We start from the raw sequence: 72089 nt of genomic DNA on the forward strand, positions 1-72089 counted from the left end.
AAACGCGTAGGGCCAGCAGTTATCTGCTCCCAACATTGCTATTTTTTATCTATTTTTTATGTATCACGTGATTTTATAATTCTAATTTTGTTCATCGCAAATTTTTTTTCAATAAACCATCATTGGTTGTATTTCACCATGCGAAGCGTATTTTATGCTTTATTCCCCTTATGGTGAACCTTTGCGGAACATCTGGCATCAAGTTTGATCGCAGCGTTTGGCACAGAAATCCCACTCACCTTTCCTATCTGTAGACCACGAGGAACCCTGAGAGGCAACATATCGGGTCGGTGTACTGGGGTGAGTGGCTGGAGCCTCCCCCATAAGCTCGCCAAGACACACTACTATAAGGTGGATGTGTCCAACTCATCTGGTAAGGGTACCTATTTCTTCTACTCGTTTACAATTCAGTTCCAAGAGTCGCTAAGGGCGGAGAACTTGGTAGGATAATTCACCCTGAATGTCATCTGCAGACTTGTAACTCAGCCTGAGACGCACCAGAGTGAATAATCTTTGGGACTGTTCCCAAACACTTCATGAACTTTTGTATTCACTCGTTCATATTGTTATTTATACACATCACTTATTTCTTTCACCTATTCAAATAGGTGCCTTTTAGCGCAGGATTTATTGTATTTATGTTATGTGGACTTGGTTTGTTTGTATGCTAGCAGCTGGACTGTGTTCCTCACAGAATATATTATAGTTTTTTCACTTTTCTTTTCACTAATTTGTTTGAATTAGCGCGGTGTTTTTTCTTTTTTGTAGCCATAAAATATACCTTGCTAATTACCCGGCAATGTTTTCCCGTGTTAGACAACTGTTACACACCTGGGACTCTTACCATATTTAATTTCTGGGCAGGGTTCAGGCAGTTAAGATGTCGATCCTCCCTAAACTTTTATTTCTATTCAGATCCCTACCCAACTATATTTCCCGCCTGACCCTAGAATCCTTACAAAGTGATATTAATAAGTTCATCTGGCACAACAAAAAGCCCCGTTTAGGCAAGCATATGGTATACAGGAGCAGAGACAGGGGGGTCTGGGTCTGCCAAACATCTGGTTATATTACCTTTCAGCCAGATTCCTCCAACTAGCCCAATGGCACTATTCCCCGAGGACAGTACCCTGGTTGCGCTTTGAGCGCTCCTCGGTGGCCCCCTATTACCTCCCCGGCCTTCTTTGGAATAAATCCTTACATATAAGAGAGATCTCGGCCCTGAACTCAGTTGTGAGTCAGTCACTTCGCCTGTGGTCCCTGTACGGTGGGAAATTCTCACTTCGTCCCCCCAACCCGAAGATGGCCTCATTTATCGGGAATCCTGAGTTCCCGGCTGCCCTCCATGATCACAATGGTTTTGCATTATGGACTAGGGGGGATCTGATCACCTACGGTTCCCTGCATGTCAGGGGGACTTTTCGGTCTTTCGGATCTCTCCGGTCCTCCCACGCCCTGCCTAATTCAGAATTTTTTCGCTACCTGCAAATTATACATTTTTATAATACCTACTTCCCAAAAGCCACCTGGGGGGCAGACACCTTTTTTGAGAGACTCTGTGGCCCAGAATCTAGAGATAGGGGCGGTATCTCCATTATATATTTATCCCTTGCAGACGTGGGCCTCTCGGAGAAATCTGCGGCCATACTTAAGTGGGAGCTGGAGACTGGAGAGGAGGTCTCCCCGGAGGAGTGGACTCGAGGCGGTGAAGGAAACGGTGATGAAGCTACATATCAGGTGGTATTACACCCCTGCGAAAATACATACCTTCTTCCCCATCGTTTCTGGATCTTGTTTTCGGGGTTGCCCTGACTCAGGTACTCATCTCCATATATTTTGGAGCTGCCCGGCTCTCAGGACCCTCTGGCAGAAAGTACAGGATAGGGTATCAGGGATCATTGGCACTCCTATCACGCTTACCTTCCAAATGTGCCTCTTCTTTGCTGATATCCCAGGTTCTACCCCCCCTGAACAAAAGCTTTCCCATACCCTCTTTAGTGCAGTACACTGGTCGATTGCCTTATTCTGGTGATCGCCTACGGTTGCATGGGATCAGGTGCTTAAGAGGATGACTGCAATACAGTTAATGGAGAGGATTTCCCATACAATTTTGGACACCATGCAGGTATACGACCTTAAGTGGAAGTCTTGGACCCCCTGAGGCCCTGGGCCTTTGGGCTGGGACAGTCTGGGAGTCTGCTCGCCCCTAAACGGGGTACCGACCTAGTTCGAGGATCTTTTAGTCCCGTACCTTTTGGAGCACTTATTTAGATATTACAGTTTAGTTTATGTTTTGTGCTATTTTTCTTGTCTTTCTTAGGTTTTCAATGGCATATCCATACTTATTCTTATTTGGCGTTACAGTCGCTACTCCAGTGCTTGGTATAGTGGGGGATGCTCTGACCCTGATTGATTCCTTGCTTTCCATACCCCCACGAGCGATGACGAATAGGTTGGGTGGCAGGTACTTTTCAGACAATCTTCTGTTATGCACTAGAAAGCCTGTTACTCCATTAACGCAATCAATGTACTGTTGTCACTCTGTTTATTGTGATATGATGCTCATGTTCAGGAGCAATCAGTCGCTTAATGTATGTGCCTATTTTTTTCTTTCTGTCTCAATAAAAGTTCGTATTAAAAAAAAAACTGTCTTTTGTGGTTTTTACTTTTTTACATCGAGACGGAGCTTGTTTTTTTTTTTATATATATATTTTCTGGGTCTCTCAGAGCCATGATTGAAGATGGATGGAAATCGCATCAATGGGTAGGGGTACAATGTACCCGATACCCATTCACATAAGGGAGGCAGGATCTGGGGCCCCCCTTGTTAAAGGGGGCTTCAAGATTATGATAAGCCCCCCACCCACAGACCTCCAACCACTGGGCAAGGGTTGTGGGGATAAGGCCCTTGTCCCCATCAACATGAAGACAAGGTGCTTTGGGGGGGACCTGGTATGGTTCGGGGGGGGGGGGTGCTCCCTCGCCCCCGTATCCTGTCCTCCAGGCTGCATGATAAGGGTCTGGTATGGATTTTGGGGGACCCCATGCCAATTTTGTTATATTCTGGCATGGAGTTCCCCTTAATATCCATACCAGACCCAAAGGGCCTGGTATGGACGGGGGGGGGGGGGGCATGATGTTTTTTCCCTTGATTTTTATCTATATTGCTGGGAACCAGCAATACATTACAGCCACAAGCAAGTCTAAATTACATTTTTCCTTTAGAAATGTAATTTTGCGGCGGGACAGTAAAACACTTTACAGGCAGACAAAGGCACAATATTTAAAGAAATATTTAATTTTTATTGTTTCATTTTAAGCATTCTTAAAATCACTGCTCCTTAAAAAACGATAGTTTTTAAAACTTTTTTTTGCATTGATACATGTCCCCTGGGGCAGTACCTGGGTCCCCTTACACATTTTATGGCAATAACTTGCATATAAGCCTTTAAAATTAGCACTTTTGATTTTTCATGTTCGTGTCCCATAGACTTTAATGGTGTTTGCATATTCGCACTATGTTCTTGTGCAAACCAAACTGGGGGGGTGTTCGGCTCATCCCTAGTTGAGAACACACTATAGGCAGCCCACAGAAGCACATGGAAAACATAAATTCTCTCTAAAACAGTGTCTTGAAATTTAAACATACCCAAAACTCAGGCACCCACAGTGCTTGTCACCGAGGCAACACGCTGCCCACAATTACATACTGGCACAAATTATGCTGCTATAGCACAACCCCTGTGCTGATGGAAACATTGGACAGGGTATCATGCAGTACTGTAATGCTATGAAATTACTAGTGGTGTTCTCTCTCTTTATTACCAGTAAAAAGCCTTGCCAGAAACTTACTGGGTGAGCTGAGAATGACGCTGCAAGCAGTAAATGACAACAATAAATATAACAAATATTTCCACAATTCAGAATGAGACTAGTGGCCAGTGGGTGAATACGCAAAACAAAATGTTGAAGTTCTCTACTTTCCAGGAAAGGTATTTGTAATCCATAGGACAAAGGTATCCCAACAGCAGATAGAGAAGGAATGGTGTGTTCCCCTTTAAATGACACTCCACCAACTGCAGTAGTGTCTCAGCAAGTGTGTGCAAAGTTTCCACACATACAAGGATGATCGGAGGCGGCTCACCAAATCCAATGTCCAGTAGATGTACACAAAGATAGATTATGACCTTTGATGGTGGTTCTTGCAGGCTTGATGGAGGTCGATGGGATGTGAAACTGCCCTGATTGAATGAGGACAGATGAAAAGTAGACTGCAGTGCCCCTCTGGCACAATGGAAGTGTCAGTTAATTTTGCCCTGCCAGCACCCCACTTCTTCACACTCCTCTATCGCCACTTGTGTCTCCCCTGGGGCTCTGTCCTCTGATCCTTCTGCACTGTCCTTTCTGTCCCCTCACCACATTAGTGTTTCCTGTTTTTCAGGCTTCTGGGCATTATAAAACTGTCACTACAGATTCGGCCATTAAAAGTCTCCCCCCACATCAAGAGGGGATTAACATAGAACTATAGGCAAAACGTTTTTTTTTTTCATTTTTGGATAGCGTAAGTGAGGGCTATTTTTTTTGTCATCTGTGTCACACTGGGGAGATTTACCTTTACTTCCTGTCCTATTGCCAATACAGGAAGTGGGAGGAAATCCCTGCAAATTAAGGGAATTCCTAGGGGTCCCCAAGTCACCAGAACTAGTGTCTCCATTAGAAGAGTTACCCTCTAATACATTTCTAAAATGTGGGATTTTAATTGCCTTTCACTTTCAGGCAATAATGACAAATAGAGAAGATGAACCTCCCTAATGGGGACAAAGACAGCAATAAAAACGAATAGGTGTTCTAATCCATCTCAACGCTATCCAAGATGAAAAAAATATGATTGGTCTTTAATTATAGTCCAAGCAGTCAGTGATGTTCCTCCTTTCTTCCCTGCAGCCTGTCAATTACTGGCAGGGAGGGAGAAATGAGCTGCAGCAAGACTGCAATGCATGGGCTGAGTGGCTTTAAAGTGGTAGTAAAGTCTATATAGTTTATTTTTTATTTTTTTTACATTAGTCTCCCGGCAGCTGTAACCTATAATTTACTAGTATGCACTGCATACTAATACGTTATGACAGACTTACCTACAAACGCAGCCCTCCAGTGCTGCACTGTCACCACTCTACCTTGTTCCCTGCAGCTTCCATCTTCACCTTGTCTTTCTCCCAGCCACTTCATAGGCTGTGGGCCTGGGACAACGCCACTCGTGCAAATGCGCACAGGAGTCACATCACAGCTGCACACAGCGGGCTGTAAATGTGGTCTAAGCTTCACATGTGCAAGTGCATGTGTAAACCCCACATCTCACCTCTAAGCTGGGAAGCCTGAAATAAAAAAAAATTAACGATCTCGGCTTCACAGCTGAGACGCCGCCATTCGTTTGTATGCAGAGGCTGCGCGTGATGTCATAACATTGCGCCTGGCCTCTGAATGATCATAGAGACTCTGGAGACCATCTGGTCCACTGGAAATCTCTATGACCATCTGGGGCCGGCGGATCCTATCTAGCGGTGAGTCGGTAGAAACACGGGAGGCCCCCCTCCCACCACCCGTAAGAACGATCAAGCGGCGGAACAGCCACTATGATCACAGGCACTAAAAGATGATATCTGAATGATGTCTGTAGCTGCAGGCATCATTCAGATACACCCCCGCAAAGTCAAGAATGTCTCTGGACGTACCTTGGGCGGGAAGTGGTTAAGGAAACATAGTAGTAAAAAACACTATTTGGGTTTAACCAAATGTAGCCAGGTACTGGACTAGAGCAATATGGAGATGGAGACTGCCTTTTACTATTCTACTAAGATATTGATGTTATGCTGCACCATCCTCCTCCAGCCAGCAGAGCTAAAGCCAAGCAAGCCCATAGACTTATATATAGAGCGCTGAGCATCCTCGGATCACTCTCTGCTTCACACTGCTGATCACTAGAGGCTTTCGGGGAGAGCCAGAGGGGACCCCCTCTTCTACAGTGAGAGGTCATTGCAGCATCCCAGGAACTGGTGAGAGGCCTATTCAGCCATTGCTGGTACTGCTAGCATTGACTAGGCCACTGAGAGCAGGACACCAAGAATACCTACTCCATACTGCACTCATACAGCACTTATTCCAAACCTAGACTGCACCTACATCAACCCTATAGTGCATTATGCAGAACCTTTACCACATCTAAACCACATCTACTTTGCATTTATACCGTGACTATACTTTACCTATCCTGCAGCTACTGTATACAGCATGCAGGTTAACCGGGACTGCTGTTAAAGCAGAACTACACTGCATCCACAAAACAAAACCACAACCCAATCAATTTGTTTGTAATATTCAAAGAAAACTCACAAATCCATCCATAACTCCATTTTTTTTGCTGGAATCCATCTGCCCATAGCTCAAGCATGGAGGCAGGAGCATGCGCTTAGCTGAGAAAACCCCTCCTCCCCTCCTGAAGACTCCTGGGATGCATGACATCTTTTGCCTAGGCCTGGAAACAAGAAAGTAGCTGAAAAAAAAATTATTATAATATACTTTCCTTTTTTCCAATGCTAGCAGTTTAAGGATTTAAAATCAATGTTTCACTTTAGGTGCACTGACGCTCTTAGGATCGCTTCACATATGAGCCGCATGCGGCTCACAGCAGGGGTCCAGTGAGTGCTGGTTCAATATTTCAGGTCCGATTTCAGCCCAAATTTTGGGCTGAATTCGGACCTGAAATGGACCAAAATATGTACAGGGCTCCTGTGCAAATTCGCACTGGAGCCACATTGGAGATCTGTGAACCGGCTCCATAGAGAGCCTGTCCAAATCTTCTGTTATTGCGAATTGGATGCAGTGATCCCACATCCAATTCACAATGGTGTGAACCCAGCCTTAAGGGGGTCCAACAATAGCTGGAAGAAGAACAAGTCAAAGGACTGCCCCTACCATCTTAATTATTCTGCAAGCCCCCTTTCTTCCCCTGCCCCCTCCATTCCCGTCTATCTCTTTTGGACGGTGCATACCCAGTTGGTCTAGGATTAGCATTGCCGCCATTAATGCACCCTGGCAGTATAGTTCCAACACTCTGTAGATGAAACTTTACTACTGCTCACTGCTGAACTTGATGTGGCCTTGCTACTGTTTATGCTGATCTGGATGCCAAATGTCATCTTATGCCTAGTCATTACTGTTAATCACTTTGTAATCTAAATTGTGTTATTACCATTGTTATTACCATTGTTGATCCATTTTATACTTGCCTAGTAGTTACCAACCATGTTGGGTGACAATATATTCATTTTGCCTTTCTGTTTTCTTTGATATAGCACTACTATTGGGAACTAAGTATTACTTCCAGTGAATTCCTATGATACTGTATGTTTGTACATTCAACCTGGTGTGTCAGAGGGGCCGAGGTTCTTGAAAAGGTTGAGGCAAAGAACAGGCGGCCCATCCTATTCAGCAGCTCCTACGGAGGGTAGCACTACACAAACATTTTTGCATATTATTAATACTTCATGGTCCACATAACTGGGGCATGGCAGTAGTGTGTCCTTTGCCAACAGTCTTTATGCTACCAATAGTCATTCTCTCTGATCTCAGAGTAGGGAATATTATAAAGGTTCAAGCACCAGGACTGATTATTTATTTCATGTATTTTCTGAAGAGAGCTATCGATTTTGAACATTAATTTTAACTACAGAGTTAATTTACAGTGGACTTCTAGGCAAAATAGTAAATATATAGTTTAATTGTCTTCCTGAAAAGGAATTTGTCATTTTGGCCTGTTTTTCTACATAACCCTCTGCTAGTTAGAGAGTAGAGATGAGCTTTATGTTCGAGTCGAACATGAGTTCGACTCGAACATTGGCTGTTCGTCAGTTCGCCGAACAGCGAACAATTTTGGGGGTTCGTGGCAAATTCGAAAGCCACAAAACACCCTATAAAAGTCTATGGGAGAAATCAAAAGTGCTAATTTTAAAGGCTTACTGTACATGCATGGTATTTTCTTAAAAAGTGTTTGGGGACCTGGGTCCTTCCCTAGGGGACATGTATCAATGCAAAAAAAAGTTTTAAAAAAGTTAGTTTTTTCGGGAGCAGTGATTTTAATAATGCTTAAAGAGGAAGTAAACCCTGATGAGTTTATTCCTCTTTCATTCCCTGCAAAGGCAAAGCATAATGGACTACTATGCATCGCATAGTAGCCCATTATGTGTCACTTACCTGACACAGGAGCCAGCGATGTCACCGCTGTCCCCTGTAGTCCATCTTGTTGGTGGGGTCGCGCAGCTCCGCCGCTGTCATTCGGCGAACCCGCGATGACGTCACTCCCGCGCATGCGCACGGGAGTCGACACGCGCGGCAGTTCCATTCTTGGAAATGCTGCGCTCAGTGCGCCTGCGCGCCGCTGTCTACGGCGCATGCGCCGTAGACAGCGGTGCCCGTTTTCGGGCAAATATCTCCTAAACCATATAGGTTTAGGAGATATTGCTTGGACCTACAGGTAAGCCTTAATCTAGGCTTACATGTAGGTCAAAGTGGTTTGTAAGGGTTTACAACCACTTTAACCACTTCAGTTCCGGACCAATAAACACCTTAAGGACCAGAGGTCTTTTTGCAATTTCGCACTGCGCTGCTTTAACTGGTAATTGCGCGGTCATGCAATATTGCACCCAAACGAAATTTGCGTCCTTTTCTTCCCACAAATAGAGCTTTCTTTTGATGGTATTTGATTGCCTCTGCGATTTTTTTTTTTTGCGATATAAATGAAAAAAGAGCGAAAATTTTGAAAAAAAAAGATATTTTCTTCTTTTTGTTATAAGAAAAATCGAATAAACTAAATTTTAGTCATACATTGAGGGCAATTTATTCAGCCACATGTCTTTAGTAAAAAAAATGTCAATAAGCGTATATTTTTTGGTTTGCGCAAAAGTTATAGCGTCTACAAACTAGAGTACATTTTCTGGAATTTACACAGCTTTTAATTTATGACTGCCGATCTCATTTCTTGAGGTGCTAAAATGGCAGGGCAGTACAAATCCCCCCCAAATGACCCCATTTTGGAAAGTAGACACCCCAAGGAAATTGCTGATGGGTATGTTGAGCCCATTGAATATTTATTTTTTTTGTCCTAAGGGATTGAATAATGACAAAAAAAAAAAAAAAAATTTTTTTTACAAAAAGTTGTCACTAAATGATATATTGCTCACACATGCCATGGTTATATGTGAAATGACACCCCAAAATACATTCTGCTGCTTCTCCCGAGTACGGGGATACCACATGTGTGGGACTTTTTGGGAGTCTAGTCGCGCACGGCACCCCGAAAACCAATCACCACCTTCAGGATTTCTAAGGGTGCAAATTTTTGATTTAACTCCTCACTACCTATCACAGTTTCGAAGGCCATAAAATGCCAAAATAGCACAAAACCCCCCCAAATGACCCCATTTTGGAAAGTAGACACCCCAAGCTATTTACTGAGAGGCATGTTGAGTCCATGGAATATTTTATATTTTGCCAAAAGTTGCGGGAATATTACAAACTTTTTTTTTTTTGCACAAAGTTGTCACTAAATGATATATTGCTCACACATGCTATGGGCAGAAGTCAAATTACACCCCAAAATAAATTCTGCTGCTTCTCCCGAGTACGGGGATACCACATGTGGGGGACTTTTTGGGAGCCTAGTTAACTAGCTACCTAGCGACACTAGCGACACTGATGCAGCGTTCAGAAAAATTATCGCTTAGTGACACTGGCAAAAGGGGGTGAAAGGGTTAACTAGCGGAAATCAGGGGGTTAAAACCATTATTGGGTAGTATATCGGGGTACCTAGCGCTATAAAAACCTGGCGGTGAACCTAAAAAAATAACTAGCTACCTAGCGACTGTAGCGACACTAATGCAGCGATCAGAAAAACGATCGCTTAGTGACACTGGCAAAAGGGGGTGAAAGGGTTAACTAGCGGCAATCAGGGGGTTAAAAACATTATTGGGTAGTATATCGGGGTACCTAGCGATATAAAAACCTGGCGGTGAACCTAAAAAAATAACTAGCTACCTAGCGACACATGCAGCGATCAGAAAAATGATCGCTTAGTGACACTGGCAAAAGGGGGTGAAAGGGTTAACTAGCGGCAATCAGGGGGTTAAAAACATTATTGGGTAGTATATCGGGGTACCTAGCGCTATAAAAACCTGGCGGTGAACCTAAAAAAATAACTAGCTACCTAGCGACTGTAGCGACACTAATGCAGCGATCAGAAAAACGATCGCTTAGTGACACTGGCAAAAGGGGGTGAAAGGGTTAACTAGCGGCAATCAGGGGGTTAAAAACATTATTGGGTAGTATATCGGGGTACCTAGCGATATAAAAACCTGGCGGTGAACCTAAAAAAATAACTAGCTACCTAGCGACACTAGCGACACATGCAGCGATCAGAAAAATGATCGCTTAGTGACACTGGCAAAAGGGGGTGAAAGGGTTAACTCTAGGGGCAATCAGGGGGTTAAATCTTTATTGGGGGGTGATAGGGGGCTACCCTGGACCTAACACTAACTGTCCTGACAGTTTTTACTGTCACAACTGACACTGAATGCATTGATCAGTAAAGAAATGATCAATGCAATCAGTGACACTGTGACTGGGGGGGGAGGGGGGGCGGGGGGGGGATCGGGGGGCGATCGGGGGGGGGATCGGGGGGGGTTTGTGTGCCTGTGTGTACCTACATGTCAGTGTAGTGTTCGTGCAGACTTACTTTTACTCTTCTCCTCGTAGTCCGGTCAAAAAGACCGCCCCGAGGAGAATGACATCACTTCCTCCTTCCTGTGTAAACAATACACAGGGGAGGAAGCTTCTCATTGGCCAGGAGCGATCCAGAGGGGGTGGCCGAAAACGAACGGCCATCCCCTCATCACGGATCGCTGCTGGACCGAATCGGACCGCCGTATCCAGCGGGAGGGGGTCCGATGGGACCCCCCACCCGCTGGAAGGCAATCACGTAGATGTACGTGATTCTGCCTGCCTGTGCCATTGTGCTGACGTACAATGGCAATACGGCGGTCCTGAAGTGGTTAAAGTGAAACATTAAAAGTGTAATATTCCTTTAAATTTCGTATCTGGGGGGTGTCTATAGTATGCCTGTAAAGGAGCGCATGTTTCCTGTGTTTAGAACAGTCTGACAGCAAAATTACATTTCTAAAGGAAAAAAAGTTTCATTTAAAACTACTTGCGGCTATAATGAATTGTCGGTCCGACAATACACATAACAGTTCATTCAGAAAAAGAGCATGGAATTTCCCCACAGGGGAACCCCGAACCAAAATTGAAAAAAAAATGCATGGGGATCCCCCTAAATTTCATACCAGGCCCTTCAGGTCTGATATGGATATTAAGGAGAACTCCGCACCAAAATAAAAAAAATATGTGGCCCCCCCCCCTCAAAATCCATAGCAGACCCTTAAAGTTTGGTATGGATTTTAAAGGGAACCCATGCCAAAAAAAAAAAAATGGTGTGGGGTCCCCCCAAAAATCCATACCAGACCCTTATCTGAGCGCGCAACCTGGCAGGCCACAGGAAAAGAGGGGGATGAGAGAGCGCGCCCGCCTCTTGAACTGTACCAGGCCACATGCCCTTAAGATTGGGAGGGTGCTTTGGGGTAGCGGCCCACCCCAAAACACCTTGTCCCCATGTTGATGGGGAGAAGGGCCTCATCCCCACAACTCTTGCCATTGGTTGTGGGGGTCTGCGGGTGGGGGGCTTATCAGAATCTGGAAGCCCCCTTTAAAAAGGGGACTACCAGATCCCGCCCCCCCGTGTGAATTGGTAATGAGGTATAAATGTTTCCCTATCATTTCACAAAAAAAGTGTCAAAAGGGTTAAAAAACGCAAGAGATGGTTTTTAACAAGTCCTTTATTAATTTCTTCTTCTTTCCGCTTCTTTCTTCTGGTCTTGCTTTTCTGTTCTTTTTCTCCATCTTCTTCATTTGCTTCTTCCTCCGCTCTTCTTGTCCTGCATCTTGCTCTGGCTTCTTCTCCACTCCGTCCGCACGATCCGCCTCAGGGGGAGTCTTCCGCCGTGTGACGCTTCTGTTCTTCTGACACTTGTTATATAACAGAGGGCGGGGCCACCCTTGGACTCTGTCCCCCTTTGAGGCACGGGGACTTCCCTATGGTTTTCCCCGTGATCACCCCGTTTATGTAAAGAAGAAGAAGAACACAGAAGGAAGGCCAGAAGAAAGTAGATGGAAGAAGAAGTGGAAAAAAGAAGAAATTAATAAAGGACTTGTCAAAAACCGTCTCTTTTTTGTGAAATGGTAGGGGTACATTTGTACATTGTACATTTGTACCCCATAGGTTTTTACCTCCTTATGGCTGTGGTTGTTGCTTACTGTGTTCATGTGGGGACCCGAAGAGAGCACTTGCTAGTGCCCCCAAAGGCTGGTTACAGCTGCCATTTACTGCAAGGCAGGCGCTCCGGACTCCACCAGTTTAGTAACCTGTCACTTCTCTCCTAGTGACATTAATTCATATATTATATTGAATACTAGGAAACTTAACTTTGGTACATAATCTGTGCTTAATCTTCTCCCAAGGCTTCACTCTATCCTCTGTGACTTCTGGTCAGTAGGCAGCCCTGTGCCATGAGTTGGACCTAATATTGGGGTTGCGACCACTAGGGAAGGAGCCTGAGAACACAAGCTCCTTCACTACCAGGGTAGTGGTGGTGAGGTGAGGAGGTGGAAATCTGCCTGAACAACATGAAAGAGATCAAAGATCACCAGGGTTAGTGTTAGTAAGGTAGACGTTGGTGTAAGTAGGTTGGTGGATGGTGTCAGTAGGGCAGTGGAAGATGTCAGTAGAGCAGTGGATGCTGTCAGTAGAGAAGCCAACGGTGTCAGTAGAGCAGTGGACAGTGTCAGTAGAGCAGTGGACGCGACAGTAGAGCAGTGGATAGTGTCAATGGGAAAGTAGATGTTCTCAGTAGAGCAGTGGAAGGTGTCAGTAGGGCAGAGGATGGTGTTAGTAGAGCAGAGCATGTGTCAGCAGGGCAGCGGATGTTGTGTCAGTAGGACAGGGGATGTGTCAGTAAGGGAAGCGGATGTGTCAGTAGGGCAGTAGATGTGTCAGGAGGTGTCTGGTGAGGGAGTGCTAACGTGGGCACCTGGGACAATTGCCTTGCATCTCTTGTGGGGGGGGGGAGCTGGCGGCTGGCATCTCTTTGACTTGTGGGGGGGGGAAGAGGCCATGTGCCAGGGGGTGATTTGGTAGGGGAGAGGACTTGCGTAGGAGGGGGGATTGGCGGAGTAAGACTTCAAATCCCCCCTTCCAGCACAAGTCCTCTACCTCCCAAAGCACCCCCTAGCACATGCACATGTCCTCTTACCCTCTCCCTAAAATCACTCATGGCAGCATATAACTGTTACCATTACCACCTTCCCAGTCATCAAGTTCCCCTTCTTTGGAAGGCTGCATTAAACCTTTTACAGACCTCAAATCAGAGAGCAGTGTGGATGCAGATCACACCTCCTCTCCAGCTTCTTCTCCTGTCCTGTTCACAAGAAATTTCAAAATGGAAGAGAAGGCAGCTTCAGTGTGCTCCGCACTGTGGGCTCATGCTTCTACAGGCAGCTGGCAGAGAGAGAAATGCCGGGTGAAGGAATAGAATGATGTGGCGGTGTTTTGAACCCCGGGCAGTTGCGGTGGGTTTCCCCTGGATAGCACACCTGCACCCATGTTAGGCGGGTTAGTGGAGCCAAGCGTTGAAACTTGTTATGGCATGGGTTCCAGGATGTGTGGATTACCTGCATTTTCCTCCTGCAACAGTGGAATGTCGGTGGTAGAGGAGGAGAAGCCAGCACCCAGCTGCTGCAGGAGAAATATACAGGTAATGGACTCTAGTGAATGCCACCTTTAATGTTACAAGGAGGTCGCATGGGCCCCCTGGAGCCCCGGGCAGGGTCACCATAGTGACCCCTGCGACCCCTGATGCTACACCCATGCACTCAACACTAGTAATATAGGCATCAGCAGATGCCAATATAGTCTCCTCCAAAAAGCTTTTATTGCATGTTAGACATTTGTAGTACATCTTCTTTAACTTGTCTTTTCCACTAATAAGCCTTGTTCTTGTGATACGCTATGCATGCATGCACCACTAAGATTGTCCTCAAGTAACTTTAGAACAGGCCAAGTTAAATAACAATAAAAATTCCTTCACTGGAGTTGTTTACAGAACAAATGAAGAGTTAACAAAGATGTCTTCAACACACATTCCTGTACATATTCTTCTAAGTTCCACTTTTGTTAGTCCTCTTGTGCCCCTGCTTGCCCCTTGAGATAGTCATACCTTAACCACTTTCAGACCGGACCATTTTGCTGGTCAATGACCAGAGGTCTTTTTACAATTTGGCACTGCGCTGCTTTAACTGGTAATTGCGCGGTCATGCAATGTTGTACCCAAACAAAATTTGCGTCCTTTTCTTCCCACAAATAGAGCTTTCTTTTGATGGTATTTGATTGCCTCTGCGATTTTTATTTTTTGCGATATAAACGCAAAAAGACCGCAAATTTTGAAAAAAAAATGATATTTTCTACTTTTTGTTATTAGAAAAATCCAATAAACTCAATTTTAGTCATACATTTAGGCCAAAATGTATTCAGCCACATGTCTTTGGTAAAAAAAAAGTCAATAACTGTATATTTATTGGTTTGCGCAAAAGTTGTCACATCTACAAACTAAGGCCGCGTGCACACGGGCGGACTGTTCGCCCAACTTAGTCCGCTGAACAGTGTTTCAGCGGACAATCCGCTCGTGTGTGGGCTTCAGCGGACAGTTTCAGCGGAATTTCCGTAAGACAGTCCGTCCAAACTTGGTTTCAGCGGACAGTCCGCTCGTGTGTAGGCACGTTGGACGGACTAAGTATGACGCATGCCCAGAAAGGATTTACAGGGCGGACAGGGCGGAAGCGCTCGGTCTTGTAAAACTAGTGTTCGTATTGAAGCTAGCATATTCGTCATGCTGCTAATTTTGTGGTTTTTTAATATAGCCCGTTCTTTTCTTCTTCGTAATGCAAGAAAAGTGAAGTAGCTTTGCTGCTTATATTCACACAGAGTTATACCACATGTTTTTATTCATCCTCATCCTATGATTAATCTTCCAATTATAGAAAAAATATATTCAAAATTATTTTTTTTAAAAACCCCCCCAAAAAAAAAAAAAAAATATATATATATATATATATATATAGATAGATAGATAGATAGATAGATAGATAGATAGATAGATAGATAGATAGATAGATATCTAGATAGATATCTAAAAAAATAAATAAAATAAAAACCCCCCCAAAAAAATATATATATATATATATATATATATTTATATATATATATATATAAATATATATATATATATATATATATATATATATATATATATATATATATATATATATATATATATATATTTATGAAAAAATATATAGAATTTATCTATTACTATATATTTTTGGAACTACTATTGTCATTTTTTTTTTTTTTTCTTTTTGTGGGGGGGGGGGGGGGTTGAAACAAGATGGACTTGCATTTTTTTTGGCCAAGCAGGACTATGCAAGTAGAGATAGATAGATAGATAGATAGATACCCAAACCAGCATTTTAGCTTACACATGATTGCATGTTCAAAATCAGCAGAGCTTCCCCTCATTTCAAATGTTAAGCCTCAAATTTACAGTGACTGCACTTCCAAGTGCACTTGCAGTGCTTTAAAAATTGCACTTGAAGTTAGCATATTTACTTACATGAGTCTTTTGACATGTATCTGCCTACTCACAAATAAACTTTGTTTTTTAAGCCAAAATAAAAAATAAAAAAAACAAAAAACAAAAAAAAAACATACAATATTTTTTGAAATAATACATTTTTATTTTTCCTCAGAACAAAACTAAATCAAGAGGGAGGCAACACTGGAGACAATTTTGACGTTTGTGAAGCCTTTTGTCCCCCAGGCACACATCAAGTGAGTGGCCACCAAAATTCCGAACCTGTGTAGCATGTAAATAGGGAGCACAACCAGGTCCTAGAATCCCAAAGACCAGGAACAGCAGCAGATGAGATCTATGTCCCCAGACTGTGGTACTACAACAGCCTGCGTCTTCTTTCAGAGCAGACTGAAGCCAGGCAGTCACTTGCGACTCTTCCGTCTAGCCTTCCCTCCACGCGTCGCTGGAGGCTGTGCCTCTGGTGGTGGACTTGTGGTAGGAGGAGGAGGAGGAGGAGGAGGAGGAGCAGTAGGGTCTGCGTTATAAAGCTTGGTGGTCGGTGTGAGCTCATCCTTCAGACCCCGTTGGATGGCATCAAAAAATATTGCTTCACACAAGTTGCGCTGTGGTTTTTCCATTTCGAGTAGCTTACTAGCCAGATAAGTGCCATAGGCCTCCTCAGGATTGGGGGGTTTGGTCAGAACTTGGGTGGCTTGGCGTATAAGTGCCAAGGACTCCTCCTCTGTACGGGTCATCCTCCTGGGCCTTTTGCTGGCTAGGCGGAGGGGAGGGACCTGGCTTTCGGTCCGACTCCTGCTGGGCCCAGCTAGCTCCTGTGTGTGGCTGGTCCCGGCCTCCTCCTCCATACCACTGGTCCCGGCCTCCTCCTGGGTGAGCTCATCCTGTGTAAAAAACAAAGAAATCAATAACTAAAATATGTCTATATTTTGAAATCATCAATCACTAACAATTTTACAGTTCTCACTTGCAAATACATTTGTCTTGAAATACAAAAGGCTATCATTTTGACACCATCATTTTTCCATCAGTTCACCAAGATTTGAGCCACATTTGTGTAAACTGCTGTATCCTTCTATCTAATTTAATTTGTGATGAAATCCTAGATTTGGAAGCAATTCAAACATTGAACTTTACATCATTAATATTTGAGCAATCCAAACTTTAGAAACTAAAATATACCTGGCTCCAGCTGGGCGCATCAACTTCGTCCAGCAAGGAAGGGTCTGGATCTTCCAGGGATGGCTCACCTGAGGTGGAGGGAAGGGTGGAGGGAAGGGTAGACGGAAGAGTAGAAAGTGACTGCCTGGCTTCTGACGTGTCATCCAGAAAACGCAGCCTGTCATAATACCACAGCCTAGGTACATAGACCTGACTTGCTGCTGATCCTGATGTTTGGGACTCTAGGATCTTTCTGCGCTCCCGCCTATACACGCTACGCAGGTTCTTAATTTTGGCGTTCACAAAGTCAGTGTCTGCTTGGGGGAGTCGGGTTTTCACAAACGTCAAAACTGTCTCCAGTGTCTTCTTCCGGGCAGCACGGCTAGAATATTGTGGGTGTTTTGAATCCCAAAGACTACTGTGCGACTCAATTAAATCAAGAAATGTGGAGAGGAAGGCCTCCTCCTTAAAGGGGTCTGGGGTATACTTTTGCATTTTCTGTTTATGTTGTTTTCTGAAAAATAAAAAAACAAAAAAATAAAGTAAATAAATACTAAAAAAAAAGAAAAAAAAGTCAGACCAAATGCACACTATTTATATTGTGACAATGTAGGCGAGTCACACACTACCACACACGCTACCCCCCCCACACACACACTACCCCCCACACACACACTACCCCCCACACACACAAACACTACCCCCCCCACACACACACACACACACACACACACACACACACACACACACACACACACACACACACACACACACACTACACACACTACCCCCCCATATACACACACACACACACACACACACACTACCCCTCCCACACACACAAACACTACCCCCCCCCACACACACACACACACACACTACCCCCCCATACACACACACACACACACACACTACCCCCCCCCCCCCCACACACACACACACACACACACACACTACCCCCCATACACACACACACACACACACACACACACACACACTACCCCTCCCACACACACAAACACTCCCCCCCACACACACACACACACTACACACACTACCCCCCCATATACACACACACACACACACACACACACTACCCCCCCCCTATACACCCACCCCCACCCCCACATTACCACACAAAACACCAACCCCACTCAACCACCAACCCACATAAAAATCAATTAAACATCAATAAGATTCAATTTCAATATACACATTCCTAACGCAGGCTTAAAATTAAACTAAAATAAAACGATAACTATCTTACCGTCGCGTGTAGCACTCGCTGCTTCCGTTCGGACAAGCGTACGGCCTCGCGGTAATGCTTTATATACAGCACATGCGTTCAGGCTCCGCCTGCGTCGCCCGCCCCTGACGTTCCTTGTGACCGTATTTCCCCGCCCCTTTTACCCTCGTTCCACTGTGGGTGAATGATAGGTGAAAATGGCGGACACAAATTCAATGAGCAGCGTGAGCAGCGCGGAGGAAAGCCATGGACCCCATGCTTCCGGAGCAAGGAGGAGATATAAGGCCACCAATATGGCCTTTGAAGAGATGGTGGAGATGGTGGCTATATTAAGAAGGGAGGACTATGATGGGGAACATGGCCCGTACCCCAAACCCAATGTCCGGAAAAGCGGGATCTTGGATAAGGTCGTCACAACGTTGCATAACAAATTTGGGGTACGAAGAGGCAAGGACCAGCTCCAGAAACGATGGTCCGACATCAAGTCCAGGGAGCCGGAGCAATATCATCGCATCAAAAAGGCCCTGAAAAAAAGTGAGTAAACTCCGCGTTTATCGTGACTGTCGGACATAATCGTTCGTATAGGTATTATATGTAAATCTGGCGGATTTGTTCGTAATCGTTCGTGTAGGTATTGTATGTAAATCTGACGGATTTGATCGTAATCGTTCGTGTAGGTATTGTATGTAAATCTGGCGGATTTGATCGTTCGTGTAGTTAATAGTTCATGTAATGAGCGCATATGGTTGTTCGTATATGTGGGCGTAAATAGCATGAATTTGTATATGGTGTAAATTTATCTGGTGTTGGATTAGATTTTAATTAGTTATTAATTTTTTTGTATTGTTCATGATAAACTGAATTGTCACACTCAGTTTCTAGGATATAAATTTTGAATAAAGTTTCATAAATTTATTCAGTGCAATGTAGACTCAATAAAAAAAATGAGATAGATAGATAGATAGATAGATAGATAGATAGATAGATAGATAGATAGATAGATAGATAGATAAAATGCTGGTTCAACATCTGGACTGGGAAACATTTAGTGTAGTTTGGGACATCATAGAACATTTTTTGACATAATCACACACAGGTACTCCAGGGGATGATTCGAGTGTGTCCGTCTGTGAAACTTGGACAAAAGATATAAAGTATCACAGTTTGGTTAAAGGCTAGGTTCACATTGCTGCAATGTACGAGATCAAATGTGATTTGCACCGCACTGCAGTGCAAATCACATGTGATCTCTGTGTGATGTGATTTCAGCCATACATATAGTATGGCTGAATTTGCATCGCATCCGGCCCAAACTTGTACATGGCCCTTTTTTTAGTCCACAGCCGAATCGGATCACATGGGTGTTCACACCATGTGGTCCGATTCCTGTCCGAGTTTAAAGATTGCACTGTGATATGAGAACTAATTTGGAGGTGTCAATAAAACTTTACACTGATACTCCCAGAAGGTCACATAGGGCAGTGCGAACTGCGCATGTGATGCGTGAAACCACAGTAGATTTGCAGCGTTCGCACATCGCAGCAGTCTGAACACAGCCTAACTAAAAAAATGTCATTTTAATGATGTATTAAACTAGGAGCTTGTAATAACCAGCTAATAATTGTACACCACTTCAAACCAATGTTTCATATTCAAATTTCTGAACTCAAATATCACTATGCTTAAAAGTATCCTTTTTTTTTTTCATTCTCATAGGGGAACAAAGACTCAGACAAGAGGCGGAGCAGCCCAGGACCCCCCGACCTCGCCAGCCTGATTGGGCAGTTAGCCCCAGCCCCGTGACGGTATTGGAGCTGCCCAGCCCAGTGTCCGAGAGGGAGCAGCCAAGCTCCGTATCCTCCGCTGGACCAAGCTCCATAGCTCCGCTGGATCAGCCGAGCCCAGGGCTAGATGTGGAGGAGGAAGAGCAGGTGGAGATACACACCCCACAAAGTGAGTGTCTGACAACCCAGCTTAAGGTAAACAATTAATGGCTGTATATTTTAAACAATTTTTTATCTACACATGTTTTTAGGTGATGATCTGGTTGTGGTAGGACAAGCCGCGGAGCCATTTACCTCTGACAGTGCCCAGAGACTGATTGGTGACATCATGGCCTGGAATGGGCAGATTGATCGTATGGAGAACCAAATTATCAACATACAAAGAGAACTGATCACTATGAGGCAGGGAATGAAGAACATGATCAATGTTTTAGGGAGAATCTAAGCCCCTTTTCCGTAAAACCCAATCGATCATGTTCTTCATTCCCTTGGCAAAACGTTTTTAATGTTTTTACAACATAGTTTTTAGAGGCCAAATTTTGAAGATGCAACATGTGCTATGTGCCATCAGAGGATCGCAATGGACGCATTTGGTGTTTGCAAACCCTTCCTCATTCTAGTATGTGAGAGGAAGGGATTGCACACACCAAACACATCCATTGATCACTCATGATGGTACATAGCACATGTTGACATTACCAATTTTTGGTGTGCATCTTCAAAATTTGGCTTTACCCCTTGTTTTATGTAAATAGTTAAAAATATGCTTTTATTTTTATTTTTTGTGATAATTGTATTTTAGATATAGATATATCTATATATTTCTATGTTTACAAAAAAAAAAACAAAAAACAAAAAACAAAAAAAAAAACACAAAAAGAAAAATATCTAAAAAAGAGGCACTGGTTGGAATGTGCACTATTAAAAAATCAAAAAAAAGATGTGTGTGTGTGTGTGTCTACTTCTTTCAATACTCAATACCAGTTTGGGAAGTCATTTTGTGTTTTCTGTCACAAAGGGCCTTATTTCCTATTGTCAAAAACCACTTTGCTATACAAATGCACTAGGACAGGAATATGCAATAAGTGGAAATCCAGCTGTTGCAGAACTACAAGTCCCATGAAGCATAGCAAGACTGACAGCCACAAGCATGAGACCCAGAGGCATGATTGACTTGTAGTTTTGCACCAGCTGGAGGTTGGCCAATTGCATATCCCTGAATTAGGACAATGTAGGAGACAAGCAACGTGAAAAGCAAACAAGAACCAAACTTAAAAATTTGAACAGACAATACATATTTCAAGAAAAATACATTTTTATTGCTCAGCTGGCATTGGAATAGCCCCCCTACCATTAAAATAGCTGACATAGCGGTCACGCACCTCACGTGCTGTTTGGGGGGCTAAGCCAGGAAGGGCATGATCCAGCCCTGTCAGTTCTGGAAATATTAGTCCGGCCTCAGGCCCAATAGGCTGCAGGTATTGGTTACCTGAAAATTTATGTAGAAAATTGTGCAGAATGCAGCAGCACAGAATCACATAGTTCAGTTTATATTCTGCAAGGTTGATCACTGTCAGTAACAGACGGAACCGGCTGGCCATAATGCCAAAGGCACTCTCCACAAGCCTTCTTGCTCTGGCCAGCCGGTAATTAAAAACCCTCCTCTCCGGGGTGAGGGTCCTTTGGGGGAAGGGTTTCATAAGATGTTCACTCAGACCGAACGCTTCATCAGCCAGAAACACAAACGGTAGACCCTCCACATTCTCGGCATCTGGTGGCAAGTCCAGGCCACCAGTGATAAGACGGTGGCAGAACTCGGTCTGCCTAAAGACTCCTCCGTCAGACATCCGGCCGTTCTTCCCCACATCCACATAAAGAAAGTCACATTGTGCCGACACCACCGCCATTAGCACCACACTATGGAACCCCTTATAATTCCAATAGTAGGACCCCGAATGGGGTGGGGGCACAATCCTCACATGTTTCCCGTCAATCGCCCCTCCGCAGTTGGGAAAGTCCCAACGGGCAGCGAATTGGGAAGCCACAGTCTGCCATTCCTGTGGCGTGGAAGGACACTGGGGAGTCAAACACAGGAAAAAAAAAATTAGTCATTAAATAAAAACAATTCATAACAAATAAAACTCAAAAACATTTTGGAACAACAGTTAAACAGAAATATTGCAAATTTGTTTTCTGCAAAAAAAAATAAAAAAAAATAGGCGGACCAATTCACAGATTAATCAGCCCTCTGATGGACCAGGGGACATAAATTAGGTGGGTAAGTGGGGTGGGGGGACTAATTAATGAGTATCCAACACCTGCAAGCAATTTGATTGGGGTGGGGGGACTAATTAATGAGTATCCAACACCTGCAAGCAATTTGATTGGGGTGGGGGGACTAATTAATGAGTATCCAACACCTGCAAGCAATTTGATTGGGATGGGGGGACTAATTAATGAGTATCCAACACCTGCAAGCAATTTGAGTGGGGTGGGGGGGACTAATTAATGAGTATCCAACACCTGCAACCAATTTGAGTGGGGGGACTAATTAATGAGTTGACAATCCATATATATCAATCCATATATATCTATATATCTATATATCTATATCTATATCTATCTATCTATATCTATATCTATATCTATCTATCTATATCTATATCTATCTCTATATCTATCTATCTATCTATCTATCTATCTATCTATCTATCTATCTATCTATCTATCTATCTATATCTATATCTATATCTATCTATATCTATCTATCTATATCTCTCTATCTATCTATCTATCTATCTATCTATCTATCTATCTATCTATCTATCTATCTATCTATCTATCTATCTATCTATCTATCTATCTATATCTATATCTATATCTATATCTATCTATCTATCTATCTATCTATCTATCTATCTACACACACTCCTTCTGCTGACGTGTGTACGTGTGTACGCGGCCTAAGGTACGTTTTCTGGAATTTACGCAGCTTTTAGTTTACGACTGCCTATCTCATTTCTTGAGGTGCTAAAATAGCAGGGCAGTACAAAACCCCCCCAAATGACCCCATTTTGGAAAGTAGACCCCCTAAGGAAATTGATAAGTGGCATGTTGAGCCCATTGAATATTTTATTTTTTTGCCTCAAGCGATTGAATAATGACAAAAAAAAAAATTTTTTTTTTTTTTTTACACAAAGTTGTCACTAAATGATATATTGCTCACACATGCTATGGGCATATGTGAAATGACACCCCAAAATAAATTCTTCTGCTTCTCCTGAGTACGGGGATACCACATATGTGGGACTTTTTGGGAGCCTAGCCGCGTACGGGGCCCCGAAAACCAAGCACCGCCTTCAGGCTTTCTAAGGGCGTAAATTTTTGATTTCACTTCTCACTACCTATTACAGTTTTGAAGGCCATAAAATGCCAAGATGGCACAAAACCCCCACAAATGACCCCATTTTAGAAAGTAGACACCCCAAGCTATTTGCTGAGAGGCATGTTGAGTCCATGGAATATTTTATATTTTGCCACAAGTTGCGGGAAAATTACAAACTTTAATTTTTTTTTATTTTTTTTTCACAAAGTTGTCACTAAATGATATATTGCTCACACATGCCATGGGCATATGTGAAATGACACCCCAAAATAAATTCTGCTGCTTCTCCTGAGTACGAGGATACCACATGTGTGGGATTTTTTGGGAGCCTAGCCGCGTACGGGGCCCCGAAAGCCAAGAACCGCCTTCAGGTTTTCTAAGGGCGTAAATATTTGACTTCACTCCTCACTACCTATTACAGTTTTGAAGGCCATAAAATGCCAAGATGGCACAAAACCCCCACAAATGACCCCATTTTTGAAAGTAGACACCCCAAGATATTTGCTGAGAGGCATGTTGAGTCCATGGAATATTTTATATTTTGCCACAAGTTGCGGGAAAATTACAAACTTTTTTATTTTATTAATTTTTTTCACAAAGTTGTCACTAAATGATATATTGCTCACGCATGCCATGGGCATATGTGAAATGACACCCCAAAATCAATTCTGCTGCTTCTCCTGAGAACGGGGATACCACATATGTGGGACTTTTTTGGAGCCTAGCCGCGTACGGGGCCCCGAAAACCAAGCACCGCCTTCAGGCTTTCTAAGGGCGTTACAGTTTTGAAGGCCATAAAATGCCAAGATGGCACAAACCCCCCCAAATGACCCCATTTTGGAAAGTAGACACCCCTAAATTTAGGGGTACACTAGTGAGACTAGGTAATAAATGGCGGGTGCCCTGAAACTATAAAAAAATAACTAACCAACCAGCGTCACCTGTAACAGTTATATGGTGATCACTGGTGAAAGGGTTAACTAGGGGGCAATCAGGGGGCTTTATGCGGTAGTATATGGGGGTCCCTGGCGCTATAAAAAGCTGCGGCAAACCTAAATACCTACCTGCCTAACTAGCGTCACCTGTGACACTAATACAGCGATCAGAAAAACGATCGCTTATTAGGCTGGGTTCACACTGGAGCGATGCAGGAACGCCACAAATCCGCGGCGGGTTCCCGCATCGCATGCCTCCCGGCGGCAGTTCACACTGCCCTATGCGAACTGCTGGGAGTGTCAGTGAAATGTTAATGACACCCCAGATCAGTTCGCATATCGCAGTGCGATCTGCAAACTCGGATCGCATGGTGTGAACACCCATGCGATCCGATTCTGCTGCGGACCAAAAAAAGGGTCCCGTGCGAGTTTGCGGCGGGTGCGGCGGTTGCGACACGAATTCAGCCATACTATCTGTATGGCTGAACTCGAATCGCACAGAGATCGGATGTGATTTGCACTGCAGTGCGGTGCGAATCACATCCGTTCTCATAAACCGCTGCAATGTGAACCCAGCCTTAGTGACACTGGCGACGGGGGGTGATCACGGGGTTAAACCTTTATTGGGGGGGTTAGGGGGGTACCTTAGAACTAAAGGGGGCTAACCCTAACTGCCCTAACAGTTATTACAGTCACAAATGACACCCCCTGGGTGATCAGGGGGTTAAACCTTTATTAGGTAATAAATGGCGGGTGCCCTGAAACTATAAAAAAATAACTAACCAACCAGCGTCACCTGTAACAGTTATATGGTGATCACTGGTGAAAGGGTTAACTAGGGGGCAATCAGGGGGCTTTATGCGGTAGTATATGGGGGTCCCTGGCGCTATAAAAAGTTGCGGCGAACCTAAATACCTACCTTTATTGGGGGGGTTAGGGGGGTACATTAGAACTAAAGGGGGCTAACCCTAACTGCCCTAACAGTTATTACAGTCACAAATGACACCAATGCAAAAAAAAAAAAAAAATGCAATTGGTGTCACTGTGACTGGGGGGGCAGGGGTAATTGGGGGGGTGATCGGGGGGTGAAGGGGGGGTGTGAGTGTGCCTGGCATGTTCTACTGTGTAGTGTCGTGTTGGTGCAACTCACCGATCCTCTCTCCTCGGTGCCGGAACGAAAAATACCGACACGGAGGAGAGATAACATCACTTCCTCTCCTGTGTTTACATTACAGGAGAGGAAGTGATGTCACGCAGCATTTCTATTCGTCGGGAGCGATCGCGAGGGGGTGGCCATGAATGAATGGCCGCCCCCTCATCCCGGATCGCTCCCGAACGAATACCGACCGCCGCAGGCACCGGGGGGGGCCCGATCGGGCCCCCCACCCGCGGGAAGGCAAGGACGTATATATACGCCCATATGCCTGCCCGTGCCATTCTGTCGACGTATATCGTCGTGCGGCGGTCGGCAAGTGGTTAAACAACTGAGAAAGTCCTAATGCCGCGTACACATGACCGGACTTTTTGACAGCAAAGGTCCGACGGAACGAGTCCGTCGGACAATTCGATCGTGTATGGCCCCATCGGACCTTTGCTTGCCAAAAATCTGGCGGACTTTAGAAATAGAACATGTTTTAAATTTTTCCACCGGAACACCGCCGGACTGAGAAATCCATTCGTGTATATGCTATTCCAAAGGACAAAAACCGACGCTAGGGCAGCTATTGGCTACTGGCTATGAACTTCCTTATTCTAGTCCGGTCGTACGTCATCACATTTGAATCCGTCTGACTTTGGTGTGATTGTGTGTGGCCAAGTCCGTTCATTCGGAAAGTCCGTCGGAACTCCACCGAAAGTCAGTCGGAAAGACCGTCGGACCAAGTCCCTCGAAAAGTCCAGTGTGTGTATGCGGCATTAGAGTTCTTGAGTAAAGCATGAGCCAATACCTCTGGAACCCCGGCGGGACTCTTACAAAGGGTAGGTAAGTAGTTGATCACATCCTTAGCAGCATGCTCCTCCTTAGATGGGGAGACCTGGAACTGAACCTCCGACCATCTTACTCACTCTGGCGCCCCCCACCAGAGGTGGCCCCCCTTTTTATGTGTTTGCCCCAATGGAGGGTGGTACTTTCCCAAAAAACCCAGGAAGACCTTGGTTAGCAGAGTTAACCGTTACCCCAACTGAATACCACCTCAGCAGGGCAAACACAATTAAACAGTGCTACATTATAACACAAACATCTAATAAAATACATAAACTACAAAACAGTAAAGCATTTTTAACCATAATAAATATTTAACATCCACCTGCTTACATGGCCACTCCAAGCAGTTGAATAGGACTAGGTTGGTAACCTTTCAGTGACATATACATATGTTGCAGTAGAGGAGCCGTAGAGGCTCAAAACAAACACATTTGATTTACTAAAGGCAAATTGATGGTTCCCTTTGCACATTGCAAGGGAATTTTCCCCAGAGCTTGGTGAATGAGATGAAGCTCTGCTGACTTCCATTTTCCAATCATGTGCAAGAGAAAATGCTGTGCATTTAGTAAATCAACCCAAAGCCTTCAGCATCAGCTACATTGACTCCAGACTAGCTGATGCTACACATTCCTCCTATAACTGGCCCTTTAAAAAAAGAAGGGGGGGAAGGAAACAGCAGGAACCTCTGGGCTTGGCGGTAATTGGATTATTTAAAACACATACTTTCAGCATGATAATTCTTAAACTGGGAAGACATGGTTCATTTTTATTCGTTTGATTCCCCCATCCACACAAGCGGGATGGGTGGAGGAATCTTGGTCTGGTGGGGACTTCTTTTTAACACAAAATGTCTTTCTGGTCTGGAGCTAAATGAAATGGCTATGGATGTAAAACATAATTTTAACCTGCTCCACTCTATCTTCTAAGCAAAATGCATCTAATAGTTTTGGGTGGTGGTCTTTAAATCTTCCCTGGACTGCATTTGAATGAGTCATTCCAGATGGTTGCACAAATTATTTTTTGTTTAGCCTAGCACTAATATGAAATCAGACAGCAACATTTACCTGTTCTGGTACTGCAGCCCTTGTTTCTGCCAGAGGCATTATTAGGTGTTTTTTTGAATAATGGTAGTTGTTTATTTGCAATGGATGTTCCTATGTACAAAACTAAACATTGATATCTTATTATCAATATTATTATCATTTTTATGAAGTTGAACATATTACATGGGTGTTTGCAGCATACCATAGGACACATTTAAACAGCAGTGTGCAGTGGTTTTGTATATTTTTTTATTTCTTTATAATGGACAAGAATAAAAAAATAATAATAATTTAGTAAGGTATATACAGTTGATGGTCTGCAAGTTTAACATGCCCACACTTGAAGCCCCACCACTGCGCCAAAAAAAATTGAAAAATTAGAGAATTTGTTAAAGCTGCCACTTTAATCAAACTAAACACTGTATTTACCCTCTACCTTAAAGTAAATAGTGGCACTGGTGTCAAAGTGCTTGATTTACTTTGAACTATGCGAGTGCAATATTTGAAGATTAGAAAAGTAATTGCCCCCTCCCATGCTGAATCATGAATGAACTGTGATTAACCACAATTTTTTGGAAAGCTGAGTTAAATTTCACTTGCCACACCCAGGCCTGATTACTACCAGACCGGTTGAATCAAGAAATCACATAAATAGAAGCTGTCTGGCAAAATGAAGCACGCTAACAGATCGCAAAAAGTCACACATCATGCCACAATCTAAAAAAAATCAAGAACAAATTAGAAACAAATTAATCTACATGTATCGGTCTAGGAAGGGTTTCAAAGCCATTTCTAAGGCTTTGGAACTATAGTGAGCAACAGAACAACATCTAAAGAACTGCAGGCCTCACTTGCCTCAGGTAAGATCAGCGTTCATGATTCAACAATAAGAAAGAGACTGCGCAAAAATGGCATCCATGGGAGAGTTCCAAGGTCAAAGCCACTGCTGACCAAAAAGAACACAAAGGCTCATCTCACGTTTACAAAAAAAAATCTTGATTATCCCCAAGACTTTTAGGCAAATATTCTGTGGACTGATGAGACAAAAATTTTACTTTTTGGAAGGTGTGCATTCCGTTACATCTGGCATAAAACGAATACAGCATTTCATAACAAGAACATCATACCAACAGTCAGACATGGTGGTGGTAACGTGATGGTCTATTGCTGCTTTGTAGCTTCAGGACCTGGACGACTTACCATAATTGATGGAACCATGAATTCTGAGCTCTACCAGAAAATCCTAAAGGAGAATGTCAGGCCATCAGTTCATGACCTCAAGCTCAAGTGAACTTGGGTTATGCAGCAGGACAATGATTCGAAACACAACAGCAAGTCCACCTCCAAATAATTCAAACAAAGCAAAATGTAGGTTTTGGAGTGGTCTAGTCAAAGCCCAGACTTAAATCCAATTGAAAAAATGGATGGCCTCACATGAGGACAATAGAAAATTATTAGATTCAATAGTTATACATCATGCACCATCATCCAAAATAACATGGAATAAATGTTGGGAACTCTGGTCCCCGGCCAGAGGTACCAAAGAGAAAAGGGAGCTAGCGGACTATTGCGGTGCAGATTACAATATGTAAATACAGTTCGAAAGGCAATGTAAAATATTAAATCAGTTTATTGAAATATAAAATCACAAAACTATACAAACAATCAAATGCTAGTAAAGGAAATGGTGCATTTAGACTAGTTTCGCTTTGCAGCTTCTTCAGGAAATATATACATCTAAAAAATATATAACATAATTAGATATACTGTACATATAGAAAAAATATATAATGCAATGGGGAGGAAAGGTAGAAGATAAGGGGAACAGTGAAATGACATGATAAATGGGTAAATAACATCAGGGTCTTATCCTAAAACTCAAGCCACCAAAGTAACTCATGCACCGAGCGGGGTTTCCATCGGTGGCTGGGGGCTATATTAACCCAGAAACAGGCCCGTATCTGTATAAGGTTATATAGATTTATATAAAATGTGCACCTGTCCACAGAGATAAGGAAACGATTTATAGTAAAATTCACCTGGGTCAGATAATGACTGGTGAAAGTGAAGAAATGAAGGGGAAAAGTGAAGTGCACCAAAACGGGAAGTGATAAAATATCAAGTGGATAAAGACCACGAATTGTGTGAGAGACTAGGAGGTCATTTAAAACATGCACAGCAACCAAGTGTGAGGATAGGGGGAATGGTGTAAACACTAATCAAGAGAGTGCCAATAGAGACAAAAAGAAATATGAACCACATAGAAATCTAAACCCAGTGAGACCAGAAACCAGATTGATAAGGATAAACAGTATAGGTATAATGATCCGTTCAGCACAGGTATGATAATACAGTGATGGACTTTTTATGACCGGAGAGAGGCCGTGAAGCCACCCCACAAATAGAGGATATGGTTTCAGCCATGACAGCCTGGCAGATATACAGGATGGAACGTACATCAGGAAGAAAGATACTATGGAATAGCGTGGTAGCCTCTGTAAAGGTAATATTTGATACAATGACCAAAAGTAAAACTGTAAATAAATAAATAGTCACAGATGTGGTCACATTAAGCCCATAGTCTGCACATGCTGACTTAGGCCGCGTACACACGGGCGGACTGTTCGCCCAACCTTGTCCGCTGAACAGTGTTTGGGCGGACAGTCCGCTCGTGTGTGGGCTTTCAGCGGACAGTTTCAGCGGACAGTTGGACGGACAAAGTCTTTCGGAAATTCCGAAAAACTGTCCGCTGAAACTGTGTTTGAGCGAACAGTCCGCCCGTGTGTGGGCCTGTCCGCTGTACTTTCGAAATGAGCGGACTGTTCCCGCTCGGAAAGTCCGCCCATTTCGAGCGCGTGTACAGGTAGGCGGGGCCCGCGAAGGAGACATCGCGGGCTCCGCCGCCTGGAATGGGCTTAAAGGGGAACCCCAACGCCGAAAAAAATCGGCGTGGGGGTTCCCCCAAAGTCCACACCAGACCCTTGTCCGAGCACGCTACCCGGCCGGCCAGGAAAGGGGGGCGAGCGAGCGCGCCCCCCCTCCTGAGCCGTACCAGGCCGCGTGCCCTCAACATGGGGGGGTGCCTTGGGGAAGGGGGGGCCGCGCGGCCCCCCCACCCCAAAGCACCTTGTCCCCATGTTGATGAGGACAAGGGCCTCTTCCCGACAACCCTGGCCGTTGGTTGTCGGGGTCTGCGGGCGGGGGGCTTATCGGAATCCGGGAGCCCCCTTTAAGAAGGGGGCCCCCGGATACCGGCCCCCCACCCTATGTGAATGAGTATGGGGTACAATGTACCCCTACCCATTCACCTGTGAAATAAAGTACAAAAAAAAACACAACACAGGGAAAAAATATTTTATTGCACAGCTCCGGGGGGTCTTCCGTCTTCGGGGGTCTTCTCGCCGGACTCCTCCGCTATCTGTGTGTAGCTCTTTTACTAGCGGAGGAGTCCGGCTTTCTTCCTCCCCGCCGCCGGCCTCTTCTCCCGACTTCGGGGGTCTTGTCCCCCTCTTCGGTTCTTCTGCCGGGCCACCGCGCCTTCTTGTAGCTCTTTTACAGGCGGTGGCCCGGTCTTCTGTCGCCGCTGCCTTCCGTTCTTCTGTCGCCGCCTTCGGTTCTTCTGCCGGGCCACCGCGCCTTCTTGTAGCTCTTTTACAGGCGGTGGCCCGGTCTTCTGTCGCCGCTGTCGTCGCCGCCGCCGCCGCCTTCCGTTCTTGTTCTTCTTCTTGTTCTTCTTCTTCTTCTCCTGGAGATGTTGACTCGACGAGCTCTCCGGCCGGAATGCCAGGGCCGCGCTGTGCGGTCACTTATATAGTGACAATGGGGCGGTGTCACATGGTATATGTCACATGGGTTGGTCACATGGGTTGATGTCACATGGGGACTATGACATCGTAAGGGGGCGGGGTCACCATGTGACCAACCCATGTGACATATACCATGTGACACCGCCCCATTGTCACTATATAAGTGACCGCACAGCGCGGCTCTGGCATTCCGGCCGGAGAGCTCGTCAGAAGAACCGAAGAGGGGGACAAGACCCCCGAAGTCGGGAGAAGAGGCCGGCGGCGGGGAGGAAGAAAGCCGGACTCCTCCGCTAGTAAAAGAGCTACACACAGATAGCGGAGGAGTCCGGCGAGAAGACCCCCGAAGACGGAAGACCCCCGGAGCTGTGCAATAAAATATTTTTTCCCTGTGTTGTGTTTTTTTTTGTACTTTATTTCACAGGTGAATGGGTAGGGGTACATTGTACCCCATACTCATTCACATAGGGTGGGGGGCCGGTATCCGGGGGCCCCCTTCTTAAAGGGGGCTCCCGGATTCCGATAAGCCCCCCGCCCGCAGACCCCGACAACCAACGGCCAGGGTTGTCGGGAAGAGGCCCTTGTCCTCATCAACATGGGGACAAGGTGCTTTGGGGTGGGGGGGCCGCGCGGCCCCCCCTTCCCCAAGGCACCCCCCCATGTTGAGGGCACGCGGCCTGGTACGGCTCAGGAGGGGGGGCGCGCTCGCTCGCCCCCCTTTCCTGGCCGGCCGGGTAGCGTGCTCGGACAAGGGTCTGGTGTGGACTTTGGGGGAACCCCCACGCCGATTTTTTTCGGCGTTGGGGTTCCCCTTTAAGCCCATTCCAGGCGGCGGAGCCCGCGACGTCTCCTTCGCGGGCCCCGCCTACCTGTACACGCGCTCGAAATGGGCGGATTTGCCTCCGCCTTACGTGGGCGAGTCCGTTCATTTCAAAAGTTGAGCGGACTGTTTGGCAAACAGTTCGTTGAAACAGTCCGCTCGTGTGTGGGCAAGTCCGCTCATGCAAATTTTGAGCGGACTGTTTGCCGAAACTGTTTGACGAACAAGGTTGGGCAAACAGTCCGCGCGTGTGTACGCGGCCTTACAAATTTCGGCAGGCATGTCGAGTCTCCTCCGGATCAGAATGGCCTGTCTGGATAGCGGGAAAGACCACTATAAATACAGCCCAACCCCCCGTTCATTGTTCCCCTTATATTCTACCAATCCTCTGATACATCCTCCCCATTACATTATATATTTTTTCTATATGTATATCTAATTATGTTATATATTTTTTAGATGTATGTATTTCCTGAAGAAGCTGCAAAGTGAAACTAGTTGAAATACACAATTTCCTTTACTAGCCTTTGATTGTTTGTATAGTTTTGTGATTTTATATTTCAATAAACTGATTGAATATTTTACATTGCCTTTCAAACTGTATTTACATATTGTAATCTGCACCGCAATAGTCCGCTAGCTCTCCTTCCTCTTTGGTACCTCTAGCCGGGGATCAGAGTTCCCAACATTAAATCCAATTGAGATGCTGTATAATGACCTTACAAGGGCCATTCATGCTGGAAAACCCTCAAATGTGGCTGAATTAAAACAATTCTGCAAAGAAGAGTGGGCCAAAATTGCTCCACAGCAATGTGAAAGACTCATTGCCAGTTTTTGCAAATGCTTGATTGCAGTTGTTGCCACCAAGGGTGGCACAACCAGTTACTAGGTTTAGGGGGTAATTACTTTTTCACATAAAGCCAGATAGGTTTTTACAGCCTTTTTGCCTTAATAAATTAACCATCATTTAAAAACTGCATTTTGTATTTACTTATCTTTGTGTAATAAAAATTTTTTTGATGATCTGAGTCATTTATGTGTGACAAATATGCAAAGAAATAAAACATCAGAAAGGGGGCAAATACTTTTTCACAGCATTGTATGTAAAATTTAATTTTTTTTTGCATGTCTTGCAGAGCTTGCTTGTCAGCATGTTGTAAAAAGTTCCCATAGTTCAGCACACACAAAAATGTGACTCTTCTCTTATTGCTTGGTTCAGGTCAAAATTTAAATTAGACAAAGCAAGCCAAACGTCATGTTGCCTCTGCTGTGATGTCTCTTTGATACGTGCTTTGGAAATTATTTTATTAATGTAATAAATGTTTATTTGTGAACCAAAATTACATATGCATAGGTATAACTTACAAAACAAATAAAACCTTAATTTAAAAACTTTTAAACTCAAAATCTTAGTTAAGTAGAAACTAGAAAGCAGTGAATTTAACTAGAATTAGTAGCAAAGAAAGTGTAAGCTGTTGTTCCCTCTAGACTTGACATCATTTCCCTGAGTGGTAGAAACTAGAAAGTAGAATTTGTTTAACTTTTACAAAAATGAAAAAGTTAAAGTAGTAAAGAAGATGTAAGCTGTTGTTCCCTCTAGACTTGACGTTATATTACCTGAGTAGTATAAATCTTATTTATAGTTATACTAAGTGTTCAAAAAATGCATTCTTTATACCATGAGCTACAATTCATGACAGATTCTGTTTTGAACTAATGGAATGGAATCAAAATACTTATTATATAGTACGATTCTGAATTGGGCATTGGAAAGTAGGTAAGATAAAAAACAACGGTATCCTTTCTTTTCATTATACCATCTTCAATGGTAAAAAAATTTATGTATTTCTCTTTTACCTGTTTCAGTATAACATGACCCATTATTCATTATATAAGCATGAGGTTAACAATGTATTATAAGTAAAGGAAAAGTGCACTTTAAAACAAAGTGCATGTATTCTTTTAGCCCTTTTCCCCTGGCCTAACTAAACAAACCCCCCCTTCCCCTTCCACAAATGCATACTTACCTTGTTCTGATGGCCAACATTCCATTGTTTGTTTATACCCACTGTCCTTACCATGCATGCACAGTACAGCCTCTTGGACTTCAATAGGATCATCTCCAGTCTTGGGACACAGCACCGTAGAAGTCCAAGGGGCACTAATGTGCAGGTGTTGACAGGACAGTGAAAACTTTTGGGGCTAGAAGTAAGCAAACAGCTGAACTGTAACTATGTATCTGGGGAGTGATAGAGTGGGAAGGGTCAGGTCAAGTCAGGCAAAGGGGCAAAGGGATAAATGCCTTTATTTTAAATGTCCTTGGCATGTAAATTCTGACTTTTTTCATCAAATGAAAACATTTTGCTAGTTTCTGTACATGCGTGGAAATCTTTAATTTAAATGTATGAGTATGGATCCTATGGCTGATATATGTGTTGTAAGCTTTCTGGGTTCTTGAACTCCTATTAAGAAAAATGTATTTCCACCAATGCATTTATGTTTAAATATAATAAATCCAATGTCAAATAAATAAACTTCACTTTTTATTTAATGGACACTTCCCCCCTGAATGTGTGGATAATTGGTAAAGACAACCTTAGATCAACCAATGCATAAGGTATGTCGGGTAAGCTCCCCCAGATTATAAACTGCAGAGATCAGTGGGCAGTTGATTTCTATATTTCAACCCATTACAATGTAATTTTTCTGTGGTGATCCTTTGCAGTAACTTCTGATACATATATTGTGATAGATTCTCATATGCCTATGTCAGATTCATTAACCTGCACAACCATGGACTCCATATATAAACTGTCTAAAGGGAACACAAGTACATACTGTACCTCTGAACTATTACGTTCTTGCTCACAAGGTGTATCTTCTAGAGCAGTTAAAATGGTCAATGAAGACACTAAATTGGCAATCAGTTAAGCACTTGATGCAGCTTGGGATCTACCTTCTACTAAGCAGATGCTACTTGATTGGAGTCATTGGCATTAAATGCTGAAGAGGCGGAATTAGCTGGACAGCCCTGCTGATTGTATCTTGTAATGTGGGTCGGATGAGGCCAGAATTAACTGTTGCTTGTGATTGATTTTCTTTTAAAGCCATACATAGGTGAAAAAAATATATGGGATCTGTTTCACCTGGTATCCAGAAGTGCCCCCAGCAAGCCTGGAATGTGACAGTGAAGATGAAGTCAAAATGTGGAAAAAAAAACATGAGACATCATCCCAGCATGATTCTTAAAGAATGAATACCCCTTGTTGGTGATATAAAGGGACTCTGACATACTAAAATATTTTAGTTTTTTTTTAAGTTTGGTAGACAACAGAAAGTGAGCCTCAAACACAGGGGAAGAGTGTTTGGCTCTATGTTGGATTTTTGCAGAATAATTAATCTGGATAACACTTTTATGTGTGGATTGCTACAAAGATTGCTTGCTGTGGAAAGTGACCACATATCATGACATTACTGTATACAATGTTATTTTGCACTGTAACATATAGGAGAATGCATTTTTATTGATGTGTTATTTAACACAAGAATAGTTATAGAGAGTTAAACCTTATTATAAATCATTTTTAAAAACCACAACAAAATAGTTGAATTCCACTCAGTATATCTCATTTTAATATAGATATCATGGATTTGGATCGCCCAAAGGCTTTTTTTTAGAATTCTCCCAGAGATGTTAGACATCTCCTCAACAGTATTAGTACATTTTTATGAAATATGCATGGATTATGGATTACTAGGTATAAATATCTTCCTTTCTTTTTTTTTTTTTTTTAAAAAGGTACAAAGAAAGTGCACTGAAAAAGAATGTAACACTTGCTGATGGATTTCTCTTCCAAGGCCTAGTGTCCATACCAGCATACCAACCATGGGTCTTTATGATAATCTCTCTTGCTTACATTATGACTGTGGCTGCAAATTCCATGGTTATATCTGTTGTCTTCTTTGATTCCTGTCTTCACACTCCTATGTATTTCTTTTTGGTCAACCTCGCTATAATTGAGTTATTGTATACTACAGCAATCACGCCAAATACTTTAAACAATGTGCTAAAGGAAGCCAAAGGAATCTCATTTGTGGGCTGTTTTGTTCAAATGTTTACATTTATAACTTTAGGGGGCTCAGAATGCATTCTGCTTGGTATGATGGCATATGATAGATATGTCGCTATATGCCAACCTTTATTGTATACTGTAATCATGAACAAGTCCCTTTGCATCTATATGGCAATTACCTGCTGGACTGTTGGGTTAATATCTTCATTAGTGAACACTGCTCTTACTGCTGCATTACCCTATTGCCGTGACCACCTTATTAGACATTATTTCTGTGAGATTCCACCGCTTTTGAAGCTATCTTGCAAGAACACGCATATTAATGAATTAGTGGTCTTTCTTTTTGGTGGCAGTGTGATACTGGGCTCCCTTCTTCTAACTCTTATCTCATACATCTTTGTTATTCGTGCAGTAATCAAGATCCCTAGTGCCAGTGGAAAGAAAAAGGCTTTCTCCACATGTACTTCTCATCTCCTCGTGGTCAGCATGTTCTTTGGGACAGCTATCTTAACATATCTCCGTCCATCTTCACAGTCATTCTATAATAAGGATCACATATTTTCTCTGGCATATACTGTAGTCACTCCACTTATCAATCCTTTATTATACAGTTTTAGGAATAAAGATGTTCAGAGGGCACTATGGAAGACCTTACAGCGGTGGAAGGCAATCACTTATAGAGGTGCCAGGTTTTCTTAGCTGCTATTATACAGCAGTGGCCAAAAGTTTTGAGAATGACACAAATATTTTTTTTCACGTCAAGTCTGCTGCTTTAGTGTTTTTAGATGTTTTTTTTGTCAGATGTTACTATGATATACTGAAGTATAATTATAAGCATTTCATAAGTGTCAAAGACATTTTTTTTGACAATTACCCTAAGTTTATGCAAAGGGGCAATTTGCAATGTTGACCCTTCTTTTTTAAAGTGGTTGTAAACCCTCTGGGACCACTTTTACTTACAGGTAAGTCTAGATTAAGGCTTACCTGTAGGTGCAACAAATATCTCCTAAACCTACACGGTTTAGGAGATATTGGCAAAAGACTGACGATGTCTATAGCGCATGCGCCGTAGACAGTGGCGTGCAGGCGCACTGAGCATGCCGCTGCTAACGGTGATCATGCATGCGCCGGAGTGACATCATCGCGGCTCCAGCCAGTCACAGCGCCGGAGCCACGATACCCGGAAATCACTCTGGAATAGATGGAGGAGAAGAATGAGGGTCACTTTGGGGGCTTCCATCTCGGGTAAGTTATTCATAATGAGCTAGTATGCTATGCATACTAGCTCATTATGCCTTTGCTTTACAGGGTGTGTTTTTTTTTCCTGCCTTTACTTCCGCTTTAATGCCGCGTACACACGATTGGAATTCTCGTCGGAAAAAGCTCTGATGGTTTTCCCGACGGAATTCGGACAGAATTCGGCTCAAGCTGTCTTGCCTACACACGGTCACATCAAATTCCGATCGTATATAACACGGTGAAGTACAACATGTACGACGGGACTAGAAAAAGTAAGTTCAATAGCCAGTAGCCAATAGCTTCTGTCTCGTAGTTGAATCTGAGCATGCGTGATTTTTGGTGTGTCGGAATTGCATACACATGATCGTAATTTCTGATAGAAAGTTTTTCCGCCTGGAAAATTGAGAACATGCTATCAATTTTTGGCTGGCGGAAATTCGGACAGCTAAATTCCGATGGAGCATACACGCAGTCGCATTTTCCGATGAAAAGCTCTCATTGGTCTTTTTCTGGCCGGAATTTCCGATCGTGTGTACACGGCATAAGACCTTTAAAAATGCTGTCAATTAACTTCTGAGACTGACGGAAGCCCATTCTTTCATAATAAATGCTTGGAGTTTGTCAGAATTTGTGTTTTTTTTCATTCACCCGCCTCTTGAGGACTGACCACAAGTTCTTAATGAGATTAAGGTCTGGGGAGTTTCCTGGCCGTGGACTCAAAATTTTGATGTTTTCTCCAAGCCACTTAGTTATCACTTTTGCCTTATGACAAGGTACTCCATCATGTTGGAAAAGGTATTGTTCGTCACCATACTGTTCTTGGATGGTTGGGAGAAGTTTCTCTCAGAGGATGTTTTTGTACCATTCTTCATTCATGGCTGTGCTCTTAGTTGTGAGTGAGCCCACTCCCTTGGCTGAGAAGCAGCCCTGCACATGAATGGTCTCATGGTGCTTTACTGTTGGGATGACACAGGACTGATTGTAGCGCTCAACTTTTCTTCTCTGGACAAGGTTTTTTTCTGGATGCCCCAAACAATCAGAAAGGGGATTCATCAAAGAAAATCACTTTACCACAGTCCACAGCAGTCCAATCTGTACCTTTTGCAGGATATCAGTCTGTACCTGATGCTTTTCTTGGAGAGAAGTGGCTTCTTAGGCCGCGTACACACGGGCGGACTGTCTGGCCAACTAAGTCCGTCAGACAATCCGAAAGACAGTCCGTCCTACTTTTGAATGAACGGACTTGACCACACACGACGAACAGACAGTCCGCTGAAAGCTTGCGCGATGACGTGTACAGCACGTACGACGGGACTAGAAATACGACGTCGAATACACTGCAATGCAACCTTCGGCCATGTAAATCCTTTCTGAGCATGCGCCATACTTAGTCCGTCCAACTTGCCTACTCACGAGCGGACTGTCCGCTGAAACCAAAGTTGGACGGACAATATTACGGAAATTCCGAAAGACTTAGTCCGCCAGACTGTCCACTGAAAAAGTCCGCTGAAGCCCACACACGAGCGGATTGTCCGCTGAAACACGTTTCGGCGGACCAAGTCCGTCAGACAGTCCGCCCGTGTGTACGCGGCCTTAGCTGAACTTCTTGACACCAGCCCATCCTCCAAAATTTGTCGCCTCATTATGCATGCAGATGCACTCACACCTGCCTGCTGCCATTCCTGAGCAAGCTGTGCACTGGTGGTGCCCCGATCCCACAACTGAATCAACTGTAACTTGCTGGACTTTCTTGGGTGCCCAGAGGCCTTCTTCACATATGCAGTGGAAATGGTTTTTTATGGGATTAAGGTCATTTTCATGGCAAAGAGGGACTTTGCAATTAATTTGGTCACTCTTCATAGCATTCTGGAGTATATGCAAATTACCATCAGTAAAATTGAGGCAGCAGACTTTGTGTATATTTGTGTCATTTTCAAAACTTTTGACCCCAGCTTTATATAAAAAGATAGCATATAATGGATTTTGTTCTGGAGGAAACTTAAACTAAAATCCAGATGCACAGTCAACACACTGCTCACACAATGTCAGAGCGCTGATCCAGGAAATTAAAAAGAGACCAGCAGTGAGTGGTACATGCAATGTGCAATGTCAATCAGTTGCACGCTGCATGTGCCACTCATGTTTGCCCCTTCTCCTAATTTTTTTGACATGTAACACTAAAAAAACTGAATGCAATTAAAAAAAACTAAAAAAATTATGGATATAAAGTCTAAACTATAAAAACACAGAAAGAAGCACCAGACCAAAATCAGATGAACGAATTTCCTATCTGTAAAGCTGTTCCAGTACAACCTGTACCATGTTTTATAAGGGACATATACTGTATGTAGGGATGGCCTTGCGGTTTGCCCGGCGGTTGGTTCGCGACGAATTTTGCGTGTTCGCGATTCGCCAAGCCGGAGGACTTTTGTCGCTGTTCGCGCGGCGGACATATGCGTTTACATTGTGAAAGAACTTTGACCCATGATGACACATCCATCATGGGGTACAGGACAGCCAATTGAGACATTTCAGCACATGGACAATTGGACATTCCCCCTACCTTATAAATAGACCTGATCTGGCAGCCATTTTACATTCTGTCTTTTGTCAGTGTAGGGAGAGGTTGCTGTGTGGAGCAGGGACAGACTGTAGTGACACAAATCACTAGCTATTAGGTCCACAAAAGTCCTTTTAAGGACTGGTATAGGTGTACAGTATATAGGGTTCTGGTGCACTGCTGCTGACTGCTGTGCTGCTGATTGATGAATGCACTGCTGACCGATTCTGCAGCTGTCTTTTGTCAGTGTAGGGAAAGGACGCTGTGTGGAGCAGGTACAGTCAGTTTAATCACTAGCTATTACTATTAGGTCCACAAAGGTCCTTTTAAAGACTGGTATAGGTGTACAGTATATTGGGTTGTACACGTATAATATACTTTCTTTCAAATATAGAAAGCCTATTATACTTGACTGCTGAGCTGAGTGCTGACTGATTCTGCAGCTGTCTTTTATCAGTGTAGGGACTGAGGGACAGTCTGCAAATCACTAGCTACTAGGCTCACAAAGGTCCTTTTAAGGACTGGTATAGGTGTACAGTATATAGGGTTGTACACGTATAATATACTTTCTTTCAAATATAGAAAGCCTATTATACTTGCCTGTGATTTGAGTGCTGACTGATTCTGCAGCTGTCTTTTATCAGTGTAGGGACTGAGGGACAGTCTGCAAATCACTAGCTACTAGGTCAACAAAGGTCCTTTTAAGGACAGGTATAGGTGTACAGTATATAGGGTTGTACAAATATAATATACTTTCTTTCAAATATAGAAAGCCTATTATACTTGACTGCTGAGCTGAGTGCTGACCGATACTGCAGCTGTCTTTTATCAGTATAGGGACTGAGGGACAGTCTGCAAATCACTAGCTACTAGGTCCACAAAGGTCCTTTTAAGGACTGGTATAGGTGTACAGTATATAGGGTTGTACGCGTATAATATACTTTATTTCAAATATAGAAAGCCTATTATACTTGACTACTGAGCTGAGTGCTGACCGATTCTGCAGCTGTCTATTTTTTTTTTTAAAAATGTTTATTCAGATTTTCACTCATAAACATGTACATGTCATATATAGGAAACAAAAGGTAACAGATCAAGCATAAGTATATCTCTGCATTATGTTATCATGCCAACAAACAGATAGTGCTTACAGGAGCGGAAGCAACGTTTAACCTCACATATGGCTAGAGCTATATCAGAGGCTAGTCATGGTGGTGTTATCACTACTCAGGGGGGTTGCTCTCTGGTTGCCCTGCTGGGCACCCTCAGGACACCCAAAGAGTTTGTAAGGTCTCTTTTAAGATACCAGTCTGTGTACCGAAATGGCTGCATATTTGTATGTATTTCTTCCTGAGAAAAGACATGTTCCATAAATTTGCGCCATCTCGAGAAGAAGCGTGTGGTGGAGTTGAAGCTCAAGAGGATGGTATCCAACCTTTCAAGGTAAAAAAGAGTAGTCAGGGCCTTTTTCACAGCCTGTAACGTAGGTGGTGGGACTTTGATCCAGTGTGTCAAAATAGTTCTCCGTGCCACCAGTAGGCAAAAATGTACCCATTGAGGAATACAAACAGTGTTATCCCTAAGGGGTGCTAGAGTAGGTGGAGTGTATCCAAACAGACATAGTAGGCGGTCTCTGGGTAGCTCAAGGTTAGCAACATCATGGATAAACTGTAGTACTGAGTCCCAGAACTTTGTAACATGTGGGCATTCCCACAAGCGGTGTAAGAGCGTGGGGCGTGTTGTTGAGCACCAAGTGCAACGTTCTTGTTCGGGATCAGCACGATTGATACGGAAGGGATAATAAGCTCTGTGTAGAATCTTGAATTGAGTTTCCCTCCTTGTTTCAGAGAAGGTGATTTGGTGAACACGTTTGTGGCCCTCCAATATCTTAACGGGAAGGTCGAGGTCATCACATATGTCTGCCCACTTTTGAAATGGTTGAAGATGGTATTTGTCGATTGGTGGGAGATCAGATAGATATAAATGGTGGAAATAGAGTAGTCCCCACTGTGCAATATCGTATCTATAAAAGATTTTTGAAAGGGGTCCGTAGTAAGACCATGGCAGTTCTTCAGATAGCTGAGTAATAGGTGGTAGTAGAAGAAATAGGTCGCTGGTAGAGAAAATTCTCTAGCCAGCACCTGAAAAGGCTTAGGTTTACCCGAACTGCGTCGGTAGATGTCTTGTACCTTGGTGAGACCTTTCGCCGACCAACAGGTAAACACTCCATGCATTATAGTTGGGAGGAACATGGGATTAGCTTGGATAGGCAAATAGCGGGAGATATTAGAAGGCAACCCTAGCAGTCTCCGGGTTTCCCTCCAGGCTACTATCGTGTCTCTGATAAGTAGATTCGATTTAAGATGTATAGATAACTTGTTTGGGTTTGAGTGGAGGATAGCTGATAGGGCAAACGGCGCAGCAGCCGCAGCTTCTAGAAGATGGTTTGAGTACCTGGACTTGCCTGATAACCAATCAAGGCCTTGCCTAAGTAAGCATGCTAAGTTATAGAAACGTATATTGGGCAAGCTCGCTCCCCCCTCCTCCTTATTATTATACAACTTATTCAAAGCAATCCGTGGTTTTTTCCCAGCCCACAAAAATTTTGTCAGTGCAGTATGAATCAATTTGACATTGGAGTGTTTAATCAGAAGGGGAATAGTTTTTTTTTTTTTTTGTGATTGCACGGATATGACACAAATGACACAAAATGTGGATTGATTTAATAGGACTCCCTTGAAGGGGAGAAGTAGGATGGGGAAGTAGAGTGAATAGAGAGGAGGGTGAAGGTTTATTCGGTTTTGGAGGGTGAAGGGGAGGGGATGGGGGAGGGGAGGGGAGGGGGAGATTGTGTTTTGTTTTTTTTTCCTGTTTTTTATTTTTTTAGTAGAGTGATCTAATAGGACTTCTTACAAATGGAGAAGTGGGTATGGTAGGTTAAAGGGATTGGGAGGAGGGTGGGATGGTAAAATGGAAGTGTGAGATAATGTGTGCACTCTGATATACACGGTTTTGGATTTATGTTAGGGGATGTGGTAGGGGGAGGGGATGGGAAAGGAAATTATAAGTATCCTTATGGTTTATATATATATATATATATATATATTTTTTTTTTTTTTTGTTTTTTTTGTTTTTTTTGTTTTTTTTTTGATTGCATGGATATGACACAAATGACACAAAATGTGGATTGATTTAATAGGACTCCCTTAGGGGGGAGAGGTGGGATGGGGAAGTAGAGTGAATAAAGAGGGGGGGTGAAGGTTTACTCGGTTTTGGAGGGGGAAGGGGAGGGGAGGGGGAGATTGTGTTTTGTTTTTTGTTTTTTTGTGTCCCCCGCACATCTTCCCCTTCTGCCCTCCCTTTCCTGTTGATAGCGGGGGGGGGGGGGGGGTTGAGGGGAGAGTAATTTATTTAAGGAAAAGAAGAGAGGGGTAGCAGTAGAAATGATGAGGGGGAGGAGGGAGAGAAGGGAGAGAAGATGGGAAAGAGAAAGAGAAAGGGAAAATAAATAAAGGTGAAGAATAGAGATAATATGTGAAAAGTAAAGGATTAAGTAAAGATAATGATAAACATCATGTCTATGTTAACAAGAAAAAGATGAATGTGGTAGAAAAATAATTATTGTTAGTGTGGAGAACGCTGGTTGTGGGCGCGGTTCACTTGCTCCTCTTTTGCTCACTAACACCCCCATATTAAACGCCTCTCCTCCAGGTGGAGGAAAAGTCGGAGGCGTTGGGTTTTATTTATTTATTTATTTTTTCTTGGGGGACAGCTCCGGATATAGTATCTGTCTCTCATTTATCTGAAAGAAGGGGTTGTTTTGGGGCGTGGATTGGGTTTTATTTTTATATATTTATTTATTTTTCGTCTCCTCTCTTTTTCCCTCCCCCCCCCCCCCCCCGAACTGACAATAAAAATGACTAAAATAAGTTTTACATCATACAATGTTAAGGGACTAAACACCCCAGAGAAACGTACACGATTAATAATGGAGTTGAAAAGATTTAAATCTCAAATAGTTTTCTTACAGGAAACTCATTTTAAAAAGGATAGGATCCCTTGGAGTAAAGGTCACTATTTCCCCTGGGTATATCATAGCACCTCACAGAACTCGAAATCCTGTGGGGTATCTATTTTAATAGCAAGACAGACACCATGGAAGGAACAAGGGGTATACATGGATGAGGAAGGTCGCCTCCTGATAGTAAAAGGTACATTGGGCTGCCAAAAAGTGACATTGGTAAATATATATCTGCCAAATGAAAACCAAGTAACCTCTCTAGAAATCTATTTACAGATTATTCAACAACATAAAGAGGGAATACTAGTGTTAGGAGGCGACCTAAATATGGCTTTGGATCCAATAAAAGACACATCAAAAGGCTCGTCTCATCTATCTTATGTCAAATTAAGGAAAGTAAACAGAATGATGCAAGAATTGCAGCTGATCGACAACTGGAGGGCTGTTCACACACAGAGCAGAGATTATACTTTTTTCTCGGCAAAATATAAATCTTACTCTAGAATTGACTATATTTTAATCTCCCAGAATGTGATTACATCCCTAGTGGAAGCCTCAATTGGCCTATTTACACTATCAGATCACGCCCCGACGAGTTGTGTGATTGAATTAGGGGAAGCTGAACCAAGGGAATGGCAATGGAAGTTAAATGAAACATTACTAAAGGATAATGAATATAAGGTAAAATTAGAACAAGAACTGGATGTTTTTTTTGCAACAAATAAAGTAGGAGAAACAACACCTTTTTGTATATGGGAAGCACATAAATGTGTCATGAGAGGAATATTTATATCCATGGGAGCACATAGAAAACGCAGAATGAATGAAACGATTGATAACTTGCTTAAAGAGATTAGGGAACTAGAAACAGTACATAAAAAATCACAAGCACAATCAGCAGAACAGAAATTAGATGGTCTGCGTGAAAAATTAAATCTCCAATTAATAGATAAAGCGAAAGCAAAGCTAACTCGAGGGAAACGGAGATTCTATGAATTTGGGAATAAACCAGGGAGACTGTTGGCAAACGCCCTCAGAGAAAGCACAACTAGGAATTCAATTACACAAATTAAGACACAGAGAGATGAAATGGTTAATACATCGGAGAAAATCGCTCAGGTATTCAAAGAATACTATGAGAAGCTATATCAGTTGGAAAAGAAGTTTACTTTGGCAGAGGAGTTAAAAAAAGGAGAGATCGCTAGAGAATATATTGAAAGGACAGAAATGCCAAAAATAACAGAGGAAATTGCCAGAGAAATAGATGTACCAATCACTCTAGAGGAAGTTGCAAAAGCATTAAAAATATTGAAATTAGGTAAATCACCAGGTCCAGATGGATTTACTTTGTCATATTATAGAATGTTCGCGGAGAAACTGGCTCCGAGATTCGTGGAAGCCTATAATTCAATACGGGAAGGGAAGCAAATTCCAACAGAAACGTTACTGGCGCATATAACAGTAATACCGAAAGAAGGAAAGGATCCCTCTCAGTGTCCCAGCTACCGACCTATTTCGTTGTTGAATGTGGACCTTAAATTGTTCACAAAAATATTAGCCATGAGATTGATAAATTTGATACCGGAACTAATACACCCAGATCAAGTGGGATTCGTCCCAGGGAGAGAAGGAAGAGAAAATACGCAACGAGTGGTGAACACAATTTACCTGGTACAAAAATTGCATAAGTCAATGGTGATAGTATCTGCGGATGCAGAAAAAGCGTTTGATCGGGTGGATTGGATATTCTTAAAAGCAGTACTACAACATATAGGCCTGGGGGAGGGGATGCTGAGATGGATCCTAAACTTATATTCAAAACCAAGTGCTAGGGTGAAAGTGAATGACAGATTATCAGAGCCATTCTCCATTTTAAATGGAACACGCCAGGGATGTCCCCTCTCACCCCTGATATTCATTTTGACAATAGAACCTTTTTTAAGGAAAATACGTGCCAATGTGGATATCAGGGGGGTAAAAATAAAAAATGAAGATCAGAAGTTGGCAGCTTATGCAGATGATTTGATCTTTTTTGTAACGTCCCCAATTACATCTCTCCCATCTTTACTAATGGAGCTACGAGAATATGGGAAAATATCCAACTTTAGAATAAACTATGGAAAATCGGAGGCAATGGGAGTAGAGATGGATTCGCCTCAGTTGCAAGCAGTGTCCACGCAATTTGATTTTAGATGGACGAATTCATATATAAGTTACTTAGGAACAAAAATGTCAAAAAATCTAAATGAACTGTTCGAACTTAACTATATCCCACTGGTAAGACAGATCAAAAGTGATCTTCAAAAATGGGACAAAGAGATTTTTACATGGTTCGGGAGAACCAATATTATTAAGATGAATGTGATGCCCAGACTGTTATACATAATTCAAACTATACCAATTAAGATCCCTTCAAGTTTGTTTAAGGATCTTAGATCAAGATTTATGAAGTTCATCTGGGCTGGGAAACCAGCAAGAGTACGTCGAGATATTTTAGTACTCCCCAAAGGAAAAGGAGGGATAGGACTTCCAGATCCAATAAAATACCAGGAGGCTTCACACTTAACTAGAGTAGTGGAATGGTGTAGGCTTAAAAACGAAAAACCGTGGATACAGACAGAACAAGCAGCGACAGATATCCCATTGGAAGGATTAGTGTGGATTCCAGATACAGAAATACCAATGGGATTGAGAAAACATCCAATACTAGGGGAGACATTACGAATAACTAAAAGAGTATTCAGGAAAACATCTATTTCAAGAATTCCCAGTCCGCTCCTTCCTATCCTTGGTACCCCAGCATTTCTACCGGGAATGACAGATCCAAAGTTTAAAACAATACAAGATAGAGGTATGAGTAGAATTTGTCATTTCTCGGTAGGCAATCGGTTAATGACTAAAAAAGATATTGAAAAAGGAATGACATTAGGACTAGACCCTTTCAGAATGAGGCAATTAGAAGCCTTTATTAGATCTAAATCAAAGGTATACGTAGAAATAAGGGCATTGACTGAGTTTGAAGAGATCTGTTTGAAAGGAGAGGAACTGAGACATCTGATGTCTTATTTTTATAGTATGTTAATAGAACAGGAGACTTCACAAGATTTGCCCTTTTTACAGGCTTGGGAAAGAGATTTAGGGACTACGTTTTCCCCAGAACAAAAGGATAAGATGCTGTTGTTTAATCAAAAGGCCTCGATGGCAAGCAGATATCAAGAAGGGGGATACAAGATCCTTACTAGGTGGTATAGAACACCAAAAGTGTTACATCAAATTTACCCCCAGATATCAGAGACATGTTGGAGATGTCATGGAGCAGAAGGAACATTATTACATATATTTTGGGAATGTCCAAAAATTAGAGTGTTCTGGGAGATGGTAGCCGATACTATTGTAAGGATTACAGGAATTGACCTGGGAGATAAACCGGCAACTTTTCTGCTGCTGGACATCCCAATGGCAATAGAAAGATTCAAAAATTCTTTGCTGAGACATTTATTGATAGCAGCAAGGGCATGTATCCCGGTTCTGTGGAAAAAAAGCAACCCTCCAGCTAGAGCACAGTGGTTTCAGAGAATTGCAGAAATCCAACAAATGGAAAATTTAACAATGACAATGAGAGATCAAGATGAGAAATATCAGAAGATCTGGGCTCCATATCTAAATTATAGAGAAAGTATGATGTGAAACATTTTGAAATATGATAGAGCAGGCGGGTGGTGGTGGGGGGGGGGGGGGAGTGAGGGGGGGGGATTATAGTGAAAATTCAAACATTTTTTTTCTTTTTTTTTTTTTTGTATATTTATTTATTTATTTTTCTGGGAGGGAAGGGTGAGGGAGGGGGGAGGATGACGTGGAATTGAGGTATGGATTGAAATATTATAAGACTGTTATAGCTGTTAAAGAAGTTGTAGATGTATAACGAAATGTAATGTGAAATCTATGGAAAGAAAAGATGAAAAAATAAAGAATTTATAAGAAGGGGAATAGTTTGCATGGGGTAGAGCAAACGTGCAAACGAGACCATTTTAAAGAGATGACATCTCCCAAAGAGCGAGAGGGAGAGAGCCGCCCAAGCTTCCAGCTCCTTTACAATTTTTGATATTACAGGTGGGAAATTAAGCGAGTAGAGGGTTGAGGGCGTTCGGCCAAAACATATTCCCAGATAGGTGATACTGTGAGAAGCTATCGCTAAAGGGGATTGATGAGACCAAGTCACGGCTAGATTAGGTCTAAGTGACAGTATTTCACTCTTTTCAAAGTTGATACGCAGCCCAGAGCATGATCGAAATGTCTGGAAGATGTCTTTAAGTCGTCCAAAGTCCCCAGCTGGATCAGTGGAGAATAATAAAATATTGTCCGCAAAAAGAGCGGATCGAAGCGTTTGGTCTCCTATAGTTATCCCACTGATTCCGCTAGTCGATTTGATCAACCTAGACAGAGGTTCGATTGCCAGGTTGAACAACAAGGGGGAGAGGGGGCACCCTTGTCGAGTTCCTTTCGTTAGGGGAATCGTGTCTGAAATAAAGTCAGATGTAACTAGCCGAGCTGTCGGGGATTCGTACATACGGTGTAGGAAGTTCATGATTGGTCCAGAGAACGTTAGCCTTTCCATCACTTGAAAGAGCCAAGATAAACTGATGTTATCAAAGTATGTACCACTCCCGCATCATTTGTCAAAGCCATAATACGAGTGGGCTTTTTCGTCCCAGTACATAACCTTGCAAGCAGTTTGCCCGCCTTATTCCCAAACTTGTGGAAGTATAAGGTGGAGTAGGATGTTTTGGCTAACTCCTGTTGTTCCGCCCAGAGGTCCAACTCCCTCTTGGCGGCCGTCTAGTCTCGAATGTTGGCAGGTGTGCGAGTAGTCGTTAGTCATTCGTATGCTAGCTGCAGGGTCTCACTGGCCTTCACGTATTGTTGTTTGGCGTTTTTTTTAAATTGAGTGGTGTATGAGATAATTTTGCCCCGTAGGTAAGCTTTCCCGGCTTCCCAGAAGAGATTCGGGTCTGAGAGATGTTCTGCGTTAGCATCTGTGTATTCTGCCCATGCTGTTTCCAGCATGGAACGAAAATCCTCATTTCCTGCCAGGTACGAAGGAAAGCGCAACATACCCGGCAGGGATCCGGCTTGAGTGTCCGTCAGTTTAATAGCTACAGGGCTGTGGTCCGAGATTCTAGGGTCATGAATTTCCGGGTCTCGAGTCATTTGTGAGAGTGCTGGTGAAACAAAAAAATAGTCAATACGGGATAATGAATTATGGGGGGGGGGTAAAAAGTAAAGTCTCTATCCGTTGGGTGAGTTAGCCTCCATAAGTCTACAAGCTGCAGCTGTTCAATTGTTCTCGCCAGGGGAGTTAGGGGGGAGATAAACCCATCCCACCCAGCCCCACTGTATGTAATTTTGCCCGTGCGGTCAAGTGTAGGTGACATTACTGCGTTAAAGTCTCCTCCTAGTAGGTGTAAAGTCTCCGCTATTAACGTAGCCCATGTCGTCAGGTCTCGGAAAAATGTAGAGTCAGGTGAGTTTGGAGCATAGATATTGGTAATCGCTATGTCCTTATGGGTTATATTAAGGGAGATAGTTATCGTGCGCCCGTGGTGATCCGATTTTACATTTTTAATAACATAGCTAAGTCTCTTATGCAGTAGAATGGCTACCCCAGCCTTACGGCCCTCTGAAGGAGAACAGAATACCTCCCCCACCCACATCTTGCGGAGTCGTTTCAAATCATCTGCAGACAGGTGCGTCTCCTGTAACAGAGCCACATCCGTCTGCAGATGCTTCAGGCGTCTAAGTACCATTATCCGCTTACATGGAGAGCAAAGCCCCCTAACATTCCATGACACGATCTTCAGGTGATTCCCATCGATTGATGAAGCCATGTCTGAGATAAATTGGTGTATAATGTTAAATAGCGGGGGGAAATCTCCCCCAGATCCGCCGCATAACAATCGAGGGGGCACCCGAGGACCGTGTGGCTCCAAGGTCTGAAGGCATGCAGTACTTATGTGAACATTCTATAACAATCGACATGTACGTTACACAGTATATCGTAAAAAGAACAAAAAATAAACATCAAGCAAAAAGCTACAAACATAGTCTATCAGGAACTTCACTTTTTTCCACATTCAGCTATATCCAGTGACATAGCCTCCCGCTAAACCCTGCTCCCCCAATGCCGTCTAGTAATGGCTAAGAGCTGAACGGAGCTACTGAAATGGGGGGTGGTGTAAGTACAGGTACGTGGATAGGCTTGGATGGCGTTATCATATATGCCGGTTCGAGCTTTGAGAGCAGTCACACTCATGGCATATGTGCAGTCACTGAATGTCAACTAAGTGGTGGACCTAGCAAACATTTTGTCTCCAATAACTGGAGATCTAGATCCTAAAAAGAGGCGTTTATAACAATAGTGTCTGGGGTAAGGCTACCCAAATAGGACAGTCCTGGCTCTGTTTTACCCGGGTTTGCTCTCCAAATGATTTGGCTTATGCATCCGTGAGGGTGTAATACCATGGTAGAGGACAGGGATATAGGTAAGTAAAGAGGGGAATAGAGGTCATACTTATCAACTCTTCTCCTTCTTCTGGAGAACCATTAATATTTCGCCTGGATTGTTAAGTAGGAGGCCGTCTTCAGCGTCCTCGATTACCCGCGTGGCCTGTGAGTTGGGTGAGGTGAGTGCGTGTGTAGGGCTGTTTGCTGGGATTGGAGTGTGGCCTGCGATCCTCCGACGGAGAGCTGAGGTGGGATGGGGAGCTCGCGGAAGAATCCGTTTGATCCATTGCCGAGCTAGCATGAGCCAGATGGCTTCTTCTGGTGATGTAAAAGTAAGTCGCTCCCCTGTGGGGGTTTCTACTCATAGAACAGCAGGGTAAGCCAAGGAAAACTTCACTTGGTGCTGGTGCAGGGCTGAGCATACCGAGGCAAATGCCTTCCTCTGCTTCATCACCTCAACCGAGTAGTCCGCAAACAATAGCAGTTTCGCTCCGTCCACGGTTAGGTTGCGGGTGCGACGAAATGCTTGCAGAATCGTGGCCTTGTCTGCATAGTTCAAGTACTTTACAATTACATGTCTGGGCTTGGCGTGGTTGTCCTCATACTGACCAATGCGGTGTGCACGTTCGATAACGCATGGTATGCGGAGACCCAGTTGTTCCGGTAACACTTTGGCACATATGTCGGTGAGCTGGTTGTTGGCGACAGCTTCTGGAAGTCCTATAATGTGCAGATTGTTCCTCCTGGAACGATTCTCGGGGTCATCGAGCTTCTCCCACAGTTCTCTGTTCTCTGCAGAGAGACAAGCTAGCACCGCTGACTGAGCTGTGGTGTCATCTTCCAGTAAGGAGATCCTGTCCTCTGTCTGTGTAATTTGTTGGGACTGTGCCTGCAATTCAATGCGTAACTGTTCCAGACCTTTATGTACCGCAGCATCAACTGTGGCCATCAGTGTGGGTCCCAGGAGAGCCACTACTTCCTGAGCTATGCCCGCTGGGTGCGGATTCTCCTGCGCCAGCGAAACTAGCGGTGGCTGACTAAGTGCTGTCTCCGCGTGTATCACGGCCACCATATTGGCTGCGCCTGAGACTGTGTCCTCCGCAGGGAATGACGGCGTCAAGACTGCTCGAACGTATGATCGCTCCACAAAGCGGTCCATGTGTTCCCCTACCGTTGCGGTGATGTCTGGGGGTATGCCCCGGAGCTTCAGCTGGCTTATAGGCTGCGGTGTGGAGGGGGTCAGCGGGAGCTGTGACCGTTCACAGCCTTCTCATGTGGCGCCGGAACCGGAAGTTGCAGCTGTCTTTTTATCAGTGTAGGGACTGAGGGACAGTCTGCAAATCACTAACTACTAGGTTCACAAAGGTCCTTTTAAGGACTGGTATAGGTGTACAGTATATAGGATTGTACACGTATAATATACTTTCTTTCAAATATAGAAAGCCTATTATACTTGCCTGTGATTTGAGTGCTGACTGATTCTACAGCTGTCTTTTATCAGTGTAGGGACTGAGGGACAGTCTGCAAACCACTAGCTACTAGGTCCACAAAGGTCCTTTTAAGGACTGGTATAGGTGTACAGTATATAGGGTTGTACACGTATAATATACTTTCTTTCAAATATAGAAAGCCTATTATACTTGCCTGTGATTTGAGTGCTGACTGATTCTGCAGCTGTCTTTTATCAGTGTAGGGACTGAGGGACAGTCTGCAAATCACTAGCTACTAGGTCCACAAAGGTCCTTTTAAGGACTGGTATAGGTGTACAGTATATAGGGTTGTACACGTATAATATACTTTCTTTCAAATATAGAAAGCCTATTATACTTGCCTGTGATTTGAGTGCTGACTGATTCTGCAGCTGTCTTTTATCAGTGTAGGGACTGAGGGACAGTCTGCAAATCACTAGCTACTAGGTCCACAAAGGTCCTTTTAAGGACTGGTATAGGTGTACAGTATATAGGGTTGTACACGTATAATATACTTTCTTTCAAATATAGAAAATCTATTATACTTGACTGCTAAGCCGAGTGCTGACTGATTCTGCAGCTGTCTTTTTATCAGTGTAGAGACTGAGGGACAGTCTGCAAATCACTAGCTACTAGGTCCACAAAGGTCCTTTTAAGGACTGGTATAGGTGTACCATTTGTTGTGCAATATATAGGGGTGTAATACACGTATAAAATACTTGCACATATAGAAAGCATAGTATAGTGCATTTCCACTGTGCAGCATTGTGACTGCTGAGCGGTTCTGCAGCGATACTACAAAGAATGACAAACGCAATTAAAAAAAAGTATTATAACTGGTGTGATAGACCAGTGGCCCCCAAAAACGACAGATTGAAGCGGGGTGTCATATACCTTCTTCCACATACATACTGCACTTCTCTAGAGACTTTTGTCACAGGGTCATTTAAAAAATTACAGGCAGAGGAAGAGGCAGGCCCTTCCGCAGGGGTGGTAGGGGTAGGGGAGGAGCAACAGACTTGAGCCAAAGTGGCAAATTGCAGAAGGTGCGTAGGATTATGTCAAAGGATGCACCAGACTTGGTTGAGTTGCTCACTCAGCCTTACTCTTCTGCATCCTCCTCATCCTCTCGATCTGCACCCTCTTCACTCTCTGCTGTGTGCACCCCCAAAGACACTACCACCAACACCACCACCATATACCTTCCGCTTGAGTCACAGGAATTATTTTCCGATCCATCACAAGACATTTCCGATGTGCAGCCATTCTTGGCATTGGATCAGGAAAAGGAGGTAGCAACAACTGCCACTCAGCAGTCTGACGACAGTACCCAGATCAGCCCAAGGAGGTTGGTCCCTGCTGTTGCTGCCTACTCCGAGATCTCTAATTATAGCGGTGGGGAAGGTGACGGCGATGATGACGTGTCTAGTGATTTCACATGGGTGCCCACAAGAGAGGAAGAGGAGTGGAGTTCAGAGGGAGATATGGACCAGCAGATAGGGAGGAGAAGCAGGCGGAACTTAGATTGCACAGGAGGGACAAAGCAGACTGCTAATGTATTAGGAGCGAGGCATCAACCATGTATGGTCACATCTAGCGCTCCCAGGACGCCGGCACATGGCTCCGCAGTGTGGGCTTTTTTTAACGTGTCCGCTGCTGACAATAGTGTTGCCATCTGCAATCTTTGCGGTCAACGCATAAGTCGCGGTAAGCCCAACACTCACCTAGGGATGACCGCCTTAAGAAGGCACATGAGCTGCCATCACCGAGCCCAGTGGGAACAACGGAACCCACAAAGCCACACTCCAGGCTCTCACCGTCCAGCCTTGTCTTCTACTTCTCCTTCTCCTCTCTCCTCACAATTGTCCTCCACTCCACCTTCCATCATGCCATCCTCACATTTTTCTGCAAAAAGGCAGGCTTCTGTGGGCCAAATGTTCAGGCGTAAAAAAATGATGACGCCGGATAACCCTCTTACCCAATGGTTGACTGATGCCTGATGAAGGAGCACGCATGCTCCGAACGCGTGCGCAATGACATTATCACAGCACGACCCTGAACAATCCATCAGCTGACCTCCGTGACGCTGCGATACCGAGCCGGAGACGCTGGGAACCACCAGCGCCACCGGACGAGACTCTACAGCCTAAGAGGACCGCTTCTCCCTGGGAGCCCTGTGATGTACCCTACAACTTCTCTTCCGTGTAAACGTGATGTGCCTGATTTACTCCAACAGAGAGTGAGTTTATTATTTTGTGAATAAATACCTGTGGTTTGCAATACTGCACTTAGGTTGGTGCTGTTTTTGTCTTCTGTTTGTATATCTTTTAAAGGTGATTCCTACCCTTGAACATGCTGCCTCCCTGCTTGTGCTAAGAAACCCTCTTTTCCCTGTGGCTACAATTTACTATTTCCTATTAATAACTGCACAATTTACTTTTGGCTATTATCTACCATTGCTTGTTAATAACTGCAGAATTTTGTGGATCTGTCTCCTAAAAAACTATATTGGAAGTCCAAATTCTGCTGTATACCATAGTCACAGTATATACCCCCTATCTCCCCATCCGCCCATTTCCCCCCTTCCCCTCTTCCCCCCCCCTTTTGTTTATCCCCCCCCCCCCAATAGCCTTCCCCCACCCCGGGTACATATAACCCAGCAGCGCAACAAAAAATCTGTTTCTCCAACAGTTGATGGCGGACTTGTCAGAACTGATAGCCCGCCAACTACTGTCATATAAACTGGTGGACTCGGAGGCCTTTTGAAAATTTGTGGCCATTGGAACACCACAATGGAAGGTCCCAGGAAGGAAGTATTTCTCACAGAAGGCCATCTCAGAGCTATATGGCCATGTTCAGCGGCAAGTGAATGTATCTCTGGCACACAGTGTCGATGCCAAGATACATCTGACCACAGACACGTGGTCTAGCAAACATGGGCAGGGAAGGTATATCACTTTTACTGCCCACTGGGTGAACCTTCTGACGGCCGTCAAGCATGTAACCCGTGGCACCCATGTAGATTTGGTTTTACTGCCACGGATTGCATGCAGGACTGCCTCTTCTTCTCCTCCTTCTCCAACTCCATCCTCCTCCCTCTCCTCCTCGGCTGACTCCTCCTTTTTTCCACTGCTAGCGTCTCTTCTGCTGCACCGTCCAAGATCCCCAGAACCTATTTGTCATGCCAGGTGAGATGTTGCCATGCTGTGCTGCGTCTGTTGTGCCTGGAAGCAAAGAGCCACATTGGCCCTGCACTCCTTTCAGCTTTGCATTCACAGGCAGATCAGTGGCTAACACCGTTCAATCTGACAGTTGGTAAAGTGGTGTGTGACAATGGTGCCAATCTGCTTAGCGCATTGAAACAGGGCAAAATTACACACGTGCCATGCATGGCACACGTCTTAAACTTGGTCATGCAGCGATTCGTTGTCCAATACCCTGGGGTCCAGGACATCTTGCGGCAGGCAAGGAAAATCTCGGCCCATTTCAGAAGATCTTACACAGCCATGGCTCGCCTTGCTGACATTCAGCGGCCACACAATCTGCCGGACAGACGTCTTATTTGCGATTGCCCAATGCGATGGAACTCAACCTTCTATATGCTTGATAGCCTGCTCCAGCAGAAACGTGCAGTTAACAACTACCTGTATGAACTCTGCAGCAGAACAGGTTCTGGGGAGCTTGTTTTTTTTCACATCTCCAGTGGCTGCTCACGCACGACACATGCAGACTTCTGCGGCCATTTGATGAGATCACCAAACTGGTCAGTCGCAGCCATGGCACCATCAGTGACATCGTACCTTATGCCTTCTTTATGGAGCGTGCATTGCATCATGTCATTGATCAAGCCGTGGAGGAGCAGGAGCAGGAAGATGTGGAAGTCGCGATGCTGGATGAATTCCCAGGGGGGGCTACTCTATCTGAGAAAACAGGAGTCTGAAGATTAGTCAGAGGAGGATGGTGCCGGGGCGGATGAGGAGGAGCAAGAAGAGCATGCTTTAAAACTTTCTGGGATCCCTGTTGTTGTGTGTGGATGGGGAGAGGAGAACGAGGAGGACGATATTATCCTGGATGATGAGCAGGAGCCAGGCCACCACACCACTTACAGTTTAGTGCAAATGGGGGCCTTCATGCTCCAGTGTTTTAACAGGGACCCAGTATAAAAAGCATAAAGGTCATGGTCAAGGAGCACTACTGGGTGGCAATGTACTTAGACCCCCGGTACAAACACAAAATGGTGGAAATGTTACCACCATCACAGAGGGCTGTCAGAATGGAGCACTTCCAGGCCTTGCTTCGAGAAATGCTGCATTCTGCTTTTGCGTGCGCTGGCAGAGGAGGAATTCACCCTCCCAGAGAAAGAGTTGCGAGTACCAATCCAACAGCACCTGCAAGAAGAGGGCGTTTGAAGATGTGTTAGTGACTTCTCATATGAGGTCATTCTTTCAGCCGACCCATCGACAGGTCTCATCCGGATCCAGCATCAGGGAATGCCTAGACCGACAGGTGTCCGACTACATCGTGTTAACGGCCGATGTGGACGCTCTGAGGAGTGATGAACCCTTGGACTACTGGGTGGGCAGGCTTGACCTCTGGCCAGAGCTTGCCCAATTTGCAATGGAACTGTTGGCTTGCCCCTCCTCCAGTGTCCTGTCCAAAAGGACGTTCAGCGCAGCAAGGGGGATCGTGACCGATAAGCGCACTCGCCTAGCTCACGACAGTGTTGACTTTCTCACATTTATAAAAATGAATGAGGCATGGATCTCTGAGGAATTCAACACATGTGACCAGTAGACCATGTATATGCATAACTCTATAAACAATTTATTTAATCGAGCACACAGACCTTTTTTCTACCTTTGATTCACTTCCTTGTACAAAAAAAGCACACCATACTATATGCCCATACCCTCCTATTTGAAGAGGTTGAGCGGTGTCATATTTTTGGGTCCCGCAGCGAGTTGCTGGTATCAATGCTGCTGTCAGTGCTCTCTATCTCGGTGCTGGTGTCAGTGCTCTCTCTCTATCTTGGTGCTGGTGTGGTGTCAGTGCTCTATATCATGGTGCTGGTGTGGTCTCAGTGCTCTCTATCTCAGTGCTGGTGTGGTCTCAGTGCTCTCTATCACGGTGCTGGTGTCAGTGCTCTCTATCTCGCGGCTGGTGTCAGTGCTCTCTCTGTATCTTGGTGCTGGTGTGGTGTCAGTGCTCTCTATCTCAGTGCTGATGTGGTCTCGGCGCTCTCTATCACGGTGCTGGTGTCAGTGCTCTTTATCACGGTGCTGGTGTCAGTGCTTTCTATCACGGTGCTGGTGTGGTGTGAGTGCTCTCTATCTCAGTGCTGGTGTGGTCTCAGTGCTCTCTATCACGGTGCTGATGTGGTGTCAGTGCTCTCTATCACGGTGCTGGTGTCAGTGCTCTCTATCATGGTGCTGGTGTCAGTGCTCTCGGTCTCGGTGCTGGTGTCAGTGCTCTCTATCTCATTGCTGGTGCCAGTGCTCTCTATCACGGTGCTGGTGTCAGTGTTCAGTCTCTATCGCGGTGCTGGTTTCAGACAGTGAGGGAGATAGCAGCACCATGGCTGAGGATCAGCACTGGACTGTCACCTCTGGACCACCGCAGTGGAGCCCTGCATAGGTGGAGGTAAGGGCCGGGCAGAGGGAGGGGCTCAAGCACAGGTTGGCACACTGGGACACTGGCATAGGACTGCGCTGCCCTGACTGTGGCACTGATCATCTCCTGCATCCCCCTCATAGCCTGGCCTGGCCTTGCCTCTCCTCCATGGCCTTCATGCGCTCCTGAATTGTCAAAATTTCTCAGATAAAAAAAGAATGCTAGTCGTTGTCGATCCCAGATTCACTTAATACTTTTGTTATGTCAGTGTCCATGTTGTGGGACTATGTGTGCACAGCTAGTAAGTATTTTGTGGCTGAAAATATGACCTGTAGGTTTTTAAGGTTCGCCTGCCATTAAAGTCAATGGGGTCTGCCGCAAACTTTGTGGTTCGTGAACTTTTGGCCGCGTTCGCGGTTCGCGTTCACGAAACGTCCCGTCGGAAGTTCGTCCATCACTAACTGTATGTGTAAAATTGTGACACGATCTATGACATTTTCAGTGATTCATAAGTAAAATCTGATGACTTATAATACTGTATAGCTACATTGATGGACCAAATACAGTTTCAATTTTCATTCCCCGAAGATACATTATGGACCTTTTTTTGAAAAGAAAGTAACACCAGGTAAATTACATTGTTGCTCTTGCAATAGCCTTATTACTATTGTTTAAGATAGATTCCCCTAAATTTCAAACCATTTTTTCTACTTTAGATGCATGGAAATCTGCATTAAGCAAAGTTACATTTCTAGATAATCTTGAGAGCATTAATATACTATTAAAGCCTGGTACACACTAGTAGTTTTTTTTTTTTTTGTTTAACCCAGCAGAGCTGAATGAAAAAAAAAAACCTGACAGCTCAGGATGTTAGTACAGTGATCTGCCCTGCTGTGCTATTATGTTCTGACAGGGGGGCTGGCCCCCTGTCAGAACACTTTGGTCAGCGCTGTCAGACATTGGCTGAGAGTGCTGATCAGGAGCCAATCGGCAGACCTTTCTTGGTCATGTCCCTTCAGCAGAAGCTGGCCGAACAGCCTGCTTCTGTTGGATTGACTGCAGTATACACGGATGTCATCTGGTTTTTATTGAACCAGCCGACGCCAACCGACATTTGGCCTGTGTGTACTAGGATTAAGAGCTTATGAATACTTTATTTCAGACCTTTTAGTACAAGATTGGATCTCGCTAACTCAAAAAAGAAAATTGAGATTCCTAATTAGATTTGTCAATTTTTAACAACGACCAACAAAACAAAAATGAAAGGTATATCCTTTTAAAAATATATATATAATAACTTGTTGCCCAACTATTAGAAATTATTATATTAATGCAAAAATGGGATACAATCGTTTTCTTTATAGCAATGGTGTTAGTATTAATTAAAAGATATTAGTATTAATAATAAGACTTCTGCCTGCATATATCATTGGGTATCTCACAGAAAATCTAACCCCTCATAGATCGTCAAAAATGATACCATCTACTTCCTCAATGTGTTGGAAATGTAATAATCAGGTTGGTAATTTATTCCATATTAAAAAATATAATATACAAAAATGTTTTGTTTTTGGAAATTAATTTCTGTATTCCTTTCATCACTCCCAGGAAATATATTACAACTCCCCCCAGTCATGGTGATTCTGAGCTTGGGCTTAGAAATGTATCCTATACACCATAGAACAAAAATGACCCATGTGGTATTTGCTGCTAGACTCACACTAATTAGTCAATGGAAATCAGCTGAAGCTCCAAATGTATCCAATGTCATTAATAGATTAAAGTTCACCATTTGTAACATGTTATATGTTGCACCTATTATTCCATGTGTAACATGCCGGGCTGCTGGTAGAAATAGTGGAATTCTTTATTTCCATAAATTAATTTAGTTAAATTTGTTTAATTCATTTACTTTGTTTTTGGAATTAGTTTTGCTTATTCGGGTAAGAATTGATGTGTTATTTACATAAATTCACTTAGTTAAATTATTTTTATTCATTTAAATCCTTTTCGGGATTTGTTTCTTTTTTTCTAACTCAATTCGACCAAATTCTGAAAATTCTAATCAATTCAAACTCCATTCGAATTACATCTGAAAATCCATTTGAAATCAAATTTATACTATTTTAAATTTGAATTTGGGAAGATGGTTTTATTCTTTCTATTCTTTTCTATTCTATTGTTTTTTTTTTCTATTCTTTTCTTTTCCATTCTATTATTTTCTATTCTATTCAAATTTAAATGTATTCTATATGAAATTCAAATTTTGGAAGATAGTTATATTGTTATATTCTTTCTATTCTATTCTTTTGTTTTTCTATTCTATTCTTTTCTATTATTTCATTTTTAATTCTACTCTTTTCTATTCTATTTCTTTCCATTATATTCAAATTCTAATTTATTTTATTCAAAATTCAAATTTTGGAAGAAGGTTATATTCTTTCTATTTTATTCTCCCAAAATCCATACCAGATCCTTATCCGAGCATACAACTTGGCAGGCAACAGGAAAAGGGGGAGGGGGACGAGAGAGCGCCCCTTCCTGAACCGTACCAGGCCACATGGCCTGAAAGCCCCCTTTAACAAGGGGGCCCCCAGAACCCAGCCCATCCCCTATGTGAATGGGTATCAGGTACATTGTACTCCTACCCTTTCACCAAAAAAGTATCAAAAATGTAAAAACAGCAGGAGACGGTTTTTGACAATTCCTTTATTTAAATCCATCATCAATCACGGCACAGATGGTCCAGAGAAAAAGAAAAGAAATGGAAAAAGTCCCCCTGACTGCTACCTTTTTGCTTTGACAGCTGTTATATAGCCAAGCACGGGGCCACCCCGTGATGTAAACGGGTGACCTCATCCTTGGCTATACAACAGTTGTCACCGCAAAAAGACTGCAGTTGGCGGGACATTGAAGGGCCTAGTATAGATTTTGTGGAGGACCCCCCACGCCATTTAATAAAAAAAAAATTTGGCGCAGGGTTACACTGAATATCTAGTCTACACTAAATGTAGAGTATATATATATATACCGATACCAATTACCGATACCAGATTTTTGTCATGTGACCATTTTTTTTTTTTTTTAAATAATGAAAAATTACACATTTTTGCCATAATATGAGGAATTGAAAGGCAGTCAAAAGACATATGAAAGAAAACATGTTTATTTGCTGGTCACAAAGCTGTTAAAGCGCAAATTGCACAGAACATGTTATATAAAAAAATGTCAAATGTCATCAATGACATGTACATTGCAAGTTCACAATTTAGGCATGAGGAGAAGCAAGAACAGTACAGTACATCAGTCAACTCACAACACAAGACATTATGAAATTTCAAAAACCAAAAAAAAAAAAAATATTAAAACACAACATGCGTTTGTTTCCAGTTCAACTTCTTACACATGTGTAAGAGAAACACATTTCACAGACAGAACATTCCAGGGTGGCAAGGAAGAATGTGTGTTAGGTTGGCATTGCAGTAAGGCCTCATGCACAGCTCAAAGCAGCTGCTTCTCCAGGTGTTTAGCTCTTTGAGCTTTTTTTTCCTCTACTTGTTACCTCTTCCCCATCAATATTAGCCTATGTGTTCATTCATTGCCATTGACCAAGGTACACTATGCGGTTTCAGAAGTTTAGTGGCAGGACAGCTTACAGGCAGCAAGCAGGAAACAAAACCAAAGAAATTGGAAATGTAAATCTTTGGATTTTTTTTCTGCCTGTAAACTTTCCTGCCATTAAACTCCTGAAACGAATGTGCAATGGGCTGACATGGAGGGGAGGCATTAACAGGTAGGAAAAAAGCTCAAACTCCTTGAGGAGCAGATGCCTTTAGCTGCATTGTACAGGCATTATGCCTTGAAAATGAAAAGCTCAAATGTCACACAGAACATGAAATATCATCATTGTTGATGATTTCACGTATAAAACAAACATCAAAAGTTCATGTCATCACATCAACCAACCCAAGTGCAATACAGTTAAATAATGTTAGGCCTGAGGAGGAGCAACTGAACAGTACCTCAAAACTAACATTATTTTCATTTTTAGCTTCTAGTTCAACTTCTTATGAAACTTGTGAAAAATAAATTTTCACAGATCAAAATTAGGTTTATTCCATGATGGAAGGATGGCCAAAGAGCCAAGGAATTAGTAGCAGTAAGGCCACATGCACAATAAAGCTCAAAGTAGCTGCTCCTACAGGCGTTTGAGCTCCCTGTTTTTGAGCCTTTCATTTGCCTGTAGTGTTCTCTGTGCCACAAAACTTTTTTTTTTAAAAGACCAACCTGGAGGGGAGTTAACAGGCAGAGAAAAAGCTAAAAAAAAAAACTGCTCAAATGCCAGGTGGAGCAATTGCTTTGAGTTGAGCGTGCAACTGTGCATGATGCCTTACAGTTGGACAGTAACAGGCAGTAGATTACTTTTCCAATTCAAACACAAGTGGCAAGTTTTTTTAAGAAACAGAATAATCTCTGCATGTTCAGTTAGAAGTCGGTTTCTGGTGTCAGTCAGAATGTGTGACGCTGCACTGAACAATCTCTCACTTTCCACACTACTGCAAGGAGCTGAAAGATATTTTTGTGCCATTTGGGCTAGAGTGGGAAATTGCAGTTTACTGACTGCCCAATACTCAAGAGGTTTTTCTGAATGAGGCACAGTGACCTCTCCAAGATATGCTTCAAGTTGTATGGTAGCAGCTGTGGGAGCACTGTTCTCAAATGTAGATGAATAAGCAATTTCTTGGAAAACACTGTCCACAGACACACTGGTACCTGGCTGTTGCTCAATGCAAGGCCTTTTGGTAACTGGTTTCTCAAGCACCTCAGGTGTAGCTGCCTGTGCCTGTAGTACCTGTACAGAAGATATTTCTTGCATTTCTAGCATGAACATCTCTTTGGCCTGCCTGTCACCATCTGCATTTGAGAAGAACCGATCTTTATACCTAGAAGAAGAAAAATACAAGACATTAGACAATGTCATGCAACCAAAGCAACAACTGTGGAAGCTTGGTGTGGGGGCGCTGCTAGAAGGAAAGGTGATGGCGGGGGACACGGCAAAAACAGTTGCCTGGCATGCTCTGTGCAAAACCATTACACAGAGGCAGAGCAGGTGTGTTTGTCAAATTATCATTATCAATTTTGTTTTGTGTTTTATTTGATGAAGGTGAGATTTAGAGTGTTATCACTTGCATTACAAATGCAAGCAAGTGATAACACTGTAAAATATCACCTTCATCCAAAAAACAAAAAAACAAAATCATATAATACAGTATTCAATATTCAAATAAAAACAAGTCAAAATAGCAGCCAGCAATGACTAATTGATTACCTTGGATCGAGTAAGGTAGCGATGCAGTAAAGTGGATTTTGCTCCATGTCAGAGAACCGTTTCTGCAAAGCACCAAGCAATGTGTTCTTCATCGTTTTCACACTGTGGTCCTCATCCACTTCTTTAGATAATAATCTCTGTATCACAGTCACTGCAGGAATTACATCCAAGGCAAAAGAATCTGAACAACTCACATGCCGAGTCCACTCTTCAAAGGGAGCCAAGATGTTGATCATCTTCTCCATGAGATTCCACTGATTTGCAGTGATCGTTGCAGGCAGCTCATGTTCTGACACATATACTCCAATGGCCTGTTTTAGCTCTATCAGAGACTGCAGCATGTAAAAAGTGCTGTTCCAGCGAGTCTGAACATCTTGTTGAAGTCTTTTACTGGGTTGACCAAGCTGGATCTGAATACCTAGCAGCTGAGAATATGCCAGGTTTGAATGTTTGAAGTGCCCAACTATTTTGCGCCCAACTCCCACAGCCTCCGTAATGCTGCGCTGTGATAAAAGCCCCTCTGAGACAGCCAGCTTCAGTGTATGTGCCACACATGAAAGGCTCTAACACGGACTACCACATAAACAGAACTTTTGGGAATCGCCCAAGTGTCAAGCATTTCTTCTAGTATGCTTCTTATAGCTTGGCCTGTGTGAGAGCCTTGAAATTTCTTTGCGTGCAGCATGACTTGGTGCAGAGTGAAATTGGCATCAATCCACTGTGCAGTTAATTACAGACACGGGACTCACACTACTGCTCCAAATGTCAGTGGTGAAACTGATAGCCTTTATGTCCTCCTGTAGCATGTTGGTAATGTGTTTTTTCACTGTGTTGTGTAATTGTGGCAACAGGACATCTGTGACATGACGGCGGCTGGGAATTTCATACTTTGGCTCCAAAAGATTCATAAGTCACTGAAAACCCACATTGGGGCTGATCATCAAGAACGATAAATTGGGTAACTACTTCAGAAATTTTTTGAGCCCTTGGGTTATCCATGGAAAAATTTTCACGTCTGGCAAGGGTTTGCTGCAGTGTCAGCTGCTGAGTGCAAGTGACAGCTGTAAATTCACCATGCTCAGTCTTGTGTTTCATTTTGAGGTGTTTTATGAGATTACTGGTATTATAAGAACTAACTTTTTAACCTCCTCTGGATATTTTGGCAGAACAGAGTTTGCAGTCTGCAATGCGTTTGTTGGTTTCATCAATTTTAAAGAACATCCAGACAGCTGACATTTTGCTGGCAGTGGCATCCGTTTGCATTGCAGTTAAAATCAGAAATAAGTAAGTCGCTCCACCTTAAGGGGGGGAAAAATTAGGAAAACGGGGAAATTTTTTTTTACAATTTTTTTGAATAATGAAGCTGCTCTCACCAGTGCTTGTTGTTTTTTCCTGATGCATCCAGCATCTTGGTATGGCCAAGTAAACCAGTGGCAGTGGGGATGATGAAATCCATCTGTTGGGTACAGCGGTCGCAGTCGGTATCTCTACACTACAAAAAGCAGAGGATGGTCTCAGAAAGGCACACTCAGGAAAATGTTAGGCAAGAGACAATGATGATTTATGTAACAACAGCAGTCATTTGCTACCATGATGGACATGTTAGGCAACAGAGACAATGTGGGACACTAAGTTATGTAACACACACAAACAGGCCGGCTGCTAGGCTGGACAGTGGACATTATGTTAGGCTAGAAAGAGAGAGACAATGTGAGACAAACTAAGTGTAACACAGGCTGGCTGCCATGTTAGGCAAGAGAGAGAGAGACAATGTGGGACAAACTAAGTGTAACACGGGCCGGCCGCCATGTTAGGCAAGAGAGACAGAGACAATGTGGGACAAACTAAGTGTAACACAGGCTGGCCGTCATGTTAGGCAAGTGATATAAGACACATAAGTAAGCAAGCAATAGTTATATAGATGAGCACTCACTGGCCGCCATGAGGGGACATGGTGTAAGGAGGACGCTCGCCATGTGGGGCAGCTATGTAGCAGACGCAGCAGCAGACGCAGCAGCAGACGCAGCAGCAGCAAAACACGTCATGAGGGAAACAGCACTCACCGCCGTGTGGAGAGGCCGCAACCATATCCAGTTATCGGAACTCCGCCCAAGCTGACATCACTTCCGGTATCGGTTTCTGGTATCGGTGTCATGTAACTCATTAGTGTTACAAAATCTCAGGTGTGAATGGGGAGCAGGTTTGTTAAATTTAGTGTTATCGCTCTCATTCTCTCATACTGGTCACTGGAAATTCAACATGGCACCTCATGGCAAAGAACTCTCTGAGGACCTGAAAAAAATAATTGTTGCTCTACATAAAGATGGCCTAGGCTATAAGAAGATTGCCAAGACCCTGAAACTGAGCTGCAGCACAGTGGCCAAGACCATACAGCGGTTTAACAGGACTGGTTCCACTCAGAATAGGCCTCACCATGGTGGACCAAAGAAGTTGAGTGCACATAGGGGTGGGGGGTCAGCCTGTCAGTGCTTAGACCATACGCCACACACTGCATCAAGGCTTCCTTCTGGGACAACTGGCTGTCATCCCAGAAGGAAGCCTCTTCTAAAGATGATGCACAAGAAAAACCCGCAAACAGTTTGCTGAAGACAAGCAGACTAAGGACATGGAATACTGGAGCCATGTCCTGTGGTCTAATGAGGCCAAGATAAACTTATTTGGTTCAGATGGTGTCAAGTGTGTGTGTTGGCAACCAGGTAAGCAGTACACCACAGTCAAGCATGGTGGGGGGAGTGTCATGGTCTGGGGCTGCATGAGTGCTGCCGCCACTGGGGAGCTACAGTTCATTGAGGGAACCATGAATGCCAACATGTACTGTGACATACTGAAGCTGAGCATAATCCCCTCCCTTCAGAGACTGTGCAGTATGCCAACATGATAACGACCCTAAACACACCTACAAGACATCCACTGCCTTGCTAAAGAACCTAAGGGTAAAGGTAATGGACTTGCCAAGCATGCTTCCAGACCTAAACCCTTTGGAGCATCAGTGGGGCATCCTCAAACGGAAGTTAGTGGAGCGCAAGGTCTCTAATATCTACCGGCTCTGTGATGTCATCTCTTCAGGGATGTCACATGAAAAGATATAATAATAGATTTTTACAAAAATATGAAGGGTATACTCACTTTTGTGAGATACTGTATATATATATATATATATATATATATATATATATATATATATATATATATATATATATATATATAGTGAAGTTTGGGGATACTAGCTCCGTGGGATTAAGTGCATAAACTGTTGTCAGGTGAAACCAAAATATATTTATTTATGAATAAATCAAAAATAAAGCTTTTCTCCAGCATGTAAAACCATAAATTAAAGTCTGCTTGTCTTCAGCACAAAATAATACAAAAAGAAAAGCACCTACAGTTCTGTAGAAAGGTCTTCACCAAAAAAGAGTCCTTGCAGAGATCTTTATGCAGCCTCCAAAACAGCAAACAGCAAATATGACAACACAGCCAGACAGCTCCTCAGACAGGTGTTCATCTCCTTCTCCTCCTCACCACACCTCTCTGACTACTTTCTGTCTTTATAGGCTGTGTGTCCTCCTGGAGGCCGTTAACCCCCTGTGGTCAGGGAGGGAGGCTCTTTCTCACCCAAATGACACTTTAGAGCCTCCCAAATTCCGGGTCCCAACTACCTCTCTTAAAATACAGAGAGGACCGCGAATCAGTCAACTCCCACAAACTACACCCGGAATCTGTCACCCATTTTGGGTGACCCCCTGAGGCCTACCATGATTCCCTTAAAGGGACCACATCCCGAATATAGGCGCTACATAGTACCCGTCCAGGACACAACCTTGGCGTCCTGTACATATCCCCCCCTCTGCCTCAACGGGGAGGTGTTGGAGGCACCATTTGACACCATACAGTGGACCTGGGAGAGGGCATCAGCATTCTGGTGTAGTCTCCCAGGTCTGTGCTCCACCACAAAATTGAACTCCTGGAGAGACAAGAACCACCTTGTTACTCTAGCATTCGTGTGTTTATTTTGCCTCATCCGGGTCAGCGGAGCGTGGTCGGATACCAGGCGAAACCTTCTGCCTAGGAGGAAATACCGTAAGGAGTCCAAGGCCCACTTAATGGCAAGACACTCCCGCTCTACCACCGCATAGTTTTTCTCCGCTGCCGTCAGCTTTCTACTCAGGAAAACGACGGGGTGCTCTTCCCCGTTGATTACCTGCGACAGGACTGCTCCTAACCCCTCATTTGAAGCGTCTGTCTGTACTACAAAATCCTTATTAAAGTCTGGAGCAACAAGCACCGGATCCTGGCACAATGCCGTCTTAAGCTTCTGAAAAGCTTTTTCGGCATCGTTATTCCATTTTATCATCACTGACTTTCCGCCTTTGGTCAGGTCAGTCAAGGGAGCAGAAATGGTGGCAAAGTTGGGTATAAACCTCCTGTAGTAGCCAACTATGCCCAAAAACGCTCTGACCTGCTTCTTGGTTAGGGGATGGGGCCAGTCCTGTATGGCTTTCACCTTGCTCATTTGGGGCTTTACCAACCCTCTACCCACAATGTACCCAAGGTACTTGGCTTCCTCCACCCCAACTGCACATTTTTCTGGGTTTATGGTGAATCCTGCTCTTCTCAGGGAGTCTACGACTGCCTGAACTCGGGGAAGATGTGACTCCCAATCAGGGCTGAACGATGTCATCCAAATACACCGAAGCGTACTGATGATGTGGACGCAAAGTTTTGTCCATGGCACTTTGGAACGTAGCGGGGGCAGAGTGTAAACCAAACGGCATTCGTTTGTACTGGAAGTGGCCTTCCGGGGTAGAGAAGGCCGTTTTCTCCCTAGCTTCCTTGGTCAGGGGAATCTGCCAGTACCCTTTCGTGAGGTCCAGCGTGGTAATATACCTGGCAGGCCCCAACCTCTCAATGAGCTCATCTACCCGTGGCATGGGATAAGCATCAAACTTGGAGATTTCATTCAGTTTTCTAAAATCATTGCAGAAGCGAAGAGTGCCGTTGGGTTTGGGGACCAACACGATTGGACTCGACCACTCGCTCTGCGATTCCTCAATGACATCAAGCTCGAGCATTCTTTTCACCTCTTCAGACACTGCCACTCTATGAGCTTCTGGGATATGGTAAGGCTTTAACCGCACTTTTACCTTGGGGTCAGTTACAATGTCGTGCTCGATGACATTGGTGAGTCCTGGCAACCCTGAAAACATGTCCCTATTTCTTTGAAGAAATTCCTTTGCTTGCTGGGTTTGGGGTCTAGTTAAGGTAGCAGCCACCTGCACCAGGTCGATCCCTGCATGGTCTCCTGACTGTACCGCTACCACCGCGGATACCTGGTCTCTGTCTCTCCAGGGTTTCAACAAATTCACGTGGTAGATCTGGTATGGTTTTCTTTTCCCTGGCTGGTGTACCTTGTAGTTTACCTCCCCCACTTTTTCCACTATCTCAAATGGACCTTGCCACTTGGCCAAGAACTTGCCCTCCACTGTGGGTATTAGGACAGCCACCCGGTCTCCTACTTGAAACTGTCTGACTTTCGCAGACTGGTTATACACCCTTCTTTGGGCTTCCTGAGCCCTCTGCATGTGCTCCCTTACCAGCGGCATCACCTTAGCCACCCTCTCTCGCATTTGAGAGATATGCTCTACTATGGTTTTGTGTGGGGAGGACTCACTTTCCCACGTTTCTTTTACCAGATCCAGCAACCCCCGAGGCCGTCGCCCATACACTAGCTCAAATGGGGAGAAGCCCGTGGATGCTTGTGGAACCTCCCGGATGGCAAACAAAAGGGCAGGGAGTAACATATCCCAATCCTTCCCGTCCTTCTGGACGACTCTTTTGAGCATGGTCTTCAAAGTTTTATTAAACCTCTCCACTAGGCCATCAGTCTGCGGGTGATAGACAGACGTCCGTAACTGCTTAATTTGGAACAGTTTGCACAGGTCCGCCATCACCTTTGACATAAAAGGGGTGCCCTGGTCCGTTAATATCTCTTTAGGAAAACCAGTTCGCGAAAACATCTGAAATTGTTCTCGGGCAATGGCTTTAGAGGAAGTTTTCCTCAAAGGAACTGCTTCTGGGTACCTGGTTGCATAGTCTAGGATGACTAATATATACTGGTGCCCTCTTGCCGATTTTACCAGGGGTCCCACGAGATCCATAGCGATCCGCTCAAACGGAACCTCAATAATTGGCAAGGGTACCAGAGGGCTTCTATAGTGGGGCACTGGGGCAGTTAACTGGCAAACGGGACAAGATGCACAATATCTTTTAACCTCAACTTTCACCCCTGGCCAGTAAAACCGGTCAGTTATCCTGGCCTCTGTTTTCTCTGCCCCCAAGTGTCCTCCCAGTGCGTCGTTGTGGGCTAGATCGAGTAGCATCTGCCTATACGGTTGGGGAACCAGCAACTGCTCTATAGTTTCCCCACGGCTTTCAGCCACTCGATAAAGCAAGTCCCCTTTTAAGGCAAAATGAGGAAACCTCTGGTCTGCTCCTGGCATTTGTGAGACCCCATCCACAACAGAAACCTGCTCTCGGGCATTGACCAAGGTAGGATCCCGCAGCTGGGCGGTGCCAAACGCAGCCCTGGGTACATCTAGATCTGGGTGTACTGGCCTTGAGGATGTTTCCCCTTCACTTTCCTCAACCGGGGACTGCAATGGGGAGAGGTCCTCGTCATCCTCCCCCAGCATAACCTGTAATGGGAAGACTTCCCCCCCCCCTCAGAGTTTAACTTGGTTTTGCAACCTGAAACAGACACATCCTTTAACTTAATATTCTCTACAGTATCTTTATCAACAATGGGTATCTCTGTATCAGTGGGGTGGGTTGTGGGGGTTTCAGGCCCATGTTCCTCAGACTCTCCTGGCTGTCCTGGCAGCCCCATCTGTACCTGGCTCCACAGTTCGAAAAATAGTGGACAGTCCCGCCCCACTATAATGTCATGTATTAGACTTCTCACTACCCCGACCTCTTGGGTCACTGAGATATGGCCATATGACACAGTCACTGAAACCATGGGGTATTCCTTGGTGTCCCCATGGATGCACACTACCCGTAGGGTTTTCCTTACAGGGCCAAGTCTCCCAATCACCCAGGCATGTACCAATGTTACCATGCTACCAGAGTCCAGTAGCGCCCTGGCAGGAAGGTGGTTCACCCACACTTCACACTCGAACTGTCCTGCGATTGGATCCAGGTGAGTGGTGCAGACTTTTTGCACGTAGAAGGAGCTTCTCCGACCAATTCCGCAGTCCATAGGCTCCTCCTGAAGTGGGCATTGCGCCCGGGTATGTCCCCAGGACCGACATCGCCAACACTGTAGGTCTCCTGTTCTTGGGACAGGAACCACCTTTCAAGGTTCTGTAGCAGATGATGCGGTTCTGCGGATCCCAGCGTCTGGCAGGGCTTCTCTCCTAGGCGCTATGGCTGGTCTGGTTGCCCTTGGTGTGGATTCCCTACGCCTGGCAGGCCCAAGCAGGTCCTCCACCACGGTGTACCTTTCCACCAACTCCACCAGCTGGTCAGCGGTTGCGGGGTCTCCATGGCTTACCCAGCGCTGTAGGTCATCTGGCAGGGACCGCAGGTACCAGTCCATTACTATTCGTTCCACCATCTGTGGGCCTGACAGTTTTTCTGGCTGCAGCCATTTTTTAACCAGCTGAACCAGTTCATGCATTTGCGACCTGGGTGGTCGGTCAGGCTTGTACCGCCAGCGATGCACCCTCTGAGCCCGGACAGCTGTGGTCACTCCTAGGCGGGCCAGGATCTCTGCCTTCAGACGTTCATAGTCGCTGATATGTTCTGCTGGGAGGTCAAAATAGGCCTTTTGCGGGTCACCGGTGAGGAAAGGGGAGATAATACCGGCCCATTGGTCACGGGGCCACCCCTCTCTCTCCGCTATCCTCTCAAAGGTGGTGAGAAAGGCCTCTACATCATCGCTGGGCGTTAACTTTTGTAAAAAATGGCTGGCCCTCACAGACACCTGGTTGCCAGTGGCAACAGCCACTTGTTCATGTCCCTGAGACAGCTGCTGTACTGCCTCCTGCAAGGCAGCCACCTGTGCCTGAGTGGACTCCTGCTGAGCAGTAAACTGGGCGGCTAGCAGCCGTGTGCTTTCCTGTTGCTGAGCCATCGCTTCCTCATGGCGACGGTTTGCGTCTGCTAAAGCTTGCTGCTGTGTCACGGTGGCTTGTGCCAAAGCCCTGATGACCTCCTCCATGTCTTTGCCTGCGGCTTGCAGCGTCTGGGCTGGCTTCACCCAAGACATGCCATTTGTACACAGTCTCTTTTAAATGTCAGTTTTTTTTTAAACGGTTTTTGCGGCTGCAAATGCACTTTTGCCAGCATCCAAAACACCAGTTGTGAAGTTTGGGGATACTAGCTCCGCGGGATTAAGTGCATAAACCGTTGTCAGGTGAAACCAAAATATATTTATTTATGAATAAATCAAAAATAAAGCTTTTCTCCAGCATGTAAAACCATAAATTAAAGTCTGCTTGTCTTCAGCACAAAATAATACAAAAAGAAAAGCACCTACAGTTCTGTAGAAAGGTCTTCACCAAAAAAGAGTCCTTGCAGAGATCTTTATGCAGCCTTTCAAAACAGCAAAGAGCAAAGAGCAAAGAGCAAAGAGCAAAGAGCAAAGAGCAAACAGCAAACAGCAAACAGCAAACAGCAAATATGACAACACAGCCAGACAGCTCCTCAGACAGGTGTTCATCTCCTTCTCCTCCTCACCACACCTCTCTGACTACTTCCTGTCTTTATAGGCTGTGTGTCCTCCTGGAGGTCGTTAACCCCCTGTGGTCAGGGAGGGAGGCTCTTTCCTTAGAGCATCCCAAATTCCGGGTCCCAACTACCTCTCTTAAAATACAGAGAGGACCGCGAATCAGTCAACTCCCGCAAACTACACCCGGAATCTGTCACCCATTTTGGGTGACCCCCTGAGGCCTACCATGATTCCCTTAAAGGGACCACATCCCGAATATAGGCGCTACATAGTTCCCGTCCAGGACCCAACCTTGGCGTCCTGTACAATATATATATATATATATATATATATATATATATATATATATACTGTATATACACACACACACTAGACACACTATAGACGGCCACTATGTAAGCAGCTTTATATAGTGTGGGGTGTGGACTTTGTCCCCCTGAGCCATGATTGGCCAAAGGCACCCTGTCTTTGGCCAATTATGGCTCTCTCAGCAGAGCGTGCTGTGATTGGCCAAAGCATGCAGGTTAGGTGCATGCTTTGGCCAGTCATCATACACCAATGTACTGTGACC

At 44.1% G+C, this 72089-nt stretch overlaps 1 protein-coding gene across 1 annotated transcript; it reads left to right on the forward strand.

Annotated features, from left to right (window-relative positions):
• Positions 1–33584: 33584 nt before the first annotated feature.
• Positions 33585–37077, forward strand: LOC143939930 (olfactory receptor 5F1-like). Its single transcript, XM_077461022.1, has 2 exons — positions 33585–33744; positions 35767–37077. The coding sequence occupies exons 1-2, from the start codon at positions 33689–33691 to the stop codon at positions 36737–36739; spliced, it is 1029 nt and encodes a 342-aa protein (XP_077317148.1). The 5' UTR covers positions 33585–33688; the 3' UTR covers positions 36740–37077.
• The last annotated feature ends 35012 nt before the right edge of the window (positions 37078–72089 follow it).

This window comes from Lithobates pipiens, unplaced genomic scaffold, assembly GCF_037356315.1.
Source record: "Lithobates pipiens isolate NorthernLeopardFrog02 unplaced genomic scaffold, aLitPip1_a1.2 Scaffold_3, whole genome shotgun sequence".
Taxonomy (NCBI): domain Eukaryota; kingdom Metazoa; phylum Chordata; class Amphibia; order Anura; family Ranidae; genus Lithobates; species Lithobates pipiens.

Coding starts and splice junctions, on each gene's coding strand:
- LOC143939930 (XM_077461022.1), top strand. CDS start 33,689: ATGGAATCAAAATACTTATTATATAGTACGATTCTGAATTGGGCATTG. Junction 33,745..35,766: donor AATTGGGCATTGGAAAGTAG/GTAAGATAAAAA, acceptor TTTTTTAAAAAG/GTACAAAGAAAGTGCACTGA.